Consider the following 70,671-nt stretch of genomic DNA (forward strand, 5'->3'; position numbering starts at 1 on the left):
CCTTACACCAGTTAAGTCAGATATAAGAACGGATGTATAGTATAGATAAGTACAAAATTTAAGGCATTTATGATAGCAAAATGAAGTTCTGGAAACCTGAGCAAAGTACTGCAGAACAATGGAACATCAGCTAGATATTTTTTAGGTGGGATTTTATGTCAAATTTCTATATGATAATATACAGTTTATCACTTTCAAAAAATAATGGCAATAATGTTAAATAATATTGAGTTGAACCCTATTCCACAGACATGCGGCTAATGGTGGTGACATTTTCTGTTCCGTATTTTTGCGTATCTTTGATCCCCTTATAGGCCTATGTTAAATAAAAAAATGTTATCCTTTATTTTTAAAAACAACACTATGTGATTTCTTGATTGGCATATTGGTGTCTTTTCCTGTTGATTATCATGCCCTAAACAAGTAAATTAACAAATAAATACCAAACCACTTGTGCAGTCTGCAAAAGGGGCTCAGCATGAAATGTTGAGTATTTCCCAAAGCACCAGATGCTGCATTACAGAGAGCAGCTGATAGTAAGCCCCTGGGCCTTGTGTTTTGGGGCACAGGAGAATGTAGAGGATCTCCAAAGGGAAGCACAGTCAGAATAGCACAGTGACGACTGCTGCCCTTATTATCCTGTATGGCGAACCTGAGGGATTACTTGGAAGCTACTAGAAGTGGTGCTGCCTTAATTAAAACAATCCCATCTATAGCAACTGTTGCTCTGACTCTTCAGCTGTAGAGTACTACATTACCCATCATCCTTAGCTGAGTCTGAACCATAGCAAAAACCTCACAAATTCCAAATACCTGCACGTCCATATTTGGTGCTGCAGCGCGAGAGCCTCTCGGGAAGCTTCATATTTTGAGGGCTAACTTAATGATAGCGTACTGGTACTGCTTCATAAGTAGAAAGTGGAGATGTAACAGGATATTTGAGGTTTCTAAATAGAGGCAATTATTGCATAGTGGGAGGTGTTGTCATCATTATGGCAGAACAAGAGGAATGCCAAAGAGCAGGGAGTTGGAGGGGCTCGGACAAAGTCAGAATCTCCTCAGAAGCAAGTGGAAAGAATCCTCTCTTGGCTGGCTAATGCCCCTCATCATAACCCTCAGTGGGCACAAGGAGTGACAGTCGTCAGTGGCACTGCACACATGTCTTCAACATCAAGGAGCAGTCAGCATGAAATTCTAGAAGATTATGAAAGCTCTTTGGGTTGTTTAGATGGCAGGGATACAGGCAGGGATACAGGCAGCGCTAAGAGCCATTTCTTTGCTATTCTTGGCCCCGACGAGACAAACGTCAGAGTGCAGGCTGACGGAAGGCCCTGGAAATACGCAAATCTAATAGTTAATATCAACATACATTTCAGAGAGCTGACTCCACAGCCGCAATTACAGGATCGGTTCATCCAAATTACAAACAAATTTAAAAAAAAATCAGCAGCAGAGACGATGTCCCGTTTACTCTTGATAATCCACAGACTTCATAGTCAAGTGTTTACATTGGAACTGCTTTCTACTGAAGCAATAGTCCTGATGAAAACCTTTTACAGCCGGTTCTGTACATTATCAAGAGTAATGGGAACACTTCTTTATTTAGTTTTCAGCCAAGAGTTTCTCAAAGGCTGGCTGTGTCGTCGTTCCACTACTTTGCTGTAGAGTGAAATATTAAATCAACTATAGGATGGATTGCCATACCATTGTGTTCAGACATTCATGGAGCCAATAGGATGAATCCCAATGCTTGTGGCCTGCTGATGTTTACTCTTGTTTCACCTTGTTATTTGTGGTTTCAAAAGAAATGTCACTCACAACTTGCAGATAGAATGCTTTGCCGTTTAGTACAGACACTCTTTGTCCCATAAGACTGAATGTATGACTTTATCCTCTGACTCATTAGATCAAAATGCTCCCAACATTTACGACAAATTCCCTTTAAACTGACATTCCCATCAGGCTCAGCTGTACTGTGACTTTAGTGCTAATCAGCAAATGTTGACATGCAAGAACACATTCAACTAAGCCCGTGAACATGCTTAACATTACACCGACTAAATGTCAGCATGTTAGAAATGTCACTGTCAGCCTGTTGCCACGCTGGTGTTAAGTCCTGCCTCGCGGAGCTGAAAGGCTGGTCATCAATCCAATCACCAAGACTGTTATTACACAATCCTCACTTGACAATAGAATATTTATCTGATGAAAAGTAAAACATTATACCTGCTGGACATCAGCATGTTAGCGTAACATTTAGCTTAAAGTAGGCCAACTATCGTGGGACAGCCCCACACCTTTTCTCTTTTTTTGAGACATCTACTGTTAGTCATGCCACTACATTTGAGCGCTTCTTGTTACTGACCAAGACTACTAGAATCGGTTTAATCTAACAGAGTTAATGAACACTCTTTCACCCTTGACTTCAAACTACTCCTTCCTCATCTAAAATATCAAGAATATTTACGGCAATCAAACTGACCGTTTTAAAGGTGCACAAAGCAGGTTCAGGAAAAGGGGATTTGTTTACATTGGTAGAGCCTGCAGTTAGTTTCTAAAACATATGGACTCCACATGTAATTCTTAGTATTGAATAATTATATCACCATAAAAGAAAACAAAATTATTTTGTGGCACCTGGCATATGTAAGATTAGAATAAGTTTGTAAACAAAACTGCCCTGCTGCTGTCAACAACTACAGTGAAACTAACTTCCTGGGTACCTTTCTAACTTCAAAAAGTGTTCCGGGGATCCAGTTTTCTTGTGAAGAACGTTTAGTTTATTCAGTTATGAAATGTTACCTTACGAAATGTTCACTTATCTTACACACCAAAAGTTACATTGTGCACCTTTGAAGCTATAGATTTTCTATCATAAGCATCCAAACACAGTGGCATTTTCTGTACAGTATCTCATGCGAACTCACTTCTAAAGAGAAACATATTTAGTTTTGTTTAGCTGTATCCATTCTGACTCTCTCTCTCTCTCTCCATCATACCTCCCTTCTTTCAGTTGGAAGATGAGCTGCTGGCCCTGCAGAAGAAGCTGAAGGGAACAGAGGATGAGTTGGACAAATACTCGGAGGCCCTGAAGGACGCTCAGGAGAAACTGGAAATGTCGGAGAAGAAGGCCGCAGATGTGAGTTTGAGTTTGACCACATAAGACGCCGCCATCTGAAACACATTATCCACATTACGGCGGAACCACCACAACTTCTAAGTTTCAGCCAAAGTATTAATGATAACCGCTCTTTCAGATGGACTGAACCAACCACCAACCCATGTGATTGGAAAAAGGCCAGCAAAAGAGGCACATAAATACTACTGTACATACTTACTTTTCTATCTACCGATTTAAAGAAACATTATTTAATAATGAGTGTAGCTTCTACTGCCGGCACTCCAATAAAAACACGCCTTAATAGGTTAATGTATTTGGATGTTTCTGAAAAAAAAGTATAGAACAAGCAGCAGAACCTTTCTACAAAATATAGTCGATAAAACCAATTTTGACGGTAATTTTCTGGTTGTAGTCATTGAAATTAAGTGCACAATCTGGTTTCTATGATTTCAACACAACAAAGGAATAGATGAGGGCAGTCAGGAGGAGCTTCATGCCAAAAGGATGCCATCAGATTAAATTTCAAACATCCCCTTTCACTATATTAAAAACATACAACTGACACAACACTGACCCACCACAAAGTATGAGGCGACTAGGAACCTTGAGATGAATCATGAGATGACTAACTTGTATCTTTTAAGCCAGACAGTGTTGAGAATCAGTGAGTTATTGGCTTCACAGCGTGGTTTGTAACAGAGCTATTTCTCAAGCACAGACAGTACTTGGCCGGCCTAGCCCACCAGGAATCCCAGGAATGCAGCTTAAGCAAACAGAGAACCCCATACTGCAGTTTCTAATGAAATCAATGCTCTGACCCATTTTTTTTTTGTTTAGAAAGGGGGGGCTATTACACTCTGCTTTGTCTGGCCTTACACAGTGCATACCTTATCTACCACAATGCTGAATGACCATTCACCTTTAAAGAGCATATGATTCTTTAACAGATCGGGCTGTTATCTTTTATCTGGAGCAATACGTTCCTTAAAAAAAATCAAGAAAATAAAACATGTAGATAGATGGACTCAACTTAGTTTGCTTTTCTTGCCGGTCATGACAAATATTATTACAATGAATGTAGTTATAGCAGTGACGCATGTTGATTCTCGTCTTTCACCGGCTCGTTTTTCAAACTTTTCTGTAGATGTGTTATTTAGTAGTGAAAACATTGTGACATGTTGTAGGCTACATTTACAACGTCTAGGTCTGAAACTAACACAAAATCACATATTGATTAATAGGCTGATTATTTTCTTGATTAATAATTATCTTGATAAATAAATAGGCCTTCTGGTGTATAAAAAGTAAAAAAAAAATAAAGAAAAACTCTTTCTCAGGACAGCAGGCTCCTCCAGCCCAACATGGTTGATTTGATCTGACCAACAGAAACGATTTTTAAAAAACTGTTAATAATAAAACGATCAATCAACTTTTGAAACAGTTACATGGTCCATCTTAAAATGCACTGAAATGGTATCAAATACACAGTATCAAACAAAAAGAAGCTCCCCCACAGCATAGCCTATACCAACATTCTCCAAGTGAAAGCAGTTGAGTAAAGATCCCAGAGGTTAAAGGTCAGATCTCAAGTGATTTGGGTGTCAGATCAGATGGCATTTCTGATGCCCCAAAGATCTGCTATCTTGATGATGCTTCCACCACTTCTTTAGGCTATTCGTCCTTTTCTAATGTATTTCAAATTGCTAATAAAGGGTGGGTCCAACTTATACATATGTGTTATACAATCAGGCCTGCCCACACAAATGGCTGGGCCCCTGAAAACCTCCAGTCAATGGGCCCCTACCCATTACTCCTATCAACAATGAGTGTGAGTGTGCTAATCCCTCAATAAACATACATGTATTTGTAGAGAGACTAACTATCTTATCAACCAGGGATTTGCAGGGACAGTTGGGAGAGCAAGGGCTCATTAATATTTTAAAATAGTAGCACATTTCTGACTTAGCCCAACATACCTACCAATATTTTGATTCCCTTACACTCACACAATTGTTTAACAGATCAACAGGTCTCTACAAAATAATCAGTTCACACAGAGACATTGTTCTTAGTATTCACTAAAGCAAACGTTTTTTTCACAATTTGCACGTTTTCTATGCTACTAGTTTCTGGTAAGATACATTTACACTAATTGACTGCACCAAATATTGCACTTTTTTGTATTTCTGCACATGACATTAAATCATTTGAAATATGTTGGTGGTATTGTTGAAATAAATAACACTTAAAAAACAACATCAACAACAAATTCTTCATACACAAATGAAAAAAAGGCGGTTCTCTACATGAATAACCAAACCAACCTACCCTCAAAACTATAAAGTTGGCCTATGTTTGGTTGCAACATTTAGGCTTAGTTCATTCTCCTCTCATCACTGCAAAAGCACTGAAATCATTACAAAAAAAGTTCTTAATCTTTGAACTCAAATCTGTTCCTTCAATTATTTCCAACTTCTTTGTGCCTTGTGTCTTTCTTTGCATTAAGAACTTTTTTAGGTCTATTTAAATTTTAAAGTTTTAGAAACAATACAGAAAGCAGGACCTTGGTGGTTACGGCAATAATTAAAACAGGATGATGCTGCTCGTCAGCTTCATTGTGGTCTGGCCCGGCTGGTTGGTCAATTGGCCAGGTTTCTGAAAAACTGGTCAGACTTGGCTGGTCGTGTCAACCTGAAGACTTATGTCAAAGCCTTTAGAAGGTATAGTCCCCAAAGGGAAATTCTTTGTGGAGAGATCATTTAAACCTGTTTGTAGACTCAGGAAAATTACAGAGTAACTAATGTAGAGGAACTACAAAAGGTACCCAACCTATTTTTTCATGGGATCCAAATACGTTTCAGAACGACACCCAGACACAAGTAGCAGGAGGGCCTACATGTCTTTTCCGTGAGCAGGAACGACTCAGGAAATATAATCCAGCCAAAACTGTTTAATATCAAAACCCAATCTTGTCACCATTTGGCACACAAAGGGTTTATAGGATGGATTATGTTTGAAACAGTTACACTCCGCTGTGCTCAATCTGAAACATTTTGAACATTTCTGATTTTCTGCTGCTTTTTAAATGGCCTTAAGCGGGGCCGCGGCTCTGTGTAAACACCCAACTTTGAATAGATATTGACATGAATATCTAAAAATCTAAAAATAAAGTTTAGCTTAGTTAGGTTCTTGGCTTCCGAAGACCATGGGCCCCCCAAGTGGCTGGGCCCTAGAAAGCCTTCCCACTTTCCCCTTGTGGGCGGCCCTGTATACAATACAGGGACAAAATGTGTGAGAGAGAGAGAGAGAGAGAGAGAGAGAGAGAGAGAGAGAGAGAGAGAGTGAGGATGGATAGGGGAAGAGGAGGGGGGCAGAATCGGGCACTAAAGGAATGTGTCGCCACCCGATGGCTGCGGGTCATGTCTGCATTGCAACCAAATCAATTTACATTCCAGGCCGTTGCAGGTCAACGAGAGGCTTGTTAGCGCTCCAACCCAATCCCCTATCCCTCCCTCCTCTTCGTAAGTCAAGGAAATCTTTGGGACCTTTGATTTCAATTCAATTTACAACTTCTTCTTCACCCACAATCCAACATTAATTATGATTCACAATCACAAAGGATATGATTCATAGGATTTTATTTTTTTCCAGGCAAACGTACAACTTCCTCTCCCTATCCCTTTCCCCTGTCGCCTATATTTCCCTTCTTATCGGAGCAAGGGGGAGAGAAGAAAAAATGCCGCCTAAGCAACACCTTACGTTTGCCTTATAAGGATCCACAATAGTGAAAAAGCCCCACACACACTCGGACTGACTTCACACAACACACCTCTTTTTGTGGAGGAAAAGAGCTGCGCCTTTTCCCCTCCCAAATCCTGTGATGATGTCATCCGAGGCCAGGCTTCCTCACATGATTGGAGGATTTCTCCATAAATTTCCTGAAAACTCCCAGCCCTTTTTTTCTCCCCAACCCATCCCAACACTGCACGTCTCTGACTTCCTGTCCGAGAAGAAAAAAAAGTTTTTCACCGGAGCCACAGCTTACTCAACTTTTTAAGGATAACCTACTAGGCTACAGCTAGATCAATTTAGACGGATCTTTTTTGTTTTGTTCACGTATAGCTTTAGAGTAAAAACTAAGAAGTCGACATAATAATGGAAGTGGTCAAGAAGAAAATCCAGAGCCTCCAGCTTCAAGTTGATGAGGCAGAAGACCGTGCACTGGCGGTACAAAGGGACTTGGATTCCGAACGGGAACTTCGCGAAACAGTGAGAAACACCACAATTCATGTGCTATTCCTCTGTAACGCTCACATAGCATCTAGGCTACTTGTTGAGCATCTACAGCGGGGATTGTTAAGAATAGTACACGCGATCAGTCAGTGTTGGACCGCAGGTAGCGCTAATTGAACCTCAAACAACGCCCTTGTGAGAAAGCCTGTTTCCCCCGTATCCCATTGAGAAATAGGCTATGCTATTTTGTATCTTGTAATGTGACAAACGGGAGTCGATTTATTAGATGCTCATGGGAAGTTGTGGCATCATTGTTGCCACATTCCATGACAGACTTTTTTGTTCGGCGTTGTTATCTAACTGGAACCCGCCCTAATATATTTTTCAAACACCTAGACGTGCCAAAGAGTGTTAACATGAACTGTCAGCGTCGTTATTGTTCAAATAAAAATGGGTGGCAACTTTTTATAACGTTTTCCAAGCTTGGAACTCCCCACAATGTATGTCAAAGTACACTTAGAAGATGGTTAGTTCCAGTTGTCTTTGTTCTGCTCGCCCTTTTGGAGACGTGGGAGACTTTCTTTCCCCCTTTCAACTCAATATCATTTTGGCACTGGCACACATCTGAAATTGGGAGCTGTAGGCTAATCATTCCTCCACACAGGAAGAAGAACGCACGCTTATCAGTCACACAGGAAACAGGCCAAGGAATTTAGGCAAATCTGTTGTCCCCCAGACATAGGCCTATATGTGTGTTTTTTTTTAACTACTAAAGCTGCACATCTTCAGATATGTCAGGGTTAAAACTTGTCACTCCATTGTTCTACATCAGCAGTTTCTAACAGTAGTCGTTATCTGGTCAAGATGCAAAGTCCACAACTCATCATGGTGCTTCACAGTGAAACTGATGTCCTGTGTAAAAAATAAAATAAAATAAAAAATTACTTATTGGACTGGAAGAAAGGAAATACGGGACTATATGAATATTAGAAAATAAATGGGATGAGGAATCGAGAATTAAAAAAAAGTAATTATTCAATACTTTAAACGGATCATAATATCGAAAGCATTTGAGCAGAAGTATTTGCTATTCACATAAAACCGATTTACACCTAACTGCAGTATTATTGAGACCTTTCACCTCATAACAAAGAGCCAAACACTTTTAAAAATCAATGATCTGACATTGTACAGCCAGTGTCCAAAGTGCAGCTTTTGGGCTGTGCTAAACAACAGTATCCTTCCTATAGCGGTGGCGTGTTTCCTGTCTAACCCCTGACCTCTTTCTCTCTGTCTCCCTCTCTTTCTCTGTCTCTCTCTCTTCCTGTACAGGCGGAGGGCGAGGTGGCATCTCTGAACCGCAGGATCCAGCTGGTGGAGGAGGAGTTGGACCGCGCTCAGGAGAGACTGGCCACGGCCCTGCAGAAGCTGGAGGAGGCCGAGAAGGCTGCGGACGAGAGCGAGAGGTGAGACAGAGAGATACACTGAGCTCCGATTTATTAAAGGTGACAGAAACTGTTCCTGTAACTGTGCCACTGTGACTATACTAGCAGTGTTACAGCTAGAAGCCAACTTGGATGAGCGACCTTTGCATATTTCAAAATCAAAAAATGTACCCACAGATACGGTTTCTGAGCCGGATAGTAAGGCAAAAAGCTAAAAATGCAAAATGTTGAACTTTTCCTTACACATTCTAGACACGCCATCCATTATGCAAGATTTGGAAAAGATCATCTTGTGGATTGGAGATAATGTGAGATGTTGTCCCCCGATCTCAAAGTAGCTTCCACCAATCAAGTTAAACCTCCCATACGAGAATCTTTTAAATGTTCATGAAACGGTTACATTTTACCTCTTGATGATCATAAATAATGACCTAACGGCAAATGAGATCATCAACCAAAAGAATCCTATTTTTCTATAGTTGGTTATTATTTATGCCTTTTTCGCTGGGGTTCAATTTCCTGGGAACTTAGACAAAACGATTTACGGCAAGCAGACCAGAATATCCTGTGTTTTCCGAAGGGTTGGCCAATGATCCTAGGGTTGGCGGTTCGATCCCAGCCCGGCCACTTGTGTCATGGTCGTTGTGTCCCTGGGCAAGACACTTCACCCACCTTGCCTCGTGTGAATGTGTATGACTGCTGTATGTTTGAGGTGGTGGTCGGAGGGGCCGATGGCGCTGAATGGCAGCCTCGCTTCTGTCAGTCTGCCCCAGGGCAGCTGTGGCTACTATGGTAGTTTACCACCACCGGTATGACTGTGTGTGAACGAATTGTCTGGAACCCTGTAAAGCGCTTTGAGTATCATGAAAGGCGCTATATAAATCCAAGCAATTATAATTATTAATTACTAATTTAAAGTTGACGGAGAGGAGGAAGAGTCATGACCTAAAAATGTCATAAATAATCCAAGTCCAGGCACTCGAGGTTGGTTTCAAAAATAGAAAAAGGCCTTTAATTCATAGGGCTAGATAGATAGATAGAAATAATACACACATTAAAAGTACCAAATTTAAAGTTTAACAATTTTTCAAGTACCAAATTCAAAGTGTACTTTGCTTCACAATCATCATATAACCATTATTAATCTGACATAGTCACGCATAAATACATTACCTCATTGCTGTGCATCCTGCGGCCTCTTTCACTCACTTCCTAAACAAATGCTCGCTGAGGCCATTTAGTGCAACAGTGATGTCTAATATATTTAGTGCAGTCTGGTTAAACCTCTGTGATGCTGATCTCCAGGGGCATGAAGGTGATTGAGAACAGAGCCATGAAAGACGAGGAGAAGATGGAGATCCAGGAGATGCAGCTGAAAGAGGCCAAACACATCGCTGAGGAGGCCGACCGCAAATATGAGGAGGTGCGCATGCCACAGCACATACCATTTCAGTTTCCACCTTCAGTTGTCTCATTCAATCTGAATTCACTTTCTGTTTTGGCTCGACTGTCATTTTTTTATTGTTTATTTTTTAATGTATTTTTATTGTCAGGTTGCCCGTAAGCTGGTTATCCTTGAGGGTGAGCTGGAGAGAGCAGAAGAGAGGGCAGAAATTGCAGAGCTGTAAGCACAAACGCACTGAAAGAAGTTCTGTGAATATTTCTCAACAACGTCATACTAAAGTTTTCAGACTGATTTTGAATGCGTTTTCTCTACTCGTACAGTAAGTGTAGTGACCTGGAAGAAGAGCTGAAGAACGTCACCAACAACCTCAAGTCACTAGAGGCTCAGTCTGATAAGGTAAGGGTTGTAAATCTTACTGGAGATCTGATGATAAAATACAGGGAGTGTAATCGTCTGTACAGTAATATGTCACTATTCGGTGGGTATCAAATCTGTAAAACTCTTGACAATTGTAAGCATTGTAATACAGATATTGTTCAGGTTGTCTTTAACTATTTTTCCATCTCTATAGTACTCTACGAAAGAGGACAAATACGAGGAAGAGATCAAAGTCCTGAGTGACAGACTTAAGGAGGTAAGTTCACGTCACCTGCTCGGGCTTAATTCTTTATTCATATCTGGACCATCCTTATGTTTTTTTTGTCTTTTCAAAGGCGGAAACCCGTGCAGAATTCGCAGAGAGGACAGTGGCCAAGCTGGAGAAGACCATAGATGACTTAGAAGGTACGCATGGTTTTAAATCCCGCTTCTTGTTCCTATACTGTCACTCCTTACTTTTACTTTGTTCAAATCTTTTATCGTTCTTCTTCTCAAATCTTTGATCTTAAATCTTCTCTCTTTTTTTTCCTTTTTACATGGTCTGCCCGACTCTGCATTTTCCTGTGAACTTCCCCCACCTGCTCTCTCTCTCTCTGTCTCTCCCTCCCTATCTCTCTCTCTTTCTCTGGCCTTTGACCTGCAGACGAACTGTACACTCAGAAGCTGAAATACAAGGCTATCAGTGAGGAGCTGGATAATGCCCTCAACGATATGAACACCTTGTAAACCTTGGCTTTGAGCCCATGCTGTCTTCACTTCCCCCTTTGCCTGATTGGAAGCACTTTTTTTCCTTTCTTTTCTCCATTTCTTCTCGCTTCTTCTTGCTCCTTTTGCATTGAAATTAAATCTCAATAAAGATATTTTTTCACTTCTGCCCTGTCTTCTGTCATTTCATTCAGTCCACTCAGTGTTTCTGTGACTATATGTCTGCTCTAAAATGAACCACTTTTTTATTAGCGTACTCCGTTTCACTCATGTGATCAGTTAATCTTCTCACGGACAGGGCCATTGCCTTTTTATATCTTGCTGCAACTCTTTTTTATTTTTTTCTTATTGCAGAGGGCCTATCAAGTGCGAAAGAGGAAAACATAGGAATGCATCAAGTCCTGGACCAAACACTGCAGGAGCTCAATAGCTTGTAAAACGCCAAGAAGAACATCAAACAACAAAAAGCCTATTTCTTTTGTTAAAGATATTTTCTACATGCCATCCATGCTCTGTCATTTCTCTCTAACGCTTGGTTGCTAAAACACATGTACCCCCTTTTTATATATTTATGGTTCTTTTGTTTCTTTTTCCCCTTTTTTTTAAATACGGTTTTGGGTCCAAATGATATTCAGTTTCGGTGCTTGAAACTGTTGTAGACCAAACTCTATAAGTGCAAATAAAACTGATGATGAAGTGAGTTTCATGGGTTGCCTTCACTGTGCGTATAGGCTCTTGTGTTTGAGATGTGTTTTGTGTGAGTCTCCTACAGGCAATTTCAACACATAGCCATAAATGGTGAGAGCAGAAAGGGCTCACCTTTCAGTAGACGTGTGCCGACATGCTAAGACGCTGAATTCCTCAAACACAGAACTAGAGATGTTGCTTAGCTGTTTGCCCCTTTGGTACCACAACAGTTATGTCATTGAGGACAGACTTTTTCATTCAAGATCAACTTATTTACCACAGTAATTAAATGACAACACATAATTTAATGTTAAAGGTCATGATGTACTCAAAAGTATTAATTTGGCAATCGGTTTTGAGGGTTTTTTTTTCAATAAATTAATGTAAATTATATTATAAAGGAATTATGCGTAGTAAGTAAACCATATTAACTAAACCATCTCCATGCAATGTGGTTGAAAAGCTCAGAAAACAACTACATTGTAGCTTGTATTGAGTATAACACAAACCCCCCCTAATTTTTCAAATACACCCGCCCCCCCCCCCCATAAAGTGCTGTAAAACATAGATCCTAACCTGAATGTATAGATTTTTGTTGTTGCTTTGTTACAACAGGGAATGCTACACCATCTGCAATAATTATGATCAAATGTATTTTTAATCAGAACTTAACTTAGAAAAATTGCCATTAATATTATTAGTATTATGTTGTACTGCTTCATGATTCTTTAATCTACCATTACCTACGATAAAACAAGAAAAGGGGGGAAAACGGAGCAAAAAGGCGAGATGTTATTTAAAAAAAAGTGTTTTAAAGTTAATCCACATGATTATAGGCTAGTATAAACTATATATATATTTTTTTTTATTAATCTTTATTTTTCCAGGAATACTCTCATTGAGATTCAAAATCTTTTTTTCAAGCGAGTCCTGGCCAAAAAGGTAGGCCTATAGGCCATGTTTCAAATTTGTAGATTTTTCTTTGGGAACCCCGGGCAGATTTTGTCCATAATGTTAACCCCTCCCCAAAATCAACTACATGGTTACGGTCTTGTTTATAAATATAAACAAATTAACAAATGTTAGCCTATATACTGAGCTAAACATAATGTTATGAACAGGGGGTAAAAAATATATAGATGTGAATACATCCATTTATAAACAGATGTTGAATAAACAGATGTTCATAATTGAAGTGTACTGAGGACAGGAGTTTAACTCAAAAGTGTATTTAGTAGACTACTAGGCCACTCGAGTTAATGATTAATGGGCTTAGTTCAGTGCAGACCATAGGGTGCAGACTACTTAACTATACTGTTGGAGAAGGTAAACGCCCACTTGTCTCAGTCACTCATTAACAGCGGGTTGATTCCGGGCCAGCAGGGGGCGTGATTTCTGCACCTTCACATCACTGCTTCGCCGGGCGGGATTTCCGCAATAATATCAAGTATGGCGAAGACGTACGATTATTTGTTTAAATTACTCCTAATCGGCGACTCTGGTGTCGGGAAGACCTGTGTCCTGTTCAGGTTTTCGGAAGACGCCTTCAACTCCACGTTTATTTCCACTATAGGTAGGAGTTTAAGGGATGTTAATTGTGCTTTTCTGTCTGTTTACAATACGCCAGTGCTTCGAGGCTCGGTCTACTTGCTGGAAAGCTACTTTGACGGCTGGGAGTTGTTTCTCTTTGTCGCTAAGAAAGAACCGGATGTTCTTACCAATGTCATTCATACAACCATGTCGTTACTAAAAGTTTGCCACCTGCAACTATGTTACCTGTGTGTATAGTACGAGGCCTAAATATAAATAAAAAAAGTATTTTGTATAATAAACTCATGCCGGTTCGCTGTTAGCCAAATAGCTGGGACGTTAGCTTTAAGGCCCCGACTACATGATGGTGCGACACCGGAAAACCCTATATAAAACCCCGTAATAGCTGATTAATACAAGCGTTTTGAAGGGCATTATACATTGTTTTATACATACATTTGTTTCCTTCTGCTATAACAAGAGCTGCTTTTCATCTTAAGTCCACGAGTTTATTCTATTTAGTGTCCCAAGTCCCAACAATGTCAGCCCTTGTTTGACAGGTAGCCTACACTGAGCGTGTACGCTAACATTATGAGTGACATTCATGATCCTTCTCGATCCCTGCAGGCATTGATTTCAAGATTAGGACGATAGAGCTTGACGGGAAGAAGATAAAGCTACAGATATGGTAAGAATATCTCATTTCCTTTAAATGCTAGTGCTTTTGACGATGGCTTGAGTGTTTAGTCAATATGTTGCCAATAAAGTATGGATGTCATTGCACACAGGCTTCAGGTGCAGTCAGATGCAGCAGGGTTCATACAGATCACTTCAAAAGTCTTAATGAATTAAATAAGTACATATACAAATGAGGCCTTAATTAATATTAGAAAGTCATAAATTAATATTTCAGAAGACTCAAATGCTTTTTATTAATAAATAAAAAAACTTACTTTTTGGACCTCCAAAATAATTAATAATTTACAAACAATAGACATCATAGATGGCATGATTCGATGCAAGTTTTTGGTGACACATAGCTATTATTATTTTTGTCTTTTAAATCGTGTATTTTGAGTGATCTGAAATAAGAAAATAATATACCAAATTGCAAAAACAGGTTTTTAAATTTTTGAAGTAGGCTAGATATTCTTCTTACTACTTCACTGGATCAAAGAAGTTGTGTCTTTTGCAAAATTATCTTAAATCTTACTTACCTTAAGCTGTGGGAACCATGTGTAGGGTGTACAAGTTCTCACTTGTAATTTTCATATTTTTTCACTCTTTCTGTAGTTTCTGTACTTAAGCGTGAACATTAGTGAATTTAATACCAACCTCTACATCTTTGACCTCTCATAAACCAAAGCTTCATACCTCACTGCTTTACTGCTGTGTTGGTAAATGTCCAACCAACACAAATTAACCTCCACAGCCTCCCTAAAACATACCTGCCGCACTTACTGCAGGGAGAAATGTATCCAAGCATTAATCTTAAAGGTACTTTATATGTTTTCCTTAAATTTGTCACATTCCCGCTGTTTTTCAGGGATACAGCCGGCCAAGAGCGCTTCCGAACAATCACAACAGCCTATTACAGAGGGGCAATGGTGGGTGTCTTCACAGGTTGACTGACAAAGGCCATATTCCTAGGGACACACTTGACATACTGTTTTTATCTTTACAGGGCATCATGCTTGTCTACGACATCACCAACGAGAAGTCTTTTGAAAATATCAAGAACTGGATAAGGAACATAGAGGAGGTATTCACTGCCCTGAATAGCTTTCTACCTCCCTTGTTTTAAAATATCCAAATAGCAGCATTAAGGACGTTGTTTTTCTGAAATATCTATTCTCTTGATCTAGCATGCATCATCTGATGTTGAGAAGATGGTCCTCGGCAACAAGTGTGACATCAATGACAAGCGGCAGGTGTCCAAAGACAGAGGGGAGAAGGTGAGACGTTTGGTCGACCTTAAATTGATGTTTTCATTTGGTTATAATTTCTAAGATTTGCTGCACTTAGTGCTGGCATAACATGAAATAACTTTGCATAGTTGATGTTAATTTCTCCCCTATTCTTTCAGCTTGCGTTGGAGTATGGAATAAAGTTCATGGAGACGAGTGCAAAAGCCAACATCAACGTGGAGAATGTAAGTAGCTGTGCCACTTTGAGTTAGAATCTGCTAAACAAACACAGCATGTCATCATTCTGTGTACTTGTTCTGGTTCACAGTCATTCCTGACGCTCGCCAGAGACATCAAATCAAAAATGGACACAAAGTTGGTAAGAAGATCTTCTTGATAGTACAACTAATGGCGCTTTTCCACCGCATGGTATCAGCTCGACTCGACTCGACTCAACTCGCATTTTTGGCGTTTCCACCGCAATTTCATGGTACCTGGTACCTGCTAGCGGCTGCTTTTTTAGTATCGCCTTGCTCTAGGGTCCAAGCGAGCTGAGTCGAGCTAAAAGGTGACGTCGGCAGACGGCCGGCCGCTGATTGGCCAGAGACTACCGTCTGCCGGCTTCATTCTGTTGATTATTCTCCCCTTGATTCTCAACAACTCTCCGGGACTTTTATGTGTATTTTGTCTCGCCGCGTGCAGCCTTCTTTGGCTCGCTTTCATTTGATTTGCATCACAGACCCGATTTTTTTCTCTCCATATATTCGCTAAGCTCACCCAGTTGTGTTGGCTGTTGGGGAAGTTACTTTGAACATACGAGAGGAGACATAGCAGCTAGGCTAAATAGCCTAGCAGCAAGCTGGGACAGACATGATAGTGAGCGATTACATTACAAGCCTCGGACTGCACTGATTACCTCAATAAAATATTCAGGCTGAGACACGGCTTGCATTTGAAAACACGTATCCTGAAACAAGCACTTAACAGTCAACTTTATCATGCCCGTGTTTACGTGCATAGGGATGTACGTGACGCATCCCTACAGCTGTGTGGCAGTCACACATCAGGACACAAACCCTCCCTTTTAACGGCCCGTAGCAATATTATTCTACTTCTTTTAGCAAACAGATACAAGGTAGGGCTGCACGATATTGCCCAAAATGATTATCACGATTATTTTGGTCAATATTGATATCACGATATTTTACCACGATTATTCAGTAATTTTAGTGAGTAAAATATTTGTATTGGATTGTCACGTAAACATAACAGCGCTTTCATATCCATGTGATCGGCTATGTAATATTACTGATAATGTACATATATTTGCATAAATATAATAATTATTTACCTGAAGTCAATGCATTTCCACAAAGAAAATATAAATCAAAATATTGCACCAAAACTTTACACAAAATCAAATCAACAGAGCACTGCTTTAACCTTTCCTTGTGCTACATTTCTGTTAAATAACACATCTTTGTTTCCTCATATGACCTCATTGCATCTCCTAAAAGCAAAATATAAAATATTTTACTCCATTCATTGTACCTGCATGATGGATGTGTATAAAACTTGATTTTGAACTAAATAAAATTGTGCCCACAATGTATAAATAAAATAAGTATATTGTGAGCAATAAAATAAATCACAACCTATATGGCTCTACTATGTCGAAATTTAATTTGAAAGGACGGAGACGGGAAGTGACAGGTAACACTCAGCAACACGTTAGTTAACTGTAGCTGCCTCTCATGCCTTTACTCGCAACGCAAGGTTTCATCTTCGCTTCAGGTCGTGTGTACACCGAGGCACTGACTGTATGGAGTTATTAGCAACCCTGAGAGCCTGTCTAATAACTGGAATAGTCATTGCAAACTAAGTTCTTATGTAATGAAAATGTAGTTCAGTACGCCAGTAAATAGGAACGACCAAGGATACGACCTAGTAATGGGGGAATAGTCTACTCGCCCCGCTAGACTGTCTGCTTCAGCTGACTGAAGGCTCAGGCGTTAGCCACAGAGCTACTGTTTTGCTAACAACTCAAGACTCGCACACTGTACAAACAGACAGTAAATGTAATCGGCCAACATATTTAACAAGAGCTCCATCTAGCTAACAAAGCAATAGCCCCCAAAATCAATAACACAATTCACGGAGAAAATGACTGCCGCACATTTACATGGCGGGCTGCAGCCTGAAGTTACTGTATAGGCTAATTTTCAATATGCGGCCAAACGTACTCACGTCGTGTTGACTGGAGTCCTGTCGGACATTAACCATGACTCCTGTGTTCCCTGCTCTCCTGATACATGCAAAGTCGCTTTGAAAAAGTATTCCATTGTTTTTTGAACGAGTAGTAGCCCTGTTTGTGGACGTCTATCCATCAAAACTATGACGTAGGTCCTTAGGTGACCCGTTCGCTATACATTATACTCTTGACAGCGGTCTGTCTGGCTGGATAACAGACCTGGCAAAGTGTCATGTAATAATGGGTTATAAATCCGGCCCCACACAAAAAAAGAGACTAACAAGGGGATGTATGTGATTGCACCAGCGCAAATATCTGCTCTCGCTCGCGCGATAAGCAGCAGATTGCTTCTTCGCGCGGCTCTAGGAGTGCTTTCTGTCTATGCGGGCAGAAAATTTTCACACTTTGGGGGCGGAGCCACTGGACTTTGATTGACAGCTCTCGGGGAACCTGGGGTTGCCAGGTTGGAGCATGGACAGGCACATAATCAGCGAGTGGTTTGGGGAGTGATTGATTTGCTTCGCAGCTGAGCACACATTTCAAATATCGCACATTCATGTACACGTCATCGTGGGAAGGCAATATCGTCATCGCGATGAAAATTCGATATATTGTGCAGCCCTAATACAAGGGGAGTATTTTCTTAAACATTTCTCATCCGTGTTTTTGGCGGTTGGTTCAGTTAATAGTGCAACAACTGCTCGTAATTTCTGCTTTGCTACTTGACTCCGGAGTTGGCTTTCAGCCCCTTACGACAACCCCGCCCGCGTTCAGCAGGTACTATTTTCGGTGGAAAACGACCCGTGCTGCTACCAAACCAAGTTAAACTGAGTCGAGTTGAGTCGAGTCGAGCTACATTTGCGGTGGAAAAGCGCCATAAGTATTCCGCTTTTGGAGACATGTAATCAATGTGGGAACTTTTCAACCGCTCTTAGATACATTCTTGTCTCAAAAATGTGTTTTTATGTTTTATTTGAATGATGAGCAGCCACTGAGCCAACATTTTCCTATGCAACAGAGCAGTGAAAACCTTATTTTGTCCCGTTTGCAGGAGGGCAACACGCCACAGGGGAGCAGTCACGGAGTCAAGATCTCCGAGCCCCAGAAAAAGACCAGCTTCTTCCGCTGCAGCCTACTCTGAGGACCCTCCAATACGGGCTGCCAGCTGGCTGGACATAAATGGACTGTGCTTGCTCTTAGCACCCCCCTTCTTCCCTCTTCCCTCTTTCTACCCATCCGTGGCCTGTCTTCCCAGTCCACACAAACCATAATATTCCCAGTAAGCGGAGTGACTTCCTCTCCTCTATTCCTCTTCTAAAAGCTTCCAGCGGTGCATCTCTTCCATTTTAAAGAGATCTGTTGTCCTCAGAGTGCGTGACTGGTCGAGGGCTCAACCAGGAGCGTTGTCAAAATGATCTTTACCACACAAAAGACAGGCTCCTTATCCTGACCTTAGTCTCTTTGTACGCACTCACATTTCACTCAGCCAGTAACACATCTGAGATGATTAAATTAATGTCAAGGTTTCGGGATTGCAAAAACAAATGTGATATCTAGATCTATTTTTATTAGTAATCTTTCCCTTTTTTTTCAAGGTGTAACTGTGAACCAGAGACTGACAGGCTTGAACCTTGGTGAAACAGAGTTGCACAGGCTTTCATTTTCATTTCAAAAGTTGAGAATCATATTGTTGAGGCAGAAAATAATGAGTTTCCATTAGAGATCTGCTATTAGGTCTGCATGTTGTCCTTGACAATCATTTGATGTGATTTAAAGAAATTGTGTTTCCTCTTGCCCCGACCATTGCACACTGCCTCTACACTCTTCAACCTTTCTACAGTAGCCTACAGACGCTTGGAGGAAGATTGGCAATGCAAAAATTTAAAAATCCAATTCAAATTTCCGAAATTCACTTCTCCAATTATCAGCAGAATATCGTTAAGGTGAGATCTTTCTGATATATGCTATATCATTTAATGAATAATCTGCAATTTACTACATAGGTATCAAATTATGGTTGCTTATTGGCACAAATTTTTTCTTGATAAATCTATCCGTTGTTTGGTCTATCAGTCATCAGAAGACAGTGAAAGCTTGCACGTTTTCTAAAGCCCAACATGATGTCTTCTAATGTCTCATTTTGTCGAAGCCAGAAAGTCCAAAATCCCAAAACAGTGATTTTTCTAATCACACAAGACATGGGAAAACAGCATATCCTCACATTTGAGAAGCTGGAACTAATGAATGTTTGGAATTTTTGCTTCAATATTAATTTCAAAAGATAAGTCGCTACTCAAAATAGCTAGCAATTTTAATTTGGCGTGACGGTCATGTAGCAGCTCTGATTTCACAGTCAAGCAAAATGACGTATCTGGTTAGTTGATCAGCAATTTAAAAAAAAGCCCCTCTTGGCACTGTAAGCCCCTTCTCCTGCTATCCACGCAGCTCTCCTTGCACTTTACCAGTAACTCGTGTTTTGTGTGTAGTCCGTGCCAAGTGATAGTTTCGCAATACAACAATACAATTGCTTAGTAAAATGATGTTTTGATCTATTGAGTCTCAGTAGTATAATGGGCACTTGATCTCCTATTGCTATGTCACTGCTAGTGATCCACTGACCTGGTTAGTTCACTGAAAAACATTTGCCCTATCGCACTTAAACAGCTATATATATTTATAAAAAAAAGAAAGAAAAGAAAAATAATTTGCAAGCCTGTGTTTCTATGCTACTGCCCTGCCAAATTGCAGTTTAAAAGTGATGTTTCCCTGGCTTTCTACATGATCGTTGGCTTGATGTATGCTGAAAGGTGGTCCTATTAGTATTATTGTACATTTTCCCGTGCGTTTGTGTTTGATTATGGCCCATCTATAGGTGGCAATGCAGGCATAGTATGCATAACGGGCGACGCCTGAACTCAAATTTTGAATCAGTATTGTATCTATCTTTAAGAATGCGAGCCACAGTGAACTAGACTTGTGAGATCCAAACTTGTTTCCACTATTTAAAAATATATGTTGAATCTCAAGCTATTTCCATTGTCCCCCATGTTTCCTTCCCATGTTTGTCGCTAGTCTGAAAATCAAACTCCTATATGCACAATATCGAGAGGAGGATCTGCTTTTGCTTGCCTGCACTTTTTTTTTTTTTTTTTTTTTTTGTAATATCAAAACATTTTTGGGACCTCATGACCACGGCCATTTGTCTTAACCGCTAACTCTCAGTTCTGTCATAGGTAAGCTATGCATTGTGAATCTTGGACCTGTGCATATTTGTGTAACGTAATTTTCAGACATACTTGTAGACCCGTACAGTTGAATGTATGGGCATTTTGTTATTTTCTTTGCTTGGTGTCTTTCACTGAGGCAAAAACAGGACCATGCTCTGTTTGTCGAAATTGCAATGCGAGTGGAACTTGAGCTTGATGGAAGGTTTAAGTAGGAAGGAGTTTGGACGGTGAACTAGTGCTGTTGTCTTATTCAAGTGACGCTGTAGCTTTAAGCGATAAACAGAAACTTAGCGAGCGGATGTTTGCGGGACTCGAGCTGCATCACTTTCAGCTGAAATGATACTCCCTCTTTTTCATTTTTTTTTTTTTTTTTTTTTAAATTCATATCCTCTTTCTTAAGAATTCCTATCACATGTCATAATATACTGTACACCCCTTTTTACAGCCATATTTTCATTCCATTGATTGTGAAGTACACAGGGAGAATGATACAACGCATTTTAAAAATAAAAATAAAAAAAAAAATACACTGTAAATATCACACAAACAAAGATCTACTTAAATTGTACTGTACTTTCTAAACCCATATGAAAATGTATCTACAATTTGTAGATATGTGTACTTTTGATTTAATAAAATAAAGATTATAAAACTTACTTTGTTACAATTCACTGTCTTTATTGGCTGGTTGTCAACACTGTTAGTTGACCCTGTGCTCACACAATGGAGCTTGACTGCTTTCATGACGAATGGCTTCTCTCTTCATTTGTCTGCTATGACCCACTGGAATATTCTGCCATGGGTTTCTTTTAGTGTGGTGTAACTGAACCCCTTTACATTCAAAATGCAAAACTACTGTTGATCATGACTAAAGAGCCTAGTCTTGATGAATTTGGCTGATGCCACCTCTTTGTATTATGTTATAAATCTTCAGTAAAAACATGACTGGTGTTATTTCTGCATTTGCAATCATCACAAATAAAAATCGGATGTGGACCAATGAATCTGATTAATAAGAGACAATTTATAATTGGACATAGATTTTACTCAAACTTCTCAATTAGCTAAATGTCCAAGCCAAAGGATCACTGATAAAAATCTGATGTTTTTGGTAACATTTTATTAATCTTTTTACAAAATCAAACACAAAATCAGAAATACAATCATATGAAAAAGTTTGGGAACCCCTCTCAGCCGGCATTATAATTGACTCTGCTTTCACAAAAAAAATATAAAAGTGGTATGTCTTTAATTTACCATGAACAGCTAAGTACTGGGATGTTTTCCAAACAAAGATTTTTTGAAAAGCAGTATTTGGTTGTATGAAATAAAATAAAATGTGAAAAACTGGCTGTGCAAAAATATGGGTACCCTTGTGGTTTTGTTGATTTTAATGCCTGTAACAGCATGTAAAACTGATGATTTTAAACACAAAGTTGGTTGGATTATGTTGTTAAGCCTTGAACCTCATAGAATTGTCTGTTTAATCATGAGAAAATGTATTTTAGGTGCCTAAATGCAAGTTGCACTTCTCTTTGACTCTGCTGAAGTGAGACAGAATGGGATCATCAAAACAGCTCCCAAACGATCTTAAAAACAAAGATTATTCATTGTCATGGTTTAGGGGAAGGCTACAAGAAGCTTTCCCAAAGGTTTCAATTGTCAATTTCTACTGATCCAACTAATCCAACCAACTTTGTGTTTAAAGTCATCAGTTTTACATGCTGTTACAGGCATTAAAATCAACAAATCCACAAGGGTACCCATATTTTTGCACAGCCAGTTTTTCACATTTTATTTTATTTCATACAACCAAATACTGTTTTTCAAAAAATCTTTGTTTGGAAAACATCCCAGTACTTAACTGTTCCTGGTAAATTAAAGACATACCACTTTTATTTATTTTTTTGTGAAAGCAGAGTCAATTATAATGCCGGCTGAGAGGGGTTCCCAAACTTTTTCATATGACTGTATATGTATTCACAAATGAAAATGGTTGTTTTTTGGTAGTAAGCCCCTTCTTCTTGCTATCCATGCAGCTCTCTCCTTGCACTTTGGACACTTTGTGCATATCCTTAGGTTCTATTAAAAATTTAAAAAGCCCGTGCTCCACTTCTTTATATCCTTATGTGGAAGGTGCTGTGAACAAAAATTTAAATAGTTCTTGTTTAATTTGTTCATTAAAATTCAAGGTAAGTAGGCAGCAGCAGTAAGTAAGTGAACATAAGATTACAATCACTGACGTACAACAAAATATAAAACAAATGTGTTCTCTATGTATTGTATGTAGGTGGGTGAGCTTTTTCTGACTGGTGTACCTGAGGAAGTCTGGAGCTCGGACAATCATGTGCTGGAAGTCTTCCAGTGACAGCCGGCCGTCGTTGTCTAGGTCGGACTCGTCTATCACCTTCTCACACACCATGCTCACCTCGTCCTCCGTCAGCTCGTTACGCGTCAGCTTGTTCACCGTCTTCTCCAGGTCTGCCTTACATATGAAGTCATCATTGTTGAAATCTGATTGGAAATGAAAAAGGTATATATAGGCCAGGTGAACTGATTGGTTCACTAATGGTTATTTAATTAATTAATCATTCAAGTTCATTCCAAGAAAAAAATAATGTTAGGTCTGGTTTTCTTTGTCTATGATATGAAGAAAAATATATTTGAATTTGGATTCAAGTGGTTGGACAAAACAAGCTTTAGGAAATAGTGAAGGACATTTTTTTTTACAAGTTTCTGGTCAAAATATTAAATAAAGAGATTAATCAATAATGAAGATAATACTGTAGTAAGTTGTGTCCTTAGAAATAGCCTTCATGTATTTGAACTAATTAATAATAAGAGCAATATGTGGATACATATTGTTGCAGCTAATAATTGTATGTACAATATTTTTTTCAAATAGGACTTTTTACCAATTAAATAAATTTTTATTCATTAATTAAATTTCATACACTTTTTTTCATTTCCCTCAATTTCTTGACAAAGTGGAACCTGCAATGTTAGTGACCTGTTACACTTATATAACAGGCGTTGATAAAAATGTTTGTTAAGCCTTGTGTTTTCGCCAAACTAGTGCCCATGCATCCTCATCAGTCCTGTTCATCATAACACAACTATGCTTTACAGTACATCAACTTCCATTAGTTTTTCTCTATCAGTCTAAATAATGAATGAAAGGCGTCCTTGACCCCTCACAAAGGCGATGTTTGTCAGCGTTCGTTAATTAGGGGGTGGGCATAGTGTAAACGGGTCTTTGACAAGCTCTTTGCCTCTGTAATGGGCTGGTTAATCATTTATAACATCCCATGCACCATCCATCATGCTTAGAGCTCCAAAACCCCTCACCACAATACCTATTCATATGCCTGTACAATATTTAAAGAAAAACGATTTCCATGTTCCATCTACTGTTGATAAACTATCTTGAGAAGATACTTGTTTGTAGGTAAAGTTTGAGGGATTGAATATTTGTCGCAAAAAAAACTGCTCTGTTTTAAAACTGTTTTATCAACATGATACTTCATGACCTTGAGAAGATTCAGTTAAAAATGTCATTGTTATTCCTCAACAGAAAAGTATCTATTATAGTGTTGATGGTTTAACTGTATGTTGGAAAGAGGGTGCTACTAACTTCAAACATAAATCAATAACAATATAAGATTACATATGGTATACCCTTCTTTGTGTGAAAAAACTACTTTCGGGTAAACAAGAGAAATAATATAAAGATAAAGTTCCTTATTTTGTGGAATATTGATCTTTAACGCTCATGTATGCATTTCGCTAGCTTCATTTAATGTTCAAATCTTACTACGTCTACATATTGGGTTTAACTGAGTACAGAAGAAAAACAAGAATTTCAATTATTACTAGTAGTACTACTGTTAGATATACACTGGTGGGGTCTGTGGGTCACCAAGCAATATTAACTACTTTATATTTTGTTTATTTTATTTGTAGCACTATTTTACCATAGATTTTGAAAGCATAGTGGGCCTTGAGGTCACGTGGAGCCATCTCACTCAGGACTGAGAACATGTCCAAGAAGTCGTCCAGTGTCATGTTTCCCTGTCCATCCTCAGAGAAAACCTCAGCGATCCTCTGACGAAATGGGTTGTCCTGGACAGAGGGGAACCCAATGCTAATGATGGAGGTCTGATAGAACTGCTGTAAACAAGGCAGTGCTGTTTATCATACACAACTATCATCTGGTGCTGTCCTCTGCTCCATCACTGTGTGTCTCTGTTGGGTCTTCCTGTTGACTTTTGTTTTTCTTTTGAGAATTCACGTCAATCATAAAATTGTACGGATTAAGATACATTGAATGTGGTTGACAAAAAGTATAATCTTTCCACTCCAACTCTCCCTTTCTCAGAAGGTCATGTCAGTGACCAGTGTGTTTAACACACTTGTTTACCTTGCTGTAATTGTGTGAGGAGGCATATAATTGACCCATTTCCAACAAGTGTGTCCCGAGGGACTCACCAGCATCCTTCAAGTTTAAAGGAGTCGGGTAACATATAACCTTTCAAAGAATTCTGTCGATTAGTTTGCCATTAATTATGGATTGGGAACACAGAGAGAGAGCGGGTCTGCATGGTGTGTGTGGACCCATGGGTCTACCTTCAGCTCTGGCATGCTGCCAATCAGCTCATATGGTAACTTCACATCTGGTAGGTTGGTGTAGTCAAGAGGAACGAGCTGCGGTGCCAAATCGTGATAGCGCTCGAAGAGTCTGGGAAAGGTTTAAAGAAATGTACTTTCACTTTTCATTTACAAGTTATACTTTATATTATGTAGGTTTGTATTTCAGAAGGGAACTAGTGAAGAAAAGTGAAGTCAGGAAACTGCTGCAGACGCTTTTTTTTCTATTGTGGTCAACACCAAAAACGCTGACAAATGTCTTTCAGTATAGTAAAGTTCTGGAAGCAAAGTTTTAAATGCCATGCGGTAGCCTGCCCCACAGCAGGACAGCTCTGCTGATACAGTAGTTTAGAGTTACATTTTAGTATTGTGAAGAACAGAACAAAATTCAGCAGTGTCACACCAGTAGGGAGTCTAATTTATAACCAATTTGTTACCAGGGCAATATGTTGCTCACCTGAGAATTTCTTTTCTTGTAAAAAATGTACAGTCCTGCAAATACAATCACATCATGGCAGGAAAGGGAGGTTATTGCATAAAACATTAGGATGCAGCTGTTCTTATACACACTTTCAAAATACTGCAGCACAAGCAGATGTCATTATTTTACCCATGCATAAGTTTTGACATACTTAACATATCAAAAGTAATAGTACGTATTATACAGAATGGCCATTGTGTGTTATTGTTATTGTGCCAGTGTAATACTTTTGTATAATTGGTTAGTTATTGATGCATTAACATGTACGCATTTAGATAACTATCTTTTATACTTTTGGGCAGCTTCATCCGTAGCAATACTTCATATATATTCTACAGTACTACAATGTCCAAAAACAAACTTTTCTAAATGGCAGGTTGGAGGTTGTGAAACATTTGTAATCAACAGACACCATCAGACAATGTTGTTCATGCACAAAAGAAAGTACAAAGAAGTCTAGTAAAAGTGTTGATCTCGTTGACACATGCCAGTGGCTACAGTATTGATAAGAGACGCCTAGTGAGAGATACTAATCGTTTCATTCACACCGATTGACACTAACCTGATAGGCATCCAACTGCTCTGCTGTAAAGATGGTCTGTTTATTCCCCATGTCTGAGCGCCCAAAAAACAGCGGGCCTCAGGTCCATCGTCGCTCTGACATCAGGTGCATTTTTGAGGGTGTGTGGATATGTCAGATATGAAATACTGGGACAAGAGGAAGCCAAAGCCAAAGGAGAGATCAGGTGTCGGGCTGCCACAGAGCCCTTTGGTCCCCATTATAATGGCAGCATTTCATCGTTTTCTCCATTGTGAATAGCAGCCCCTCTGACAATGAATAAGGGCTGTCGTCCAGCATCATGCCAAGTGGTATCAACCCCCTTTAGTGCCACTCTGTGGCCAACGCCTCGGTCACTGCTCAGGTTACACTCGGTGGAGACAGGGTTTTGTAGTGGGCAAATAGGCTTTTTGATGGGAGACAAGTTTTGTTTTCAGCTGACAAGGAAATGATTGGTTATCCAACTATTGAGTACTTTAAACATTCACTTTTAAGGTCAGCCATTACATATTGATCATGTATCGGTGTCCTAAAACTGAACTGGAAAATAAATGCATTTAATATAGGAATTGAGTAGGAAACAATTGACCTTTTATCCTACTGTAATATTTTAGAATTGCAGATGTACTGTATACCAGTCCGCCTTGTCACATGCAGATATTCCATCTTCACCTCACTCATGTTTGGTTAATGACCTGCAATTAATGTTGGTGTCTCTTAATTGTCCTCAACCTTACGTGTTTAGTTACCATACTGATGTTTCTATTATTTTAAAGGGGTCATGGGCCATACAGGTTGGGAATCAAAAGTAATGCATATCAGGCTAAATGTCTATGTTGCAAATGTCTGTACATCAGGAGGCATTATGCCATGTCTATGTTCCTTTCTGTATTTGTATTGCATTACATTGAAAGCACAACAATAAAGCAAGGTTGCACCCGTTTTGTTAGTTTAATATTATTTTTCCCTGCTGTACTTTGTGTATTGATTTAACTGTATTAAGTATTTTCTCTGGATGAACCAGTGATGAGGTCGACATACTGACATGTCAACCTCCGTTTATGTTTACCTTAGGAATCCAATAACATGACAGCCACAGATAGACAATAATTCTCCTTTCCTGGGCTGCTGCTGCAAATGCTACCAATGTCAGTGCTTTCTTTCATCAACGTTATGTTTCATCAACATTATGTTACACTCACATGGCTCTGCACATACAATATGATAATTTATTGTAATGTGTCTGACAAAAGCTTGAGCGCACACTATGTCTGCATGGTTTGCACGGTTTTGAAGCAGTGCTGCAGCCCCCAAACCATATTACGATATAAAAAGATGCATCCATATAATACAATCCAAAACAACAAAACGTAGCATTATAAACTTCCCAGGTAGTGATATTGGATTGCATTAAAGTGTATTTTTGTTGTATTTATTTCAAATATAAACACAGTATGTACTTGATTCAAAATATGCCGGCCGTCAAACATGGATTTTCATTCATATGTTGCAGCTTATTCTCATTTCAGGAATGGCCTCTGTGGACAGGAATGTTTATGGGGAAATGGGGAGCTCCAGGCTCTTTGCTTATACACAAAAACCACTCCCTTGGCTGTGTTCACTGGCATTGTCCAAGTTGTTCTAATCCAGTCAGGAAATTCAACCATAAGCATCTCAGCCCCCTCTGGTGGTGGAGGGGAGGCTGTGCAGACTGTGGGTTCATTTGGATCTGGTGTCACTCGAACAAGTTCAGTAATACTATTTAATTTCTTCCGTCTTGGTAATTGCGACCAAATATTTATTTTTATTCTGCAGTTTCTGTGCAGCATTTTGTGAGACATTTGCTACGATAACAACTAGCAAGGCCCCCTGAGATGAATATAATTGTAACCAAAAACACTCATGTTTAATGAAATACAGTCACAACGTTTTAAGTGAAAAGCAAATAAATTCACTCTGTAATACTTAACAATACTTTTTTTTAACAACATTTATTCTGACTGTGTCATTCACAACAGAAAACATTAAATATACACATTTACATCTCTCACAGGATATCACTTCCATCACTGCCATATATTATAATTTATGGATATTTACATATAATACACTACCACATTCGGAACTTTGCACATTATTCAACAGTTGCAATTTACTTTTTAATCTCTGGCTAGCAATGCACTAAAAAACAATTTTTCTTCATTTACACTATATTTTCTTTATGGATATCTGTGCAGTCCAACACCGGTGACTAATTAATGTCACTGGCAGCCGCAGCTTCCGGCCACCATGTCGTTGTACTGTTTGAGCACCACATTCTCAGCGTCGTCGAAGTAGAGTAAGTTGATGGAGAAGAGCTTGTCGGGCACGCAGCACGGTGTGTCGATGCCTTTGATGAGCTTGAGGGCGTTGATGATAGACTGGACGGTGGCGTGGTTGCTAGGCCTCATGTTCTGACCCAGGGGGAAAGGGCAGGAGCCTTTGCAGTGATAGGCGTTGTATCCCCGGGGAGACACGATCCAGCCCGACCAGCCGATCTCCTCAAAGTCTACGTAGAGGGGCAGGCGCTGGCAGGGAGAAGACGTGCCTTCCTCTTCGCTGTAGTCCAGGGAGCGGGCAGTGCGGGAGGGAGGACCTGACATAGGGGCCTGGGGCAGGGTGGAGGTGGCCTCTGTGTCGTTTGGGTCTGGTGAAGGAAAGGAGAGAGTTTTAGTTTTTTTGTGGAGTATGTTTAATGGGTTCATAGCAAGTCCTCAAAATGCAAAGATGGGCTGTATTTAGGGACAGTAGTATATAACACATCACCTCCCTGACCAGATAGATTGTTAACAGCGCAAAATGATAAAAGTAGATGTTTTGAAAGCAAGTTAGCATTGGGTGTCAGATTTGTCCTTATTTGATAACTGATAGGTAACTTAATGAGTTTAGTAATATTACATGTACAGAGATCTATTAAGGGTTTAAAAGCCTGCACAGAATGTCTTTGGATTTGGATTGCATAACAGTCCTAAGCAGTGGGGAGGCCCAGGGTTTCTCCCACAGGTCCAACAATTCTTATCTTCACCCCTGCTTGTTAGTACTATCCCCAGAAAATACCTAAACTTTGTGTTTGTACTGTCACTGAGCAAAACTTGACATTTAAAGCTGAGACAAGACTCACCGATGCTTTCAAGAGAAGTGGAGCGTCGGCCATCGTCGGTGAAGAGGACCAACATGGGCTGCTTGCTCTGGTGGTGGTTGCGTCCTGAAGCAAAGCGGATCATTTTCATGTCCATCTGGCTTCCTCCTAGTGTCCGGACCACCACATGGAGCCCCAGGTTACTGCTTTCATCTACCACCCAGGAGCGGACCTTTGATGAAGAAGTTCACATTAGTTCAATATAAAACACAGAATTCAGGCAGGTGTGGTCATACTACAGATACAGAAGTTAATAAAGTCCTTAAAGAGAAGTGGGAACTTACAGCTTGTGTGATGGTGAAGACTTCCCAACCAGTCGAGTGGACTGGGATGAGTCGAGAAGAGAGCAACTTCTTCTCATGTGTGCTGGTGTCAAGCAGCTGATAGACACTAACCTGAATGAAACATAATAGGCATTGTAGTTATGTACATGGAAGAGATGCGTTTTAATTCAATACATTTCATTAAATTGTTCAGTTACCACATTAACCACCATAACTTGTTATGGTGCATACCTGGCAGAAATGGTGCCTGTGAAAGGTCGTAGTTCCCTGAGGTCTCAGCTTGAAAAGATGCAGCTCTGCAGTGAGGATCTTCTCAGTCATGGCAACCGTGGACAAATTGAACCTGAATTCCACCTGTTCGCTGTGCACTGCAATAGAAAATGATATAGTCATTTATATATAGAGACCACAGCAAAAAAGCGACTTTATTTCATTGTGTTGGCTACAGTAGATGGTCGAAAATGCATGCACGAATCTTGGCTCTTACATTTGTCAAAGAAACTGCGCACGGTATTCCCCTCCAGAATATACGGGTCCTTGGTCACACCGTCCACATCAGCAACAGTGTTGTACAGGTCGAGCATGTACTGAGGGGCCTGCTTGTGTCCATGGATAGCAGGGGGGTCATCCATCCCAAAAACTTCCAAAAGCCTCTTGATGGCTTCGGAGCGGACTTCTTCTGACTCGTTATCTGCGGTGAAATGATTCTCCAGGAAGTTGAGAGAAGGCCGTGCGGCGACGGCGCTCACCAACGCGGCAAAGCTGATCAAAAACAACATCTCGGAGGTTTTTTAGTTGTTGATTCCTGGTGTAGGCTATAGACGTCCTGCAAACCACACAACCAGCCAGCAACTTGGAGTTGGAGTGACTGCGGGGTCCTGGAAGCTCCACTTTTTATATCAAATGCTCCCGTTTACTCCCCAGTGCCCCCAAAGCCTTGGTAAACAGCAGTAAAGATGCTATTTGGTCGCAAATGTAAATCACCCATCAGCGAATGTAAAGGGAGACTAATGGCGGTGTTAACAAGGTGTGAACCCGATTGTAGATTTCATTCAAGTCCATTGTCCCCATGTCTGGCAATAAAGCTTCAAATAAACTAAATTCAGCCTTTGAAAAAGCTTGGTACTTATCGATGAGTGACTATTTTGTCGAGGAATATAATTTCCCTCTAAATGTATCATTTTATTAAATCAGGATTATGACTCATACGGACAGAATCGACTTGAGGAAGCGCACTCTCCGTGGGAGGTTAACTGCGCCTAAATGAATCCATCAATTTAGAATAATGGGCACAGTGTCGTAGGTGGAAACCAATTACTTCGATAAAGAGACGAGTGTCGCTGACTACACGTCGCGAGATTTACATAACTGCTTATCCAATGCAGCTAGATAATCACCAAATTTGCAGTTTTATTTTATTTTTGTTAAAAGAACTCCAACTGGAATGATCTCAAATTGCATGAGCTGTGGTGGTGCTTAGCTTCCATCCAGCGATTCTTAGTTTTTACTTAAATTACTGTCATCAGTTTAAAATAAAGGGTTCTGATTATAACTTATAGTATGATATCCTTGACTATATAGGTACACTTGATTACACTGACACTGATAATGGTGTGTACTCTGATAACGCAGTTTATGCTTGACCAATTCAGACATTTCAGAATTATCTATACATAGGTTTTTCAACGCTAACTTGAAAGCATCCTTGAAAGCTCCGAAATGACTGTGCCATTTGGTTCCTCTGATCTTTACGCACAGTTACGCACGAGCAGAAGACAGCTCGCCCCTGAAGAAGTCTGTCTCCCACTGTAATAAACATTTAAGAGATCAAAGTTTATTTCTTCATGACACCTCAACAGAAAGTCATAAAACCTCCTCTCTTAAGATGACAGAAAAACATCAATACAAAAGTGTTGTTTCACACGTTGATATCAGAAAACCGAGCTATAAACTACTTGCACGTGTGTTTTTCCAAACGCACATCTGCGAAATTGGTTGGCTTTTCATGTCTCCCTTCAAAGCTTCATTTAGCCTCTTTGAAGCTTTAGATCGAAATTTCTTTCAGCTTTAATTAATATGAAATATTGTCTTTAAGTTAAAAAGACCATCTATCATGCTAGCCACTACTAGCCAATCTTGTTTCTGTTGAATTAAAGGTGCACTATGCAGTTCCAGTGGATTGGGATTTGTTTACATTTGCAGAGCCTGCAGCCATTTTACAAAACCTATTTTCTCTACATGTAATTCTTAGTATTGAGTAATTCTATCATAAATCAAAACAAAATTATTTTGAGGCAGCTGGAACCAGACGTAAGACTGAACTATGTGCGTAAACAAAACTATGGGCCCTGCTACTGTACACAACAACAGTGAAACAGTTACTTTTAAGGTAGCTTTCTAACTTCAAACAGTGTTCCAGGGATCCAATTTTCTTGTGATTAAAGTTAAAGTTATAAGAATGTGCCTTAGGACATTTCCACTTCTCTAACATATCCAAAGTTACATAGTGCACCTTTAAAGGTGGAGTCAGCGATTCTGGAAAATGCTTGTTGTCAAAATCAGTGAATATCAACTGACAATTTCTGACTGTTCTTACTGTTTGTGCTCTGAAAGAAAATCCAGTGATGATATACAGCCTAGGCTGGCATGTTGCCAGCAACGGTGGTCCCCTTTGTTCCCCCTTTGTACCTTACGGTGACCACTGGGGGTGGTACCAATTTTTCTTTTGACTCACTTGTTAAGACAGGTCGTTTTCAAAGTCTTATTAAACCTATTTACATCCTGGTTCACAAAACCATTCTAGTCTGTATGTTTCGGTCATATCTCCATGACAACACTGAGGGGGGTGATTTTTTTTCTAGCAGGCTACTTTTTATTCTTTTGGAGGTTAAAATGTATTAGCGCAATCTCTTGAGTGACAGCTCTCCGCCCGTTGTCCCTCACGTTGCTTCAGAGGTATACTTCAGCTAGATGGGCGTATCTCCCTCCCCCCGACGTGAGGCGGAGTAAAAATATCACAAGATGGCGACGCGCATAAACCAGGATTATTGGATGCCGTGTGACTAACTGAGGTCAGCACGGATGATACATCCATACTATCTATGGTATTAACACTGGACAGGTAGTGCTGTTAGGAAATATTCACAGATGTTTTGCTTTGCGTTAGAAAGTTATTTTATTAACTTGTAATTAATGTGGGATACAAAGTGTTCTGTACGGTAGTCCAATTACAGAGTCAGCACAGATATAGTTTTATTAAATTTATTTACAAAATTATCCTTTTTACATATATTACATATAATACAATAATACTTTGGGGTAGCAAATTCTTAAACAAATGGTGCAGTATTTGGTTCAGCTACTTTGGATAATAAATGTTCAACTCCTTAAAGAGGATTGGAAGTTGTTTTTTTCCTTTTGGGTGGGGGGGGGGCAGTGTTCATTTTTGGCAAAGGCAGGAAGTTATGGAGAGGACAGTGCGTATTTCCCCATGCTGGTTGAGGAAGCTGTGGCTCTCGTAGGCCTGAGGGACACAGGAGCTGGACTGTCCTTCAGTCCATAAGTGGCACATTTCTGGATCAGTTGGACTCCTGTGGCAGACAATAGAAAGGAAACTAAAATCAATTTGGGTCCATGTTAAAACATTAAAAACACATATAAGGTGCTGTATGTGTCGCCATAAGTAAATATATACCATAAATGCCATACTGTTGATATGTCCTGTGAAACTGTGACAATAAACTTTAGCATGTGAGGTTCTATTTTTTTTTGTCTCATGTGATTTCTGTGTGTCCAGGGACATTTTGGAGCTTATAGTCAATTTGTAGAAAATTCATGTGTAAACTTTTCATAAATGTATCATGATTGTGATCAAGAAACTGTATATATAAATGTATTTTAACATTTGCAAAACATGGGGGAAGTATATCATTGAATTATAAGATATTTTAAGATAGATGTTAAATGTTAAAAGGCATGCATTCACTTCTTATAACCCACTGATCTGTGGGTTGGGCATGAAAATCATTCTGTGCAGCCAAACAACTTGAGTTGAGAGCCCACAGTTTCAAGAGATACTGAATATTTCAGGCTGAATCTAGGGAAAAATGATGCTATCAAATTGTGTGGCCCTAAAAACTGGGGTCCTTCGTTTAAATATTTAAGTCAATGTAGAGCTTTGATCCAGTGCTGGCACAGAAACACACAGACTTTGTATGTGATACTGTCAGGCAGTGCGTGGGGCATGGAATGGGCGGAATATAATTGCTAAGGCATTTATTTTTTTTAAATTAAAAGATATTTTAGAAATCAGATCCAATAATATGATGTATGAACTAACAGGTAAATCACACTGCGGATCAGAATCCAAGAACATAGAAGAGGGACATTTGGTGTAGGAATTAAACTAAAAGGGCACAACATGCTGAGAGCCCAAAGTGTCAGAACTCACAGGCAATTGTTATGAGAGGGCCAGAGGAGGTGTGTGTGAGAGTGTTTGAGTGTGTCTAGCAGCTGTCTTCACTTACCTGAGAAGACAACGGTTTCCTGTAGTGCAGCCCCCCAAACATCTGCCCACATCTATTTCCTGGGGGAAAATTAGCAACACAGAGAGAATGCAATCAGCTCACGGCTGGGTCACAAATATTGACCCAGTCAAGTCGGGGGCCAGATGCTGTTTAACATGTTAACTGCTTTGATTTGACACCTGCACGGGCCATTTGTGTTTGCGCTGAGCTCGCACTTTTGGTGCAAGAGCAAAGCAGATGACCAATTGTGTCCAGGAAATTCACCTTAACTCTTATCTTAAAACATTTCATCCAATAAGTTGATTGTCATATAAAGTCTTGGGCTGAAATCACAAAAAAATGTGCTTGATGGAGAGTAGGAAGAGTTATGATCAAATAAGATCATACATAAACCAAGTCCATGCACTCATAGTTGGTTTCATAGCTATAAAAAGGCAACCAATTCATATGGAAACACACAGTAAACCCATGTTGGCGTGAGCCTTTCTTCAGGGTGAAGTATAATTATTTAAAGGCTTGTGGGTTAACTGAAGTGCCTTGAACCGTTCAAAGTTGTACTTTTTAAAGGAGAATATTTTGTCAAAATACTCGTTTTCTACATAGCGAACAAAACTGTTAAAATCCGAAGTTAAATGAAAGTTGAGTTGGCCCTCATATCTGCCAGTCTATCATGTGTATTGTTGCAGGTTGTGTGCGGTGCCAGCCACCGGCCAGTGGATTAGCCTGATTAAGTGGCGTCCTCCTGACATGTGTCTGATGAATAAAGATACTTCATTACCGTCTGGCACCCAACTACAACCGTTTCCTCTCAACTTGATTTCAAAAGAGAGTGTGAAACTGGCGTCACTAATGAATTACTCTTCCTGTCTGCCAAGTATGCCATGCTTAGGAGGAATTAAGATCATTTTGAAAGGTTGGAAGCAAATATAAAGTTGGATTTGCGATCACTTTTGTTGTGGGTGAACAATGATGGTGTGTGGTGAATGATGATATTAAGGAGGAAGAAATAGAAACAGCCCACATTTGAGTGGTAGTTTAGAGGTTACACCTACTTTGAGTCTCTCCTCTTTAACTCCATCTGCGTGGTTGACTATTTCATAGTAATACTCCACATATGGGACCCGGTAGCAGCTTTCCTTCAGCTCACAGGTTGCCACTGTTGGGATCAGGTCCACTTTGTTGGGGGTTTCCACCAAGGCAGAGTCAAACTTAATGGGAACGCAGGAGAATCCCTCTGCGGATAAATTGATAGAGGAAAACGTTGAGCGAAATTGACAGGAAGCGCAGCTCAATTATAACATGTGATCCAAATGTAAACAGATAGGAATGTACTAGTGATGAACTGTGTAATAATCACAATGATTTTCATACCTAAACTTTCAATCTGGAAGAAATTCTTCAGTTCTCTATATAACATTTTGAAATAGTCTAAGACTAGGGATTGGGACTTTAACTTTATCAGTATACTAAATAGTGGTGAATCCAATGCTAGCAGTGAAGGGCTGCTTTGACAATGGGCCTCCAGTGAATATAAATAGCTATATACTTGTTTGTTCAGTTTAGTTTAGTTTAGTTTAGTTTAGTTTAGTTAATATCGGCCATTTTCCAACTAATAGCCAATACACTTAGTGAAGACTTAGATAAACAATAAAAAACATTAATTTAAAGGGATAGTTCAGTATTTTTGAAGTGTGGTTGAGGATAGGCATAGTGTGTCTCTTCAATGATCTGCGGGAGCTCTGAGGCGAGCAGTTGGCAGAGTGATACAAAAATAAACAGCTGTCTGGCGGAAAACCAAAGCTGTGGAAAATATCTTAGTTGAGCATACAATTTAACGCTTATTTCTGTTTTAGGTTAGCATTTACTGTATATATATGAAGAAAAAAGGTTATTATTCTGGCCCCCTCTGCAATAGTACAAGGCTGACTTCTGCTACGGCCAAATCTAAACTCCTTAAAATGACTGCACTGATCCCCATTTCCACAAGATAATTGTGGAGTTAGCATGTTATCTTATGGAAATGGCGATCAGTACAACCACACTTGTGTGCATCAACACATTGACACAGTAGGCCTATCTGTGTCAGGGCAGTTCTAAAGGTTCCTAATCACTGGGCATGAAAACAAAATTGTGTGTAGGTTACTTAAACGGATAGGCATAGTTAATATGTCTCCATATGAAGATGGCGAGCGTATCATTAAACGCATAGTTAAAATGTAGGTAAACATTTATATATGTAGGCCCCATCTGCAACAGTACAATGCTGACTTCTGCTACAGAGACATCTCCTTCATAACTCCTTAAAATGTAGGCTACTTCACACCCCACTTAAAAAATACTGAACTACCCCTTTAATTTCCTTTTTCCAGTGAAACTTAGTTTCTCATTCATTCATTCATTACTTTCTTCATAATTTCGAAAAAATAAAACGAATGTTGTATTATATGTTCTAACTATTTCTATCCTTTGTGAATCTTTCCCGTCCTCTCTGTAGGCCCCTAATCCTGTTGTGGTATTTAGACACGTTTGCTACCGTTACACGCACAGACACGCACCTGGTGAGCCTTTGGACCGTGAGCATCCTCCCACGTCGATGACCGCCTCGTACGGCGTCTCGGAGTAGTAGGTCTTCAGTGCGGGCACGCGGAGGCACTGGGTCATCCTGAGCTCACAGTAGCACTCCTGGATCACCTCCACCTCCCGCGGCCCCTCGAACAACAGCACCAGGTCCACACGCACCCCAGTCGGCTCACACACCTGGTTCATCCCGCATGAAGGGAGTTGGTTCTGTGGCTCCAGGCTCTCTGGCGCTGCAGGCCTGCGCGTTCTCATCTTTTGTAAGGCAAGATAAATTATTGTCAGACATGTCAAAACATGTTTCTCTGTGCTAATTTACTGCAAAAGTACTCTTTTACACTTAGTAGTTTATAGTTTATATATATATATAGTTTCATATTACCGAAACATATTTAATAATGATTTTGATACTTAAATGCTATGGTGCGGCTTCATCTCAAGTAATAACTTTATAAACAAGTAAAGGCCTTTTAGAGGTTCAGCATATGAACAGACGATGAGTGACAGACGATCACAAAGTTACAGCGCCCCCCTGTGGCCACGTGGAGAAACGCCACTTACTTTTTTGCTCCTGAGAAATTCCAGCATTGAGGAATGTTTGGAGTAATCCTGCTGCCCTGCTGCTTCATGTGAAGGCCGGGATGCTCCCCCACAGTGCAACCTGCACATTCCCACATCAATACTGACAGGACTCCCAGAGATGTCTGCATAGAGAGAATCACACAAGAGCAATTTGAAGTCATGACAGAAAGGGAAGTGTTATAACAATTGATATATATTTCTTAAATAAAATGTTATCAATTTTTTTTTTCTTCTCAGTCATGCTATGGCTTTTGTTTGAGGATTACAGAAGTTTATTTAATGGCAAATTATAAATTGGTTCCAATACACTGATGGATGACTGGTTGACCCACACATGTGGTGCTTTTTACCTTGCCCAATGTAGACGAAGTGGCTCTGTCTTTTGCAGCAGGCCCTCTGCGAGAACAGGTTTCTGTGATCTATGTGTTTGCTCAGCACGCCACTCACTGGAAAGCACAACACAAACATTGGTGAGTTACTTGTTATCACTGTTATCATAATTACGTGATATAAGCGTTTTTTTTCCTTTAACAATGATTCAAAATGTTATATTTTCCAAGATGAGCAGATTAGGTTCACAATATTTACATACAAGTTAAACATGGGACAAGAAAATGAGGAAGGAATCCGATTTATTCAAGGTGATTTGTTTAATAAAAAAGCATTAGAAGTTATTCAGGCCCAATTGGGTACATTAATGTTTAGAAAACCAGCTTTCTAAGCAACAAAAATCACAATTACATAAAATAAATGTACATAATATATGATTATGTAAATCTGGAAACATTAATTTTGGATCAGCATTAAAAAACAATGGAAAATGAATTAGGTTATCAGAAAGTGAATTGAGTCTACACGGTAACACATCACAACCTTGTCCACGCCTCATGTTTACCATGTCTCTTCACAAACAAACCATAGGCAAGTATTTTGAGCCGATTGGTGTCACTCCGGATTGTGTACAGTTGTATCTCTACACACCACAGAAGCATAAGAAGAGCAAACAGTACTTACAGGTCAGATGGAGGGCACACAGGAGGACAAGGAATGGTCTTGGTATATCCATGGCTTTAGTCTGAATCTACTCCCTGAGCTGCCAGATCGTGAGTGTCCCTGTGCTCACTCACGCCTCTGATATTTATATGGGATCAAGCTTCAGGCCCAGATGTCACCAGAAAACAAGGTCTCAAAGTGGTGTGGAGGGGAGAGAAAAGGAAAAAAAGTGAGAGCTAATCAAATTTCCATGCCGAATGCTTTGTGGGATAGGGTTCTTAGAGAAACACTTCAAAGGGAAAAAATCTCCACAGCTTTTCTGTTACTGTCGCGAGGGACACAGTGTCTAGAGTGTGTCGACCGGCCCGGGCTCACCCTAATGAAGGGCTTAAGTAGCCTTGAGCCGTTAAAGTGTCGCTCATTCAAAGGCATTAATCATCTTTTATCTCAGGGGGAAGGTGTTTAGCACCTCCAACTTAAAACAAATCCCGGCTCAAACACATAAACAGGATCAGCGTGGGGGGGCCTCAGTCTCCCCCCCCCCCCCATTTAGAAAAGCCCAGCACCTTTGTGTTTATTCAACATGACACCAAATGGCCAGACTCCTCAGAGCTGCCCTTTCAATCTCACCTTCTTCTCTTAAGAGCAAAACAGGATAGGAATAAGAATAACATACTCTTCATTCAACATATTGTAGGAAGTGCCAATGTCTGTGTAACATGTCTAAAGGGAAATTTGAAACTTTAGCTAAGATCTCAGGGGGAGGGGAGGCCCAGAATGCACGCCATGTTTTGTTGAGTATACACACAGAAGATTGGCTGTTGGCATTGTACTGTTTTGCCTCGTATACCTTAATAAGGTGTTAGGCCTTCTTTGAAGTGTTGATATGATCCCCTCATTTTCACCCGGATCAACGGATCATCGTTCAGAAGGCTAGACACCTTGATTAAGGTGATGCAGCAGTTTCAATTGCTGCCTGGCTGGCTGCTACAACAAATCTTATTGAAATGTTATCATAATACTGGTAAAACCCAGATTACTTGTTCTTTACTTGATTTAATTATTATGGATCATACAATACATGGTCAAATAACTTAACATAAAGAAAACATCAGTGACAAAAGTGTTATTTATGTTATTTATGACTGGGTTTATGTTTTGTGAAATGTGAAAAAGCCAAAAAAAAAATTAAGTAAGAAATGACCTATTTCAAAAGGGGTCAAAGGCAATCAAAGTTGGAGACTAACAACTGAGAATAAACTTTCACTTACTCAAATAAAATGAAACGCTGTTTTGTTTGCAAAATAATCTTACCGCAATGTCTACAAGGTTAGTGGCTTTCAATTGGAGCCCATAGCCCAATCAACACAGTTTGCCCAGTTGTCATTGAATTGCAGATTTTGGATCAAAGCATTTCTCGTCGTGTTGGTTTAACGGTAGGAAAATGGAAATGTAGCCAACTCCAGGGAGTTGCTAATAGACGTCTGTTTCTAAGAAGAAAATGCTGTGTATTGTGTGTACTTTGTGTCTTTTAATGTTTGAAACTCTTACTCTATCAGTCCAAACCCTGTCTTTTAAAATACATTTAGTCTTTGTTGTCTTTGTTGTATAAAAAATGGCCTCACATACCGTCCATTGAATGGCTTGTGTCTAGCTGTCTGCCTCAAAAGCTGTTTGCCTTTGAGACAGATAGCATGCATCTTTTCATCTCTTCTAATCTCTTGCTGTTCTTTATCAATAGCACACATCACAAACATTGACACGTTGATTTTTCTGTGTCCAATCATACATTCTGGCCCTCTTCTTCTTGTAAATTAGGTAGAGTTTTTCAGAACCTTCTTGTGTTTCCCAACCCAGTGACATTAAATCTTATGTCTTCCCTCCCCTGGAAAACTCAATAGATTCCTGACATTAATCCAACATTGCATGTGCTGCGATGATCACTGAGGGGGTGGTGATTGGATTATAGTGAGTGACACGCGACATAACAATGCTGCTTATGCACTAAGACTGTTGGAATATCCCTGTTGGGGTAGCATAGAGTGACAGGAGTTCATGTGTTTGACTGTGCAGACGGTCTGTCTGTCTGGTGTCATCGTCACTGTGTTTTCAGCATTAGGTGGGAAATGAAGACAACACCTATGAAAACATATTTTTTTAGATCATGAATTTAATTTATTGAACGCAACAATGAACTTTCAGGTTTTGCTGATTCTAGCAGCCTCTTTGGACAAAAGTTGTAGATTATTACAACAGCGCCTGCTGATGAAGTAATGTAGTTACAGTTGTATGTGACTTTGTAAGATAAATAATGGTAATATCATATGACGATGGTGAAGCAAAGCAAACTTTTATTTAGTGCTATTCAAGAAATAGAGGATTTTCCGGTCTGCCTGCCGTAAATCGTTTTGTCAGATTTTGCATACATTTTTGAATCGTATCCGAGCGAGGCACTAATAATAACTATATGAAATAGCATTGTTTTCGCTGATATACTTATGCATTGTTGCAGGTTATTAATGACAGTTTCATAATCAATTAAAAGTTCCTCATGTTCAGAACACACACATATAAACCACTAACTGCAGTTATAACATCTCCTTAGATCCTTGACCCCTAACAGTGATGATGGTCACATTAACGGTGCATTATAGAGATAATCCTATCAATTACCTGTTCCAGCACGTGCATCAGGTGGGTATGTCCACCTGATAATGTATTTGGGGTTAAAGAAGCCTCTGAAAAGACTGCCTGTATAGCTTTTCTGGATGGGAGGAGTCCTATTGACCCTGGGAGTATAAGGCATCATGCAGTAGTTGTGGACTGTACTCCAGGGGACAATACTGCAGCATAGGGACACAGCAGGCAGAGGTGGTTGGTCCTGAGGTACTGAGGAACATCAAAATCAAAATCAAAGGCGTTCTCCTGATCAACGCAGATGGTTTGGAATTTACATAATGCTACTCACGTCATCTCCGATCACTCATTTCCTTCAGTTTTTGCTTGGTGGAAATTAGCTTTCTTGGTAATTCGCCACCTTTGCTGTTGTTTTTTATAGTCGATTTTTACAAAGAAAAAGCAGAGTACCTTCTAGACCTGGGACATAAATCATGTATCTGAAGAGCAGAAACAATGCCATCAACACAGAAGGGATTAAGAGGATCACAAAAGGGAAAACATGTGAGTACAGATACGCCACTATATATAAATAGTATCTGTGATTCAGATAAAAAGCAGTAAAGAATCATTGCAAACATCTTAACACACATTGCATCCAAACTTAATTCCTTTCTCCCTTTCAGGGTCTCACTTCAAGTCAGGTCCCCGTCAGGAAAATATCTTCACCTTGACAACCCCAAAGGAGGAGAAGAATGGGGACACAAAGGAGGAGGAGATAAAGGAGATGCAAAACACTGCGTTTGGGAAGGCCCTTTATGATCTCACTCACTCAGAGAGGGTGATGGATGATCTGACGCTGGGACGGCGGGTCGGACTTTACGAGCTGAGGGGCGAGATCGGCTGTGGAAACTTCTCCCAGGTTAGACTGGGGATTCATGACCTGACCAAAGGTGAGATGTTGTGTTGTGTTGTGTTGTGTTTTTTTTTTCTTTTTTAAGTGATCGGTTAGGACAGGTGGTCGTACATTGCCACCATAGCTATTGCAAGGATTTAATCATGCTCATTGTTTGGTCATGAGTAGGAGTTCCAAGCTTCTAATAACATAGTTTTTTTCTTCAGTTGATAATAAAAATGATTTCAGGTTGTTAAAAGGCCCCTCTCTGGTGCTGATGAAGCTAGGCACAATAGTTAATGCAATAAATATGTCATGATTAATGAGTAATGATAGGTTGTTCAGAAAAGGGCCAGCCCTTTCATATCTCTCCAAGGTAAAACATATAAATCACTACTGCAAACACTGCCAAAAAAAGGGGTTCATGTTAGCTCACCTATACCCAATATAACAGTTTCAGATTGGCACTCCTCTAGTCTGCAACTTCTTATGTTGAAATGTTTTTTTCATTAAGCTGTGTTTGTGTTTTATTCTCAGATAAAAAAAATAAACTTTGATAAAAAGATACAGACATAAAACAAAGTATGACAATGAACAATGCTAGTCTGGAGATTAAATACAGGACTGCTGATTTGCAACAGTGTAAAAAAACAGGCAGGACTTTTGTATCTATAATAACTCTAGATAAATATCTGTTTTTACAACTCACAAACATAATGTTGTTCATAGGGTTTCCTCTCCCTGCAGGCTGCAGTCTATTAATAATAAAATGTCGAGGGCTTTTTTAGGACAGAAAAAGACACGTTACCATGTGAACATATTACTTTGAAGCTCTTTGTACAGACTTGTAGACTCATTTGAAGACACTTCAGTCCACTCAGCACAACATATTGTAAATCCAAAGCGGGTCGTTCCAGATGTCAGAAGACATAGATAATCTCATCAGCCAGCCGTCCACTAATCTTCAGCCAGTCTTCAGCCTTCACAGCCAGCAGCTTGTGTGCAACGTGACTGATAAACAGAAAGCTAAGCAATACTTAAAGAGGACCTATGATACTTTTCGACTTTTATGACCTATAAACGTTGTTATAATGATTTATAGTCATGTTTAACCATACTAGAGTATCAAATAATTACGTACATGCATTTCGACGTATTCCCTGCTGACCGTCTGGGGTGGCTATGCAGAGCACTAAACACTATGGCAGCCGGTCGAGCCGAACTCGTTCAAATTTCCGGATTGTTTCTGTCACGCTCGGGTCGTTTCTGTCATGTTTCCATGTATGGTAATGCTGCCGCTCAGGCAAGCTCCGGCTGCATACCCCCACCTTCCTGAAAATTTCCCGCCGCTGGAAGGAAGGTAACCAATCACAACGGAGTGGGGTTTGCAGCAGGGGGGGGGGAGGGGCGGAGAAGCTCAAAGCAGTGTGTAGAGAGAGACTGCTGTGCTCGCTAGGGTAAGAGGAAGAGTGTCCCGAAAATCTACATAGTTTTTTGTGATGTGATTCGTGTCAGGTTGCACTATAGCAGTTTTTAACAAGAAATGAAGACCAGAAAAGTAGTATAATAGAATCTCTTTAAGGATAGATTAAATATAAAAGAAAAGGCAGAGAGAAAACAAACTTTTTCCTGATCATTGCCTCACTGACTCAACCCCTATCTGTGTTCATCTGATAGAAAGAGTGGCAGTAAAAATCCTGGATAAGGCGCGACTGGAGAAGTGTTCGAAGGAGCTTCATGCCTCTGAAATCTCTTGCATGGAGAATCTGGCTCACCCCAACATAGTGCGCCTGTATGAAGTGGTGGAGACGTTCAAGAGGCTTTATCTGGTGATGGAGTACGCCAGCAGAGGAGAGCTGTTCACCCGTATCTGCACCAGGGGGCGTCTGTCTGACCTGGAAAGCAAAGTTGTGTTTTCACAGGTCCTGTCTGCAGTCAAACACATGGTGAATATGATATGGCAGCATTCAGGGGATAATTGTATGTAATGATGAGATACCCAGTGTAGAATATTGAAACGACTGGAGGCTTTTTAATGTATAGCAAGTTATTTTAAAGTAGTTTTTAAGAAGAGCGGTTATTAAACGGTCATAAAGAAATGCAGCTCAAAGTGCTTTACAATAAGAAAATTACACACAGCAAATGTTTCACATTGAAGGTGCCTAGAGGAACTTTCAGTTTGTGTTCATTCTTGCACCCTCCGGCCTTTAGACAAAAGCGGTAGTGTTTTTACTACGCCAGCTGTAGTTCCAGGGTGAGTGTACCCATGACAAATGCATTAAGAAAAACAATATAAAAATAGCATTCTTTGCACTGATGAACTCGTTTGCTGTTATATGTCATTTATGATCATCAGGGGGGGATAAGACTGTTTCAGAACTATAAAAAAAATCCTCGTAGCACCTTTAAAATAGACATTTATCGACATGGACTCTTGACAATAGGGAAAATAAGATAAAATAGAGCAGAAAGATAAAGAGCCGAGCATTATAAACAAAGAAAGCCATTTGGAATTTCAACTACATATGAAGGCATTTAAAAACATAAAAATACATCAGTTAATTAGAGAAAATCTCCTTATAAAATAACAAATATATTAATTTTAAATAAAGAAATATCTAATGCCATTGTTGATCAAATCTCAAACCTTTTCCTCTTTTTTCCCAGCATGATAATAATATCGTGCACAGGGACCTGAAAGCTGAAAACATATTCTACACCAGCACCTACTGCATCAAAGTGGGCGACTTTGGCTTCAGCTCGTCCTGTTGCCCCGGCGATGTCCTTCACACGTTCTGTGGCTCTCCGCCTTACGCTGCCCCCGAGCTGTTCAAAGGCAAAGGATACATCGGTCAATGTGCGGACAGTTGGGCGCTGGGTGTCCTGCTTTACTTCATGGTGACTGCCACCATGCCATTTAATGCTACTAACACTGCCAGGTTGAGCTGTTGTATCCTGCAGGGCACCTATACGATCCCTCCCTATGTACCTAGAACATGCCAGGAGATCATTAAAGGCCTCCTGAGACCAGTCCCATTGCATCGCCTCACTATGGCACAAATCATGAAGAGTGACTGGTTGTTGGCAGGTATTGAATTCCCCCAGGCCTATCCAGCTTGTAGCCCCACACCTTACCACCTGGCCGAGCCTTCCCACAATTTCAGCTCAGATGAACTCAATGTAAAAGCAGCGATGGAGGATCTTGGCATCACCGAGGCCCATCTCCTTAACAACAGCCTAGACATGAGAAACCCCATTACCGGGGTGTACCGGATTTTGCTACACCGCGTGCAGAAAAGGAGGTCTGTGGAAACTGTGGGCCACATCCAGACAAAAGAGTCCCAGAACAGGCATTCAAAGTGGAGAGCAGGATCAGAGGGCCAGCTAGACCAAGGCCAATCTGTAGTCTGTAACATCATGTAGTTTATTTTCCGAAAGGAAAGTTTGCCATTTTAGGTAATAAGTTTCAGTTGTATTTATTTATTTTTTTGTATTCAAATTTTCTTTGCCCTCTTATTTATTGTATTGGGCATGGTTTTCGTTTTTATTTCATTTGATATATTTGAATTTATTTATTTGTTTAAAATATGTTCTATTGTGTTTATGATTCCATTTTCATCTTTATAAATCATTTTAATTTAAGTCTGTTTATACTAATAATGCCATAGCACCTGCTTGTCAGTCCATACAAAACACTGAATTCCACTAACCTACAGTACATCAAGATACAATAGCCTACAAATAAAGTTGTATTTATAGCTTAGAATGGAAGAACAGCTGGTCTGACTCTGACCAAAGTGAAATATATATGTAAATCAGCACCTCTGAAGCTTGACAATAACAAAATGCAATCCTGTCGGTTTTATCGACATGGACAAAGTAATGTTGAAACAAAATGTGTGGTTTAAGGGGGAAGTTATGTTCTGTAATAATCTTTTTGGCAAACACCAGGCATATGCTTTGACTTGCCAGAGTCTTGCTGTCACATGTACTTAGATGAGCTGTATTGGTGCTGGTAAGTGTATTTCTAGCAAAGCTAGCTGTTTAGCCTTCTTTCTGTCTTCATGCTAAGCTAGGCTAATCCTCCACTGGCTCCAGCTTCATACTTAACACATATGCATGATGTTCTTACTGTCATTCTTATGAAAGGCATGCTTCCCAACATTTTAAACGATTATTTTAATAACGTTTCCCTGGTTGTATTCAAGCTAAACGGGTAGAACGTTGTTTCCGATTAGAATACGTTTTTGAAGAGAGGCTCATGCTCATCCTATGGAAGTCAATTGATGCCAAAATATTTACTTCCATATTATGCTAATGCAAGTAACTGTAAGTGAAAGTAGGAGCCAGTGGCATACTCTGTGACCATACTTATCACTCCTTTGTTCACTAAGATAACATTCAAAGTTTTGACAGTGTGAGTCGCATTCAAAGCAACTGAACTGAGCATGAAAGACATCTCACATGAGGGCTGACCGAGATTCTGCTTTCAGTTACAAGATAAGAAGGTGGAAATATCAAAACCACACAGAAGTGTTTTATTTTTATTTTTATGAATGAATTTACTAGATAATGATTCAATGGATTTCATTCTCATGTTTCCTTCTTTTTCTTCGTTTTAAAGACAATATATTAATATTGTAGACATAATGCCAGAACCATGCAGAATTTCCCAAAAATGTCCTATACGGTATTTTTTCATTGTATAAGACTTTGTTTATAATTAAATATCTTAATTTTTGATCTCAACAGATCTCCTGAAACTTTCATATTGTGAGCTGAACTGAACATTGACTCGTAGCCTACTGATCTTCAACAACGACTTAACAAACTGCTGACTACATGGGGCAACAAACTATCTCCTTCACCTATTGGCCTGAAACATTATTAATAATTTCCTGTGAGTGCTGTTCACTGCTTAAGATGAAAGAAAGAAGCTGTCATAGCATGTTTTTTCTGGGTTAGATATACAGCACAATGTCACTTTCAATTCACTTTGTGGTTTGCAATGTTTTACGTCCGCTTTCATCTTTCCTTTTTATGTTGCCCTTTTTACCTTTCTCTCCTGGAGCCATTATTATTCATAATTTATAATTCCAACGTATGTGTCAATCTTGCAAACTTGCACCAACACCTGTTAACATGAATTTCAAAGTGTGTACGCTTTGAGGGTGGCAAAGATACATCAACTTGAGACAACAAGTCTATGCTTTGAGTTTTAACCGCATTTTCTTTGCTTTCTGCTCAGTATGTGCTCAACCGTCATATTTCATGTAATCTATCACACTTGTTTCGGTCTAAAAGTCATTTTTTCCACGTATTGTTTCTCTGTCTAATACTTTCCTTTCATGGTTATTCCCCCTTGATAAAAGAACGTGAACATTTCTGATCACAATGCCAACCAGCCGTGTCTATCTGCCCCGGCATGCAGAAGCGAAGAGCCCACCACATTTGTCAGAGTTGTTTTGATATAAACATGAAGAAACAAAGTCTTGATACCCAATTCTTTTCAGGCTGCAGGCCATTTTTTTTGTCCTCTGAAGATGGTGCCCGTCATATATTGTATGTGCCATTAGTGTCTAAGTAATTATTATTTATTCGTCAAGCTATCATTTCTTCCTTTAGGCAAAGTTGAAGCTTATTCAAACAAATACTTCACCGGCGAGTATGGAAGGTCCTCTGCTTCTGAATGTTTATTGCCTGCCCAAATCTTCAAACAATAATCACATCACTCTTATTCATGTGTACAATACATAAGAAGACTTGTTCATGCCTTTCCTTTGGTAGACAGATATCATAAAGCTATCACGTTGCAGTGCCCATGCCTGTGCCATATAGTAATGTTGCTACTGAGGCATATTTTAGCACAGTTTGCAAGAAGACACCAATGTGTGAAAGTCATCAATCTCCACGCACAGACAGCCACTGCATTACTCACACTGAGATTGTATCAGTTGCATGTCCCAGCAATTATGAATGCCCATGGAGATGAGAGAGTAACGCACATAGATCAATGAGTAAATCCAGCACAATGCCAGGTCAGATATGGTTGGTTGTAAATCACCACAGTAGCCTACATCTACAGATATATTTTATTGAAGCAATTTGTGTGCCAACTTTCTTTCTGCAGATTCTTTGCACTGCAGTTGCAATCAGAATTAAAAAATGTGGATGAATCTCATCCCGCACTGATGGACACACATGAAACCAAAATTAAAGGTGTATAAAAATAAATAAGAATTCAACCCACAATTTCAATACAAGAGCATGTAAATGTATGGTTGCGTCTTGAAGGGAAACAGTGTGCAGTTATAGCAGCAACTGTACATTGTGTGAAAAGCTGCCCACAGTCACATTAACTGTTTTTTTGAACCATTACGATACAGCAAGTTGAAACATTATAATCTTTATAACAGTGAAAGTGTCATCTCCACACTTTACACTGTAGACGTCTGTATCGTCGAGCACAATACTTTTTTAATGTTAGTGATGGTTGTCAAACTGTGGTAGTGAATTCACTTTAAACTATTTACTTCTTAAATATATTAAACTTTATTGCAGCCTCATAAAAAAAACAAGGTCATGTCAAATGAGGTTGTGTGCAGACATTTAACAGATCCAGCCTCATGTTAAACATTTAGATATACTGCTGTATACACCACATCAATACAAAATATACGCACTTGAACTTTGCTTAGCATGTACAATTTTCATTACGATAATTTTCGCCGCACAATTCAACCTCTCCATGAATTTGTATTAGCAAGGAGGCGAATTGGGAGTTTTTGTTTAGTTTTTTCACTATTCTTTGTTTTTGAAAAGTAAAGTTTGAAAAAAACCTCATCAAAGGGGCCGAGATAAAAATACCATAAACCATTTATGTGGACAGATTCATGAACTCTTAAACCCTAGCGTGAGCTGAAAAGTTTATTGTAATAATGCTTTTATTGGGAATGCACATGCCATAAAGAAAATACAAAAATACATGAAAACACAGACAAATGAAGACACTTGAAAATATATTTCTATGACACACATTTCAGACAGGCATTTACATTTGGAAATTTCTGTTTGAACATAAACATATAATTGATAGCAGAAACACTCACAGAAATGTCAGAAATGACACACATGGGTGTATATATTATTATCTTTTACACTCCATCACCATTAATCAAACAGCTTATTGAATATCTGATGTCTCAAAAGGCAAAGAAAATGGTCAAAAAATATTATCACTTATGCTACAGAAGGTGTTTATATACTTGGTGTGTGGAGACCATTCAGAATCATCAGTCCCAAACCTGAACAAAAAGAAAGAGCTGCTGCGTGTATTCAACCAAGCTTTTTGACCTTTATCTTAGTGCTGGGTGAAAGCAAAAGTATTGCCGCAAGATTTCCTTGCCTCTCCGACTGCGTTCCATTTGCTTGTCACTAAATGATAAGACTTGGCAAAGGGAGAAAAGGTGAAAACTGTCGTGGGCGGTCGCTCTCAGCCTCTGCGCTTGTGTCGTGGTTGGTGCTGTAAAGAGAAAAGACATCCATTTAACACTTATTTCAAATAGTGCTTTCAAAAACCATGACTACCACTTTTTCAATGATTCTACTGCAGCAACTTCTTAAGTTGACATACAAACCCTCATTCCTATTAAATGCATTAAACACAATGCATTCTACTGTAAACTGGTTGGAATATTGTCGCTGAGTTTAGCTCACAATTTTGTTAGGGCTCAGACTTAGCCGCTCATGGCTTCACAACATGGACAGTTTTGCATGGTCAAAACTAAAGTAATGGAGGACTCTTCAGTCATTACACACCCTCTTTCTGCCTTTCTTATTGTCGACCTTCTTCATCAGCTCTTGGACCCATAGCTGTTTGGGGTCTGTGCAAAACACACGCCCCCTCCTCATGGTGAAGCTGAAGGGATAAACGATTCAAACACATGTTCATTTCTTTGGATAGTAATTGCAGAAAAACTTCTCTTAACGTGCCTACGAGGAACTTTCTTTTAATGTGTTTATTCTAGCGGCCTCTTTGGACAAAAGCAGTAGTGTTTTTACGACGCCAGCTATTCCTGGGTGAGCATACCCATGACAAAGGCATTAAGAAAAATACAATATAAAAATACCATTCTTTGAATTGATGGGCTCGTTTGGGTGTTTCATGTAATTTATGATCATCATCCGAAAAATTTGACTATTTCGGAAATATTTTAAAGTTCCTTGTAGCTACTATAAATAAAAAACACATCAAGAGTTTAGGAAGTCGGTTTAAAGTCAATTCAGTTTTCAAAGTGCATGCTCTTTTTGTCCGTGCTTAGATACTTACATTACAGCCGGGATGTTGCAGCTTCCATCTGTCACCTGCCGTCTGTACTTCACTGCATTTTTTTGAGTGCTTTGGCCCAGTGTTTTCACATACTTCAAACAGCAGTCATCATAGGTCACTGAAGAATTGGAAATCCAGTATAGAAAAGTCAGAAATCCAGTACACCCCAGTGTCAACACACTGTTCAATTTGGTGTAATGAATACAACATATTTTTGTCCAACATAACGTCCAATTGATAAAGTCAATCAATCAAAAGGTATTTAACACAACCAGGGAACGATAGTAAGTACACCGTGAGGCCACATCCCACTCAGGTTGTTAACCAGGAAAGCACTGATCACCATTCTATCTCTATATGCAGTGTGTTCACAGCTCTGTATTATATGCTATATAACACTTTTGCCAGATACCAGAGATTATTCCACAGTGTTTTACCTTGTGCCAGTGCAAGAGAGAGACAAGATACGACCAGCAGGAAGAACAGCGTGTTGAACCGCATGGTGCAGTCTGTAGCCACAGCTCTGAAAAAAGAAGCACACATATATATGTAAACAGTTACAATATTTACCTGCAATCAGCCTTACCACTCGGTGATTATGTACCGCAGTTCCTCCCACGCCTTCACATATAAAACCTTGAACCTTGAACAAATACTTCTTGCCGGCTCCTTTTGTGTTGAAAGAACATGTGCATTTTATCTCTTAACAACTTGACCTTTGTAATTCTACAACTCTCACTTAAACAAATCTCAGTCTACTTGAGTCTCTTTTTACTTCCACAACTTTACCCCAAGTTTTTTTAATGTCCCTAAATGTTCAAATCTTCTCAGCTTGTTTTGGTAAGAAAATAATTCTGATCTCATTTTGATTCATCATTGATTTTGAAGTGTTGATGCAAAAAAAAAAAAACACACAAATTTGTTCAATGAGTATGTGCTGTGTTCTTAACACATTAAATTCTAGACATTGAGGTGACATGGAAATTAAAAAATAAATAAAAATCTGCCTTTTGGTTGAATCTTAAAACACATTTAAAATCGAGAATAACTTCTGACAAAAGTGCTATGAATTATATAAATCTTGCATAATCTTTTTCTGATAGTTTTAAATGAAATGAATATTGAATACAGATTAAAACTAGTGCAGTTGCAGTTTCTCCATGTATTAAGGGATAACAGGCAACTCACCTGTATTGCTCCAGATGTGTTTGGTAGCGCTCTGCTTGTGTCTGCGCAGGTAAGGCGAGGCGCTCTTATAAAGCACTCACAGGCTTTTTGCTTGGGATCACATTTCCGCATCGTAACTCAACCTTTGCACTGCGTCTGTCTTCGCCTCATCTATTTATTTGTCTGTCTGATGGAAGATTGATGTGGGCTTTTAAAAAAAAAAATATTCCCCCCCCCAAGAAGACACAGGAAAATGTTGAATGTTGTTGTGTTTTGCTGAATTCCGGTTTTCGTTTTATTACATGCCCCCCACCCCACCTAATGTAGGGGATTGTGTAGAGACCTAGATACCTGTGATTAATGGGCCAGAAATGTAAGATTGTTCAGTTTTGTAGTACATTGACTTCCCACAAAGTAAATTGTAAATTCTCAACAAATTAAGGAGCCTGCATGTGCCACCACAGAAATTTCTCCAATGTCGCCTGAGGTTGTTGTGATTGGATTCCGGTGAAGCTCAGGTTTTAACACCCCTACTTACTGACAGCTACTTAATACAAAAAAATGTTATGATAGCTGATGAACAAAGGTGTTCAGTGTCAATATTATCACATGACTTGTTCTCAACTCCTGCCCAAAGTGTTTTGCTGGGTACATTATGAACAGCATTGCAGTGTTGCAGAGAAAAAAATGGTTGGAATAACAGACTCAGACAATTGAATTATTGTGCTGAAATACTGCTGTTGAATTTAAATCTCCCGAAACCTTTGGCTTCATATAGTCATAGAAAGAGGTGGTGTGTGGGAACACTAGCAACAGATTTGATATCTGTATCTTCTTTGAAAACAAACACACCCAATCATCAGTTGGTCCGTTTTTAATGCATTCAGGAGTGACTCAAATGAATCAGACATGGTAAAGAATGCTTTAATAAGCAACTGCCCATAAAAGTAAATATCCTGTTTCTTATTTTTTTTTAAATAGTGTGATTTTACTCAGAGTAGATATAGAAGGATGGAAGAAAACATCTATTTCTATCAATGTAACAATTATAAAAGTACAACATATTAAAAAAATGTATGTACATATTGTTCATATTGTATACTTATGCCTAAATGCTAAATCACATATTTAGGTACATACACCGCATACCCATATTTGACATATCGATGCAAATAAGCATTTATATAAAAGAGGCAAAACAGCATTATTAACATCTCTCAGTGATCCCCCTTCTGCTTTATATCCATTTTCAAACGGACAAATGCCACTGTCTGAAGTGGTTATGAGAGTAATCAGGCATTTATACCTTGTTAAAATTACATTCTTAAAGCCTATGTGCCTAATATAGAGCAATTTGAAAGCATTGCACATTTCAGCCCTCTTTTCCTTAGGGCTGAGGGCAGGGTTGCTCTCTTCCATCAGTGTGCAGTGAGAATGGACGGCAAAAGTGTTTTGGACAAAAGTGTAACCCACATGCGGGCCACTTACCACTCTTGTTATAAAATTTGCTTTTAGAAAGGTCATAACATTGCAAAAAAAGAGTCAAATATTCAATCAACACTAGTTTAGTTCTGGTATTATAACATGTCAATTCCAGGCTCTGTTTATGTGGTGGCCCTAGGTATGGTTCCGATAGGCCCCTGCACTGATACCTAATATTCTACCAAACTGAAGGCTGGTTATGGAGTGAAAAAATCATTTCTGGTCTTAGGTTTGAAGCATACACACTGAATAGGGTAACACTTTACAATAAGGTACACAAAAAAAGAGTAGTTATCCTTTTAAAAAGGTTAGTTTACCTTTTAAGGTAAACTAATCTTTTTAAAAGGTAAACTAACCTTTTAAAAAGGTAAACTAACCTTTTTAAAAGGGTAACTACTCTTTTTTTGTGTACCTTATTGTAAAGTGTTACCCTGAATAGTTTAAAGAGCAGTTGATGTACAGTGTAAATGTGAAAGTGTTGCTGTTGTTCATTTACTTTTCATTGTGTGTGGAAGTCCCCGACGGAGGGTACACATAACATTTTATCAAACCATAAAGGCAATATCTCAATCTATAAAGCTCTACTAAACTGACAACTGAAAATCCCCAACAACAACTGAGACCCTTGGAGCTTTAATTGCGTAATGTGTAACAAACAAAGCCATCAGAATGTAGGTTGCGGCGGTGCACACTCAAACCAAAATGTTTTGGAAACACGCCACGTCTCACCCACAAATAAAACTGTCCAATTCCTCAGTTATGCTTGTCAGCATTTTCAGATGAGCTTGACTCTGTGATGTGCCATCGTTTGAACAGAGTCAGATATGACTCATCCTTCCTTTGGTCATATTGTGAACTGACGGTGGAGAGGCTTTGCATTAAAAACACATGTCAGCTTCGCCATATCGCATATCCTCCCAGAGCTTTTCCTTTTAATTCCCCGAAAATGGGCCAGGGTGTTCTTTTCACAGACATTGTGTGACAGATATTAATGAGCCCTGAGTGCCTCAGTGGACATCTGATAGCGCTGCTCACTGTTTATACTCTCAGCAATACTCCCATCCAAACACCCTGCTCAATCCCAATGAAGTGTTTCATAGACCTGCCCGTTTTGCTTCCTTTCCTTTAACACACTACTCCAGAAGGCATACATTGTGTCGCATGGGAATAATCTGAGAATTTCCTGTTCATTTCCAGTTGCCACCTAAGCATTCAAGCATTTCATATAAATTTGCTTTGGTGTGATTTATGCACATATTGCGCAACTCCAAGCTAGCTAGCTGTGCGGGTTGGCCAGTTGTAGATTATACAACATGAAAGAGATATGAATGTTCAAATGCAAAACAACCCGTAACTGAGAAAAAAACTATAAAAGTTGGCTGTGATAATGGCTCCATTCCTGGATGTGATTGCACATTCAAAATATCCTGATGGATTTATGGCATTGAGTATTTGTAAGGTGATGATGGTCCACTGCCAAGGCACCCAATGATACAGTGTGTTGCCTTCAGCATTCCTTTCAGACAATATGATATGCCGTTCTATCCATTTGCCCTTAACATGGTTTTGCATGCATATGAAAGAATACATCTCCAAATAGCCATTTATCAGTGTGTGAGACTTTACTTTGGCACAGAGTACAAACAAACTCTAGGGATGAGGACAGAGCTGTCTCAAATGCTGCAGACTGAGTAATGATTCTAAATGAACATATACTTCTGTTTCAACCATCCATTTGTAAACTGCATGTACCTGAACAAGGAAAAATGAAAGCAAACATAAAGGAAAACATTCATAAAATAATTAGGTCTTTTTCTTTACAGCATTTGGAGCGTTACGCTTGGGTACATGTTTTCTGGATGTGGGGAAGACAAAGGTCAAGGACATGCAAAGTCCATTGTGTTTTTTACCCCTGTGTGTATCATGGAGATGGACAGCTCCACAAGCATCAAATGTTTTAAACTCTTGTGGGCAATCAACAGACAGCAAACTTCATCACAACCTAGCCAACAAAACAACAAAGAATGGGAAATCCCATAGTTGGCAAAACCATATATTCTATGTAATTAAAGGTCCCATGAGAAGTTTGTATTACTTTAATGTGATATATTTACTTCTGTGACAGTATACTGTTGAGGCATTAGACCTTGAGGGGCCAATCGTAAGAGTGAACCAATGGCTAGTGATGGAGAGAAAGGAAAGTTTCATTTGACTGGCGTTTGAAAGAAATGTGATGATCTTGCTTGGTTCGGATTTTAATTTTCATCAACTACAACATCACAAAGTTACCATTGTAGAAGCATTGTTTTCACCTGTTATGTATTTTCAAAAGTATTAAAAAAAAGCTTTGCCATATAAATGTATGACATGCCTGTGTGGTTTTCCGGTTTTGTGACAATGACCAGATATTGTGCCAGTTGAACAGCAACATAAACATGCAGCATACAAAGCTTATTGAGATATGGAGACTGAAGCTCTTGTCGCTTTACAGACCTGCAATTTATATTTGCTTTATTTTCGTATAATTTTGACCTAATCAGGGGTTATGCACATAATTTACATTCTCTGGCATTAGGGCTGAGATGCATGAAAAGCTTTGTCCAAATATCACTGGTAAATAGGGATTGATGTGTAGAGTGCACACTACGTGTCTCCAAGGCCTCTGTGGTTTCAGAAAAATCATATGGTTATGCAACTTTTTAAAACCACAATTCCAAATGTGGCTGCACTAAATATTGGAGCTCTTCCACTGCATGGTTGTGTGTTAGCTAGCCCCCCCCCCCCCCATTAAATGATCATTCATAAATCAAAGTTTATTCACTCAACAAATAATATTGGTTTGTGGTTTTGTGACAGAATGAATGCCTCATTATTGCTTTTCTTCTTATGAAATCCCCCCTGGGTTATGTCTTCAGGTGTTAGTTACAATCATCTTGATAAATTAAAGAAGTGTTTTATGTAAAGGAGTGTGTGGGAGGTGGTCATACAGTATTTCAAAACACCCATCATTATACTCATATTATTACACACATTAAGAAAAAGACTGCCATGGATATTGAAATTAAGTAGTCTAAATTTACTATTTTAACAATGTTACGGAGCTTGTTTGGAGATCTGATACATGACATTCACAACTAAAATGTACAAAAATCTAGATGGAGTGTGATAATAATTTGGTGGGAGCTTAAGCTTCCTGGCCTGCTACCAATAAAAATGTTGCATCACTGATTTACAGCGGACTCTGGACATATGTGCTACACTGATTGACAAGAGAAGAAATTAAACTGTTATGGCTCAAATCACAAGCCAAGCTCTCCTGACAAATGAGGGCCTTCTGTGGTGCACAGCATACACACAAGCAGTGGCTTGTTTGACTTGTGCCTGAGGGGAAATTGGAAGTAGGATTATTTTCTGAAACCTTGGTGGGAATTGTGCAACGCAAACTCTTACGAAATGTTCTCTATTCAGTGTAACCATAATTGAACAAACAACTGGTTTATGTTTATAGCTGGGCTGGCCGACAGCATTCTGTCTAACTTTCGTTTCTCTCTTTATCTGGCTTCATTTGGCAGCCCGTTCATTTCTAATGGGCACATTTCATACCTGTTTGCTTATGGGTTGTTGTTGACTTGATCCTTTTTTTACGGCCAAGAAATTGTTTATCGGAGAGAGATAGAGAGAGAGAGAGCAAGACAGCACAAATAATGTGAGTCATACTCCGGCAGAGAGCAGCTGTTAATTTATCTCAAGATAGTAAAATACTCATCCCATTCTATCAAGAGGTTATTTGTCCTTTTATCTTGGGAACAATTTATGGCAGATTAGTTGGTTTTGTTAAAGTGAGCACGTGTCCTTAATATTTATCATGCATCAATGTAAAAGGTGCTGTAAGCGGAATGGTTCTTTTAGCTAACTTCCTGTCAGTTACTGCAGTTAGCAGTCCCCTCGCTCATCCCTACGTCACCACATTAATGCACTGCGATCTTCAAGCAGCGAGTTATCTAGCATCATCTCAGATCCATAAGTGTGATAAAACATGATAAAAACCATCAAAACAGACATTGGGAAGGATTTTTACCTGCTCCGTCATTGTAGACGCATAAACATTCACCCATCTGTCGCTCTGGCGTGCACCGGCAGTGAGACCATGAGTGAGACGGGTGTCTGTTTGTAGCGTTCTCTCTTGTGATTGGATATTAATTTCGGGATCCCCGAAAAGTTTATTTGCCGATTGTATGCAGAGCAGCTGACTGAGAGATTATGAAACGCGCAATTATGTAAGTGATCACTGTATGAATAAAGAGCGATTTAACACTTAGCCTATAACATAAATAAACCGCTTACTTCACCTTTAATATAAACGCCAGCGTTTGCCAGTCGGCTAATCTTCAACCGCAGTGCTTTGAAACCGATCAATTTGGTGTGATGGGTGAAATGTACAGTCAGAAGACAACAAGGCGCCATGAAGACAGCTACAGCAACACAATTAGCATTCTGAAAAAAGTAAATGGGCACGCCACACAGAGCAACAGGAAACAGCAAAACGTTAGAACAACAATACAACAATATCCACTGTTCTGCACATGTTGCCACGCAAGCTACACATAACAAACAGCCATGCCATGCAAAAGTGACCATCTGGCATGTCAGGCATTGTTTGCAAAAACAACAATGATAGGCTAATTAGTAGATTCAAATGTTTGTTTGCAAAATTACTTCTCTGAAGGCAATTGTACAACCATAAAATTAATGAATGGGTTAATATTGTATAGCGTCAATAAAGTTTCTGATCAAGCTGATACAGAATACTGTGTATGTGATAACTGTTTGTGTCTAACCTCCAGCTTTAAATGCTAGTTTGCCCTCTGGTGGCAGGTGAATGAAAGTGCAATGGCTTTGAGGGCTCAACATCCATGCTTGCTTTTGTCTGGGGTCCCCGACCGTCGACGCATGTGGCACTCCTGGGTTTGATCAGAGCAGAGTGGCATGTTTACGGTCCTGGGAACCAATCAGGACCACAGTGCAGCCTGTGATGCTGTCTTTCGTGTCTGATTCACAGCATAACGCAAATGTGGCTTCCATAAAAGGTACCAGTTCGCCACTAAAAGAGGAGAAGGGGGCTGCAAGATGGCGTAAACAAGGATGATTTCAAAACAAAAATAAAATAAATTAAAAGGTTGTTCTAGTGTTTTATGAGGCAGGAAATGTATTCCATGTGTTATCAAACCTCAAAGATACACACAAAGTGTTTTGGTGGGAGCAGTGACGTTAAAAAAGACTCAGCATGCTATCTTTAATTGAGTCTGTTTTGCAAAAATGCTCATTCTTCACATTACTGCAGACCATTTGCCAAAAACCTTTCAACATTTCCTTTCATCAATTTCCCTTGCAAACACACATTTTAAACTATTGACAGCATGAGCCGTGAGATGTTTGTTTTTATCTCTCTTTTTTGTGTGTGTAAATGTGAAGGCGATGATTAAAGGAGGGACACAATCGGAAACCATGAAATGTGAATTTATGCCATGTTTGTTTCCTTCACATAATTTACTGCCATGTCATACCAACACCAACAGTACACAACAACAAGCTTCAGAGGTAACTAAACTAGAAATGTTTCAGGAAAAAAGTTTGTGTATACATATACATTTCTATGAGTCATTTATGACTCACCTTTGCCATTGAATCACCCTCCACGAGCACTTTTCTTTTCTGCAGAAGCTTTCGACTTTGTAGCTTCTTTTTGTCCCGAGGGGTGTCCTCCTTCACATCCCACAACTTTAGGAGTCTTTATAAAGTAACACATTCTTATAATTGTACTTATTATTTCTATAGGCCTATATCTTTATTTTTAAATATACATATAGCCTAACACAATATAAAGATAGTTATAAGAATATACATCTAATTATGTTAAGTTGTCCCTGTGCAACGCAATAAGAAATATATGAAATGTTTTATTAAACTAATGTTCAGTATTAGGCTGCATAACAGACCAATACACCATTCATTTACGTCACAAGATCATTGCAGATCTACTGCAGCCTCTGTGGTCCACATTAGCACTTTGACCTTCAGGTCGAGGGTAGAAGATACAAAAAGAGGCCTCAAAGCCCACATATTATCCACTTGTTTAACAAGCTCTGATCAAACTTTACATGACGACTGTTTCGGTTTCCCCAAATTACGCGTTTTATGTTGTTTTTCATGATTCTTTTATGAGCTCATGTTTTGTGTTATAGATGTTTTTTGTTTGTGCAAAACAAATTCCACTAGGAGCCTTTACATGTAGCCTAATGTCAACAAAGGCTTAGTCATCATCTTTAACCTTATCCTATCAAAAAAGTTCAGTCAGCTTGGAACTCTCAGATCTTCTAAATCAAACTGAAGACTTCTCTGTTTGCCATCTAACCTGTAATTTGCTTGTTTTTATTGTCTTTTAAATGCAATTTCCTTTCACTTTTAAACGTCTGCCTGTTTTTGCCTTTTGTTTTTATTATCTCCTAAATGCAATATTTTCTCATGTCTATATTTGTTATGACCCTTGTAAATCCCTTGTGTCTGAATTGTGCTATAAATAAACGTGCTTGCCTATCATAACTTAGATCTGTTATCACAGCAGGGTGTAGGCCTATTTAAATAAGGGCCTATGGAGTGGAGTTTCTGTAGTGGTAGGTGAGGCCATCCATGCGAACTTTAAGCTGCTCCTAGGGCTTGAAACTTGTTCAATAGGCTCATTTTAAACACCAACATAAACAAAGTGACGGGCATGGACAGACCGTATTTGGATCGCACGTGTATTATTACTAAAAGGCACCGAAGAGGGCAGTGGGTCGCACGCTGCATGAGATCGGTAAACGGCGGCAATGTGCTCTCTCTGCACACTGAAAACATCTCTGCCTCAGCTTGTGTTATCTGCGCGGTGGGTTGTGGGTGTGTGAGCGTCTAAGTAAAATGGCGGACTTGGCAAACGAAGGTGAGTTAGTGGCAGTGTTAGAAAAACAATACAGCTACTACGCCGCCACAAACGGCACCTATACACCGGGTGCATATTTGATAGGTGAAACGAAACTGCTCAGACGCGTGTTAACGACGAGTTTGGGCTATTTACAACTTCGCAGCGCTCACAAGACTACAAGGTTAGCAAACAGGCTAACAATGCTAAGTGGCCGGGCGGTGGGTAATACCTGGAGTGTCTCGGAACGCCCTCGTAGCGTTAGCACCCGGCTATTTATAGGCTGTGTGTTTGGCCGTTTGTGGTGAGCCAAAACATTGGATGTGGCAATATATCGAATATTTTAATGTCATAGTACAAAAGCCATTCTAAGAGCAAAGGAAGCATTCAGACGCTGTGTTTTTTCGGTGATGTTTTAATTGATAGGAAACGTTAACAGTACGACATCCCCAGTGTTTTGTTATGTAGCTAGGATCATTTAGGCGCGTAAAGAGAAAAAATCGTCAGTCAAGAGATGATGCTGTATCACAATCGCTTCTTCCTCTATATGGTCTGTTTGTCCCACTCATGTATGCTTTGTTAATGTGTAGATGTGTTGGGTACATTCCGAGGGGATCTAGGTGCCATAGCATTTCAGGCTAGATGACTCATGCGGGATGGATTGCATTAGCAGCAGGCTAACTAAGCTTGAGGGAACAACCGGTGGTGAAGTGTAATTGCTGGAACCGTCAGATGGTGCAAATGCTCGCTGCTTAACATAAACCATGGCTGTGGTGAAATATCAGTGTTGCGTGCACGAATTGGTACATTTCTAAGCAAAGCAGATAGGGTCGCATGGGGATACAACGCTAAATGTTAAATATAGGTTACTGATCACTTTCATGTTTTCTTCCATTGCTCGTGTTCCATGCACAAACGGATTGTATAAGCGATAAGGGATTGTTGTTGTTGGAGATAGTGATTGTCGGTCCAGTAAACAATCCTTGGTATGTGCTGTCGGATGTTTATCTGCATGTATACTTGTCCCCGGCGCCGGCTCGCAAAGACAACGATGCTACACCTGCTTAGTGCAATAGGCCCAGCCCGGCCAGAGGAAAACCTTTGTCTGCTAACATTATAGGATTACACATCTTACATAGGTGACAGTGCGAAGGTAGACGTGTTAGCTGGCCTGGGGGGGCCTGGCGATTGCTATTACTTATTACGTCAATATCCTATAGCTGGATAAGATCGCCCTTTTGATTGATTGCAAAGGTAGCTACAGTTGCTGTTTGGCCATGTGCAATGACTGGAAGTTTGATGCTTGTGTCATTCATTTTGTTTCGAGTTCATGTTTTTACACGTGATTATATATTTGTTTGTTATTTGGGTCGTTTAGTTTAGGTTTATTGACTGAAACATTGTTCAACAATTTAAACACAATTGTCTGCTTGTACAATTTCACACTTCCTCTTTTATGCTTATTTGTGACTCAAAAAACCTGACATTTGAAGAGACTACCAGGAACTTTTAAATGTTTATGAAACAGTCTAGTCTTAAAATGACCAGTAACAGCAAACGACACCATCAGTGAAAAGAATACTATTTTTTTAATTTTTATTATTAATGCCCGCCTTGCTGGGGTCCCCACAAACAAACTTACATAAATAGATGTTAAGGCAGTCAGACTGGAACGTCATGTGTTTCCTGAACAGTGCTTTAAAAGTTAACTTTGCTTCACCATTGTCATATTACCATTATTAATCTTATAGTCACATGTATAATATAGTATAACTGACACGATGTGGTCTCCCCTTCCCTTGCGCCAGCACCTTTAAGCAAAGATCTGTAGGACTGCATGCGCTGGTGTCTTAAAAACTAGGGCCCGACCTATATGGATTTTTGATTGCCGATGCCGATTATTTTCAGAGAAAAATTACGATAATGATTAAATCGGCCGATTTTTTTTAAATCCCCAAAATATATATTGAAAAAATTTACTTTTTAGAAACATTAAATATATATAAATACTTGTTACTGTTGATAGGTGTACAGGAACTTTGTATTTATTGAAATATGCATTATTTGAAAAAAAAGTGTTACAAATAGGTCTAAAGTGACATGATGCATTTTTAAACTCAGACATTAAGCATTTTATGTAACTGCACCCAACCCTCTGGAACTCCCTCCCTCCAAACATCAGCATCTCAGACTAGATAAACTCATTCAAAAGTCAACTCAAAACTCACCTCTTTAAGAAAGCATAATTACACCTGACTCCATTCCAAACCTTATCTTTAATTTGTCTGTATTTTGTTTTCTTTTTCTATAAGTATGATTTTCTATATGTATGATGTTAAGTGTCTTTGAATGACCTCCAATAAAGCACTATATACATTCTATCAATTACTATTAACAGTCAAAAGATGACCAATGACTCTGCTATTGGTGTCAGGGGGAACTGTCAAGTGTGAATTAATCCAATGTATTACAACACACCTGCTGCTGCTGTTAATAGGCTATAACTTTAATTGTATGCATGTAGGCTACTTCCGGGGCAGCAATGCATCTCACTCAACATAATTACTTGAATAAAAATAACAATAATAATAAATAAAAAAATTGACAAAAAATCGGCCATTTTTTGCCGATTTTTCGGAGTTGTGCTATAATCGGCCGATATATCGGTCGGGCCCTATTAAAAACACAACCACTTTTGTCCAAAGGTGCTGCTAGAATCAACAGTTCCTTGTAGTCACTTTAAATAAACTGTAAACAGTTGTGTTTGACCTCACTGTAAGCTTTACATATTTTCTAAAGGCAGACTATGTATGTTTGTCAACCCCAAACGCTTGTCTATAATACAGTTTGTTCACCCCCCATATTTTTTTAGATGACCTATGGCCTCATATGTTGATGCCTGTGGTATGTTTCATAACATAGATTGTGCATTTGAATTTGGTGTTTGGCTTTCATGCTATATGATTTTGCTTAAAAGTTGCACAACATAACCTTCATGCTGTTACTGCTTTTAAAAGAAAACTCTGGGCTGCAGAATAAGGAGGCGCCATTGCCCAATTTATTATTCTGTTTTCTTTTGTAAACCATGAAGAAGAATCAAACAAACCTGTTTCTTGTACATTTGAAGTTAGTGCTCGGATGACTAGCCTATATCTTCTCTTAACAGACAAGCCTGCCATAGCGCCCCCTGTGTTTGTTTTCCAAAAAGATAAAGCACAGAAGGTAAGTTTGTCTTTATTATTCAAGACAACACATATTATGATATATTTTTTTAGACTTTATTCATACTGATACTGTCTGGACTGCATTCTTGAAAAGCATTTATTGCAGAAGAGTTGTTAAGATAACGATAAAGTAGAGCAAGATACAATCAAGTGTTGCCTTTTTTGAATGATTAGATACATTTTGGGGATAAATATGAAGCTGAAAACCTCATTGTGTTTCTTGCAGCGATCTGCAGATGGCTCGAGTGCAGAGGATGGAGAAGGTAAATATAAATCTCTTCAGTAATGACTTTCTTTGTCAATATTATCTCTGTCATTGATTCATTTATCCTGCAATTTTATTAATCTCAAGTTACCATTTTCAGATTCAGATAAAGACGAGGGAAGCTATTGCCCCCCTGTGAAAAGGGAAAGGACCTCATCGTTCCCACCCCCACATTCTGGTAAGGGCACGTGGTGACTAAGCAGAACATTTGTTTTTTTCTTGGTTCTTCCTTGTGGTGTACACATTGATTTGTATGCTGAGTGCCATGCCTCTGTGCTACTTTGCAGCTCCCAAGAACAATGTATTCATGCCCTCAAGTTTCTGCCAGTCTCCGACTGGGAACTCTGACTCTGAGCCAGGTGAGACATCCAGACCACCTAAAGTTCCTCTTCACAGCTTTAAGTCCCCCTGCAGTCAAACTCTGTGGAAAAAAGGTCAACAATATGCCTTTTTTCCACAAGGCAACAAACGCAAAAGTAGAATTGGTAAACAATAACTTTTTCTAACCCAAGGATAATGTCAGAATACATTGTATAACGTGTGTATGTTTCCTCAAGTCATAACATCAGTCGGCATCAGTTATTTTGCATATTCCCCGGCTGCAAATACACACACTTCACTCGGACCAGCTCTGGTTAACTTGTATGTGGTATTTTTACTTCTGCGCTCGACTTAAAAGTATCTGCCTCTGACGCCTGACTTTATTCATGGGGAGAGGGAAATGTGCAGCTAAAGAATGCAACACACTCTTTCCTAAAACGGTCAAATTCCACAGGCATAAGTGTTTTATTCAGAATAAGTGAATGGAGATTTGAGATGAGTGTAACGTTGAAATGTACACTCAATTGAATCTTTTATACGTAAAATACATCTTATAAAATGGCTGTGATGGAAGAAACTTGCTCTGATCTGTGCATTCCCAGTCAATTTGGACATCTCTGTTTTGGTTCAGGCTGGTTTGTTATGTGTAGCTTCCGGTTAAAGGTCTAATTAGTTTTGCCTTTTTTTTTTAAGAATTTGGTTCTCCGCTCTTTCACGTCTATAACTGTACCAATGATCTGTCGGTTAGACGTGTCATTCACGTGTTGTAAATAGAACATGCAGAGACGGAGGTGAAGCCTATATTTGTGGCAAGCTAATTGTCAGTATCAAATGGTAGATACTAGCTTGCTAAAGATAAACGGTATCGGTAAATCCCAAGTAATTCTGAGAAGACTTCTTCATTATAGGGACTTAAGGACCTTGGATGACCCGTGAGCGTGGGTCCATGTATTTCTGTTGTGGATTATGAAAGTTTGAGTTGCCAAGTTCAGGTGGGCAAAGACTTTAACAGCAACGTTTATAATGCCAATATTGGCAAAAAGTCGAGCTTGATATTGGTAACGGCAGAAGATATTTTATTTTAATATGTCATAAAGTCGTGTGCTTGTAGTTGGCTGCTTGTGTAGCGCCACTGTAGAGGAACGGGTTATTAAGGTTTATAAGCCAGTCGTGTTTTGTGTTGGCTGGCTGCTCTTGATTCTGCCTTATTTTGTGGAGACCTTACACAGTTTGTGTTTTTTGAGAGGCATTTCTTTCTCTTTTTAAAAGGGGAATATAATTTTGGGTCTCAGTTCCATGCTAGTGCGACTCATTGCTGGGGGTTTGGGCTCCTCTGTGGGTCAGAAATACAGGATTGATCATATCACAGTAGATAGCATTCTGTTCACCGTCCCAGACAAAATATTTGTTAAGTTCTTCTGTGAATTTCATTGGAGGGAAAATGAAAAACTGAAGCAAAAAATGTGCCAATGATGCGTCTGATTATAATTTTTTTAATATATTTTATTAAACACCAATATGTACAAATGTGCAGGATGACACAGGGTCACTGGAACTGAAGAGTGTATGACTGCAGTGGGACTTTAATACTATAAATAAATGTTTGTGTTTGTGTGTCTTCTGTTAATATGACTTGTTAAAGGTTTTGCTTTGGATATTCTTGTTGTTAATCACCAGTTTAGAGTTGTAATATATAAATACCCTGTAAGGCTTTGCAGAGAGTAGGGGCCATCCAAATAATTTTGATGGTCAGTCAAATGTGAATAAGGTTAAGTTTGTTAAGAAGGTGATTTGGTATAGCATTGTTAATGCAACATAGCAATGACCTTGTAAATGTTAAGGAAAAAAAGAATGCTGTTTTTACAAATGCTTTGGGCTTTAGCACTGATTAGGGCCGAGGAATGTCAGGCTAATAAAGGCAGAGAGATGGAGAAGAGTCAGGGGTAGAAATAGATCAGAGGCCCTAGAGCCTGCCATCTTACTATACAGGAGTTGGAATGCGACACAACTCTTTGAGGCTGTACAAGGGGTTGCTGTGGGAACAGACCCTGTTATTAGAAAGGTGCCAAAACACCAGTACCCGAACCCCTTTTTAAGATGCTGTGTGTGACTATAGGGCTGCACAATATATCGAATTTTCATCGCGATGACGATATTGCCTTCCCACGATGACGTGTACATGAATGTGCGATATTTGAAATGTGTGCTCAGCTGCGAAGCAAATCAATCACTCCCCAAACCACTCGCTGATTATGTGCCTGTCCATGCTCCAACCTGGCAACCCCAGGTTCCCCGAGAGCTGTCAATCAAAGTCCAGTGGCTCCGCCCCCAAAGTGTGAAAATTTTCTGCCCGCATAGACAGAAAGCACTCCTAGAGCCGCGCGAAGAAGCAATCTGCTGCTTATCGCGCGAGCGAGAGCAGATATTTGCGCTGGTGCAATCACATACATCCCCTTGTTAGTCTCTTTTTTTGTGTGGGGCCGGATTTATAACCCATTATTACATGACACTTTGCCAGGTCTGTTATCCAGCCAGACAGACCGCTGTCAAGAGTATGTATAGCGAACGGGTCACCTAAGGACCTACGTCATAGTTTTGATGGATAGACGTCCACAAACAGGGCTACTACTCGTTCAAAAAACAATGGAATACTTTTTCAAAGCGACTTTGCATGTATCAGGAGAGCAGGGAACACAGGAGTCATGGTTAATGTCCGACAGGACTCCAGTCAACACGACGTGAGTACGTTTGGCCGCATATTGAAAATTAGCCTATACAGTAACTTCAGGCTGCAGCCCGCCATGTAAATGTGCGGCAGTCATTTTCTCCGTGAATTGTGTTATTGATTTTGGGGGCTATTGCTTTGTTAGCTAGATGGAGCTCTTGTTAAATATGTTGGCCGATTACATTTACTGTCTGTTTGTACAGTGTGCGAGTCTTGAGTTGTTAGCAAAACAGTAGCTCTGTGGCTAACGCCTGAGCCTTCAGTCAGCTGAAGCAGACAGTCTAGCGGGGCGAGTAGACTATTCCCCCATTACTAGGTCGTATCCTTGGTCGTTCCTATTTACTGGCGTACTGAACTACATTTTCATTACATAAGAACTTAGTTTGCAATGACTATTCCAGTTATTAGACAGGCTCTCAGGGTTGCTAATAACTCCATACAGTCAGTGCCTCGGTGTACACACGACCTGAAGCGAAGATGAAACCTTGCGTTGCGAGTAAAGGCATGAGAGGCAGCTACAGTTAACTAACGTGTTGCTGAGTGTTACCTGTCACTTCCCGTCTCCGTCCTTTCAAATTAAATTTCGACATAGTAGAGCCATATAGGTTGTGATTTATTTTATTGCTCACAATATACTTATTTTATTTATACATTGTGGGCACAATTTTATTTAGTTCAAAATCAAGTTTTATACACATCCATCATGCAGGTACAATGAATGGAGTAAAATATTTTATATTTTGCTTTTAGGAGATGCAATGAGGTCATATGAGGAAACAAAGATGTGTTATTTAACAGAAATGTAGCACAAGGAAAGGTTAAAGCAGTGCTCTGTTGATTTGATTTTGTGTAAAGTTTTGGTGCAATATTTTGATTTATATTTTCTTTGTGGAAATGCATTGACTTCAGGTAAATAATTATTATATTTATGCAAATATATGTACATTATCAGTAATATTGCATAGCCGATCACATGGATATGAAAGCGCTGTTATGTTTACGTGACAATCCAATACAAATATTTTACTCACTAAAATTACTGAATAATCGTGGTAAAATATCGTGATATCAATATTGACCAAAATAATCGTGATAATCATTTTGGGCAATATCGTGCAGCCCTATGTGACTATTGGATCTTTGTTTTAATGTCTGCCTTCTCTTGTGCTCCGTCTCACCAGAGGAGAAGCCTGTGGGATTCCGTTTAAAGCCACCAACTCTCATACATGGACAGGCACCAAGTTCAGGTTGGTGTTTTGAGGGTTGTTCGCCTTCTTCTTCTTCTTCTTCTTCTTCATGTAATATTTTCTCACACTGACTTGATTGAACTGGAAAAAAGACTTGAACCCAAACTTGCACCCTTTTTATACCATCCTTCTTTCTTAGAAATAGAAATGGTTCATCTAGACTTGAACATGTTAGACCCAGAACATCTCATTGTGTTTAAAAAGTATATGAGATAAGTTGGCTCTGTTGCAGGCGTCCCAAGTCAGAAACCTAAGGAACAGCAACGCAGTGTCCTCCGCCCCGCAGTTCTCCAGGCGCCGCCCTCTAAATCACATATAGAGTCCAGTGAGTGCAGCTTGGAGTCACCTGCGCTTATTAGTTGATTTATTTTAAAACATTCTTTAAAATCTCCGTTTTGTCTGATCATTTGTTTAACTTTGAATACTGATAACTTGCATAGTGCAAATAGTGAGAATGATCGCATGGTGTGTCTCTGCATGTGCCTTGCAGGCAAAATTTCCTTTCTAGGACGGTAAAAACCAACAACAAAAAAACAGTAAATTGTCTTTTTTCTTTTTCTTTTTAAATTTAGATTCCAGTTGTGGAACCAACGGTGTGAAAAAGTCTTCGGATGGGGCACCAGGGTCCCAGTCCCTCTTCCAGAACAACACAGAGCACTCAGCCAGCCCGGCCAAGTCAATGGTGAGGAGTGCCTTGTTAAAATCAAGAGTTTGATATTGAAAAATAGTGTCAGTCAGTTAGGTACAGGCTTTGCTTAACCCATTGATGACGGCTGCTGCGTGATGCCACATTGTATCTCCTGCCTGATGCTGCGTCGCGCAGCATTGTTACTTTATCTAATTTTCATGGCGTGTGCAACATAGAATGCACCGTCATTGGTTCAAATACACATGAGGTGGGTTTTGTTGATTTTTTAAGACCACGTGACCACCCAAAAAATGTGTGGTTTGCTGAAAATCACGCCAATCAAAAAATTAATAAATAAATAATAATAAAACAAATACGCCAGCTGTGTCGGCGATAGTGTATTACAGAACAGTTAGTGGCGTTCGGAGCGCAGAATCTAGGTCTACTATAGGCTACTGAAGAACATTACACAACACATTGCATCTATTTATTAACAATATTTATGAATTTAGGCTATATTTTGCTGCTCCAACTCAAATTCAGCCCAGCCAGGCGATAGTTAAGTTTCAGTTTCGTTTTCATCTCCGTGGTATACAGCCGTTTGGACCAGCTGATCGGCTCCCGACAGCAGGAGTCAGTCTGCGTTCCAGTTGTACTGGGAAGTCGGATTTATGGTGCCAGTGATAACTGAACTAAATAATAAAATAAAGCTATCTTCTCCTTCCTATATCTGTCTATCTTTATCCCTCCACTGCACACTCAGTCACTACTATCCATGCTAAAAGGAAGCAGGATTATAACCTCGTTTAGCACATTATTTTTAAATATTTTATATTATTTATTCTTTTTTTTTCTCCCCCATCAAATTGACGATTTTTAGAAAAATGTGTTGGTTTGTAAGCGCTAAGGGAGCATGTTTAAATAAAACCTGTGAACCTTAACTTTTAAATGTATTTTATTTCATGTTTCTATGTGCTACACAGGTTAGATATTAAGGTTTTGGTAGACTTTACAATTCATACTATTTTTTCAGAAAACCCTCAGGCATTAAGGACATGCATCCTAGATTGCCATAGTCATCAATGGGCTAAGGCCTCAGAAAGTGTGCGAAAGCATAACACTGACATTTCCAGCAAAACTGAGTATTTGTGGTTATTTTCATTTTTCACTCCAACGAGGAAGTATGTTGAGTCTCGTATGAATTTATGCAAATGGTTATATATCAAAATGTTCCCGTTCGGTAGGAGTACAGTGTATTTTTAAGAGTTCCTTTTTATTTTATTTAAATCCGTGTTAAAATATTGTTGTAAAACTTGCATTATATAGAACAGTATTAAGTTGACCTTGAGGAATATTTGGTTCTCATTTCAGAAACATGAAAATGAGGAAGATGGGGCGAGTGGTAACAAAGACGGAGGCGGAAGAGAGAAGGAGGGAGATGTAGCAATATCTTTTGTGTTTGGTCAGAATATCAAAGACAGAGCAAAGGTGGGTTGTTTTCCCTGACCTACACTGAGACAATGTGTGACAAACAAGAATGCATATATAGGAAGAGAAAGGGACACATGTTGCCCTGTTACTATAGTCAGTATCTATTTGTAGACTTACATTATGTTCATGTCCTTCCCTTGCTAAGAGAAAATCCTGTGTCATGTCTTGAGTCCATTTCCTGATAGGAGGTGCATTTCCTGTGGAGCGTCTTTGAACTTGCCACTCTCTTTTGTGCTATGCTATTTAATGTGGATTTGCAAACGTGTTTGAGTCTTTATGTTCGTGTCTTGCTTCTCCAAATGAAACAAACCCTTTTCTCTAGTTGGAAGAGAACAACACAGAAGAAAAGTCAAAGGATGGAGCAGAAGGCACTAATTATTTCTTACAGTACATCTCAACCCCAAGGTAACACATTGTGCCCTCCCTAAATATTTTTAGAAACATCTATGCAAGATAAACTTAATCCAGATATTAATGTGTTTTTTTTTTTCTTCTTTCCTTTTCGTTTCAGTTCAAAAAATGCCACAAACAGTACAGACAGTGGGGCAAAATTTGTTTTTGGGCAGAACATGTCTGATCGAGTTCTGGTGAGTTGATGCAGCCTGTTGAA

The 70,671-nt window shown here is 39.4% G+C and overlaps 8 protein-coding genes across 16 annotated transcripts in view; 4 read left to right on the top strand and 4 right to left on the bottom strand.

Moving 5' to 3' along the window:
- Nucleotides 1–11,988, top strand: part of LOC307255726 (tropomyosin alpha-4 chain-like) — a 12,524-nt gene extending 536 nt beyond the window's left edge. The window contains exons 2-9 of one of the 4 annotated variants that reach the window (XM_080034479.1): nt 3,014–3,139; nt 8,687–8,820; nt 10,105–10,222; nt 10,353–10,423; nt 10,525–10,600; nt 10,776–10,838; nt 10,918–10,987; nt 11,226–11,456. In XM_080034479.1, coding sequence (XP_079890605.1) covers nt 3,014–3,139; nt 8,687–8,820; nt 10,105–10,222; nt 10,353–10,423; nt 10,525–10,600; nt 10,776–10,838; nt 10,918–10,987; nt 11,226–11,308 — 741 coding nt within the window. In that variant the 3' untranslated portion in view covers nt 11,309–11,456. Of the gene's footprint in view, nt 1–3,013; nt 3,140–7,094; nt 7,391–8,686; nt 8,821–10,104; nt 10,223–10,352; nt 10,424–10,524; nt 10,601–10,775; nt 10,839–10,917; nt 10,988–11,225; nt 11,457–11,641 lie in introns of those variants that run through there. The other 3 variants (XM_080034478.1, XM_080034480.1, XM_080034481.1) reach the window with 3 other exon arrangements.
- Nucleotides 11,989–13,380: 1,392 nt separating this feature from the next.
- Nucleotides 13,381–21,545, top strand: LOC307255994 (ras-related protein Rab-8A). Its single transcript, XM_080034835.1, has 8 exons — nt 13,381–13,547; nt 14,132–14,192; nt 15,051–15,111; nt 15,189–15,266; nt 15,370–15,459; nt 15,591–15,656; nt 15,740–15,790; nt 18,714–21,545. Exons 1-8 carry the CDS (start codon nt 13,424–13,426, stop codon nt 18,801–18,803), a joined length of 621 nt encoding a protein of 206 aa, XP_079890961.1. The 5' UTR covers nt 13,381–13,423; the 3' UTR covers nt 18,804–21,545.
- Nucleotides 21,546–23,006: 1,461 nt separating this feature from the next.
- LOC307255893 (calcium and integrin-binding family member 3-like) lies at nt 23,007–26,630 on the bottom strand (the record flags this gene model as incomplete). 2 transcript variants are annotated; one of them, XM_080034712.1, is made up of 6 exons in its annotated part: nt 23,007–23,028; nt 23,208–23,403; nt 24,864–25,011; nt 25,516–25,627; nt 25,994–26,028; nt 26,580–26,630. In XM_080034712.1, 6 exons carry the CDS (start codon nt 26,628–26,630, stop codon nt 23,007–23,009), a joined length of 564 nt encoding a protein of 187 aa, XP_079890838.1. The 2 variants fall into 2 exon arrangements, with proteins under 2 accessions (XP_079890838.1, XP_079890839.1); XM_080034713.1 differs by lacking the exons at nt 25,516–25,627; nt 25,994–26,028.
- A 2,207-nt stretch (nt 26,631–28,837) lies between these two features.
- On the bottom strand, nt 28,838–30,817 carry admp (anti-dorsalizing morphogenic protein; the record flags this gene model as incomplete). The annotated part of the gene is made up of 5 exons (XM_080034020.1): nt 28,838–29,262; nt 29,737–29,926; nt 30,039–30,149; nt 30,270–30,406; nt 30,526–30,817. The coding sequence occupies 5 exons, from the start codon at nt 30,815–30,817 to the stop codon at nt 28,838–28,840; spliced, it is 1,155 nt and encodes a 384-aa protein (XP_079890146.1).
- A 2,660-nt stretch (nt 30,818–33,477) lies between these two features.
- Nucleotides 33,478–38,789, bottom strand: pnhd (pinhead; the record flags this gene model as incomplete). The annotated part of the gene is made up of 7 exons (XM_080034021.1): nt 33,478–33,628; nt 34,565–34,623; nt 35,617–35,798; nt 37,120–37,396; nt 37,703–37,845; nt 38,074–38,169; nt 38,738–38,789. The coding sequence occupies 7 exons, from the start codon at nt 38,787–38,789 to the stop codon at nt 33,478–33,480; spliced, it is 960 nt and encodes a 319-aa protein (XP_079890147.1).
- A 3,037-nt stretch (nt 38,790–41,826) lies between these two features.
- Nucleotides 41,827–45,650, top strand: LOC307255341 (serine/threonine-protein kinase NIM1-like; the record flags this gene model as incomplete). Its single annotated transcript, XM_080034022.1, has 4 exons — nt 41,827–41,896; nt 42,019–42,285; nt 43,905–44,173; nt 44,895–45,650. The coding sequence occupies 4 exons, from the start codon at nt 41,827–41,829 to the stop codon at nt 45,648–45,650; spliced, it is 1,362 nt and encodes a 453-aa protein (XP_079890148.1).
- Nucleotides 45,651–49,140: 3,490 nt separating this feature from the next.
- Nucleotides 49,141–51,892, bottom strand: ccl25a (chemokine (C-C motif) ligand 25a). The gene is made up of 5 exons (XM_080034255.1): nt 51,745–51,892; nt 50,994–51,079; nt 50,557–50,674; nt 50,046–50,145; nt 49,141–49,749 (listed from the first exon to the last, which is right to left on the bottom strand). Exons 2-5 carry the CDS (start codon nt 51,055–51,057, stop codon nt 49,720–49,722), a joined length of 312 nt encoding a protein of 103 aa, XP_079890381.1. The 5' UTR covers nt 51,058–51,079; nt 51,745–51,892; the 3' UTR covers nt 49,141–49,719.
- An 8,235-nt stretch (nt 51,893–60,127) lies between these two features.
- Nucleotides 60,128–70,671, top strand: part of ranbp3b (RAN binding protein 3b) — a gene marked incomplete at its 5' end in the record, with an annotated part of 15,323 nt that continues 4,779 nt past the window's right edge. For 2 of the 5 annotated variants that reach the window (XM_080033736.1, XM_080033737.1), the window contains 11 exons: nt 60,128–60,181; nt 63,327–63,382; nt 63,611–63,647; nt 63,750–63,827; nt 63,937–64,008; nt 67,877–67,942; nt 68,175–68,267; nt 68,515–68,624; nt 69,942–70,058; nt 70,384–70,466; nt 70,573–70,648. In XM_080033736.1, the coding sequence (XP_079889862.1) occupies nt 60,160–60,181; nt 63,327–63,382; nt 63,611–63,647; nt 63,750–63,827; nt 63,937–64,008; nt 67,877–67,942; nt 68,175–68,267; nt 68,515–68,624; nt 69,942–70,058; nt 70,384–70,466; nt 70,573–70,648 (810 nt within the window). Of the gene's footprint in view, nt 60,182–63,298; nt 63,383–63,610; nt 63,648–63,749; nt 63,828–63,936; nt 64,009–67,876; nt 67,943–68,174; nt 68,268–68,514; nt 68,625–69,941; nt 70,059–70,383; nt 70,467–70,572; nt 70,649–70,671 lie in introns of those variants that run through there. The other 3 variants (XM_080033733.1, XM_080033734.1, XM_080033735.1) reach the window with 2 other exon arrangements.

Source organism: Ammodytes marinus (genome assembly GCF_949987685.1).
Source record: "Ammodytes marinus genome assembly, chromosome: 9".
In the NCBI taxonomy this organism is placed as follows: Eukaryota; Metazoa; Chordata; class Actinopteri; order Uranoscopiformes; family Ammodytidae; genus Ammodytes; species Ammodytes marinus.

Bases quoted from the DNA above. Each gene is read 5' to 3' on its own strand.
- LOC307255994 (XM_080034835.1), top strand. From the start codon at position 13,424: ATGGCGAAGACGTACGATTATTTGTTTAAATTACTCCTAATCGGCGAC. The intron at 13,548-14,131 runs GTAGGAGTTTAA...CGATCCCTGCAG, and splicing joins CACGTTTATTTCCACTATAG to GCATTGATTTCAAGATTAGG. The intron at 15,460-15,590 runs GTGAGACGTTTG...CTATTCTTTCAG, and splicing joins CCAAAGACAGAGGGGAGAAG to CTTGCGTTGGAGTATGGAAT.
- ccl25a (XM_080034255.1), bottom strand. From the start codon at position 51,057: ATGCGGTTCAACACGCTGTTCTTCCTGCTGGTCGTATCTTGTCTCTCT. The intron at 50,675-50,993 runs GTAAAACACTGT...CCAATTCTTCAG, and splicing joins CTCTCTTGCACTGGCACAAG to TGACCTATGATGACTGCTGT. The intron at 49,750-50,045 runs GTGTGTAATGAC...TTCTCTTTACAG, and splicing joins ATAAGAAAGGCAGAAAGAGG to CACCAACCACGACACAAGCG.